This window comes from Lathamus discolor, chromosome 3 (assembly GCF_037157495.1).
Source record: "Lathamus discolor isolate bLatDis1 chromosome 3, bLatDis1.hap1, whole genome shotgun sequence".
Lineage (NCBI taxonomy): Eukaryota > Metazoa > Chordata > Aves > Psittaciformes > Psittacidae > Lathamus > Lathamus discolor.
In genome coordinates, this window is record NC_088886.1 from 20054652 (window position 1) to 20113564 (window position 58913).

A 58913-nucleotide genomic window follows, 5' to 3' on the forward strand; every position below is an offset into this window, starting at 1 on the left:
CGGCGCTTGGGGTCCAGGGGAGGTGGATGCAGAAGGAGAGAAGAGATTTGAGTTGCATGGGAGATGCCCTCGGAGCTGCCCCCTCCCTCCCCACACTGGCAGAAAAGAGACCACCAAAAGGCATTGCTCTCATGGGGCTTTTATTGTCTGGCTGGCCCTCACCTCCCACCCCCTGCCCACAGCCAGCCAAGCCCCTCACCACCACACACACCAGAGGAGGAGACCCATGCCCATCCCCAAGCCCAGCCACCTGCCGCGGGCAGCGCGCCCTTCCCAGCTCTTGTTTGAGGTTTGTTTTCTTTTCTTCTTTTTTTTTTTTTTTTTGGAAACATTTTATTTTAAAAATATAGTAGCTGTGGAAAGCAGCCCTCTTTATAAACGCTCGATGCCAGAGTGAAATGCATCATCGCCAGCCTCACTACGAAGCCCTGCTGGGTGCCCGCCTGCAGCAGTGCCGGTGGGGCCAGGGCAGCGGCGCAGGATGCTGCAGGTGGGGAGGCTTGCAACGGCAGGGAGAGACCTTTCTAAAAATAGAAATATTGTGCTGAGTTGTTTGGAGTGAATGAAATCCATAAAACGCCAGCATTAGATCAGCTTCAGCTTGTCAAATATTGCTCCCAGCAGGGCTGGCATGGTGCACTGCTTGAGGCGCCGACCCCCTTGTCCTGTGGTGAGGGACCTATGCTGGCTCCCAGCCCTGCTCCCTGCCACAGGGCTTGCTACTCTTGGCCATCACCAACCCACAAGGACACTGGTCCCTGGGGCAGCCCAGAAGCCCCCGGGAGCCACTATAAATAGGAAATTGTAAACACAACCATTGGAGATAAGAGACATCTACAATCACAGGGTTTACTGGTTCAAACGCCCCCACCTTCCCCCCCAACCCATACACCTATGCCCCTGTCCCCACTCAATAAAAAGGTTTTCAGTAACAAAATCTTCGTTCCAGGCTTGGAGTAAAGGTGAGGTGCTCAAGGAGTAAAAAGGGACTTTGCAACCTTAGCAGTCTTTGCTCAGGAGTGATGGTGGTGGGAAGGACAGACAAAGGGTTAGCTGGTTCAGGTCCTTTGCAAGTTCATTTGGTTTGTCTGGAGGACTCCTAGGGTTATACCTGAGATGAAGACGTCTAGGGGACACTCCATAGCTCAATTACAACGTGGTTGGTGGTTTGTGCCTAGAAGAGCCCTCGCTGGTGGGATTTGTCCATCTTGCTTGCCCATGCAGCAAGAAAGCAGCATCCCTCCTCTGCTTGGCACAGGGCTATCTGAACCAATGCTCGGCTGGGGGTGATCCCTCATGGGTCAAGGATCTCCCTCATGGGTGATGGCTCGTGAGGGATGCCCTGTGTGCTGTGGATGCTCTGGCTGTGGGAGAGGGAGTTCTGCTGGAGCTTCCAGAGGGAACTCCTTCACCTGCCGCTTGTACTCGAGGAAGGTGCACGCCTTGGTGGCAATTGCGATGATGTTCTTGCCAATAAAAATGGTGGAAACCCTGCTGTCCTGGAACAAGACCATGTTGATAGCCCGGATGAAGATGGTGACGATGTTAATAGTGACCAGGCTGAGGACAGGGTAGAGCATCATTTTTTGTGGGGCAATGTGCTCCCCTTGCATGCTGATCTCACTGAGGGACACACAGGGCAGGATCAGGAGGAGTATGTAGCAGTAGAAGAACATGAGCCCCTCTGCCCAGATGGGCAGGCCGGTCCTGTGCGGCTCCCACAGGTTGGCCTGGATGTCCAAGATATCTAGCAGGTCAAGGGCCACCCAGAAGAGGCGTCCCCGCAAGTCCTCTTTCTTCCGAAAGGTCCGTATGTACTCCATGCTGTCCAAGGCCACCAGCACCAGGTAGAGCCCTGGCACACAAATAGAGAGGAGCAGGGTCAGAGCTTTCCTGGCCACTGTCTCCAGGTTCTTCTTGTCTGCTTTGTAATTCTGGAAGATGAAATACAGCTTGATCTCCAGCACGAAGATGTAGAGGAACCACAGGATCATGGCATAGCCCCGCTTGGCTGTCTTCACCTCTGCCCCCACCCACACCGCCACGTAGCGCAGCACGATGAGGAAGCAGATGTCCCCCACCAGCACGATGATGCAGACACCAATCTTGCGGGGCCCTTGGTTCTGCTCCACCAGGTACGCGTCCATGAAGGCCATGCTGGTCATGATGACGATGGTGGTCAAACAGACATGGCGCTTGTCGGGCGGTGGCAGCACCATGATGAGATGAGCAGCCCTCCCTCCACGCCGGCACTAGGGGAGCGGTCCTGTTGGCGGGGCAAGGGGGGACATCCACAGCGAGCCAGGGACCAAGGGCTGCTCTGTCTGCCAGCCCCAGGAAGAGATCCCTGGAGGAGCAGCAGCTCAGCTCCCACTCTCCTGGGGTTCTGGGCTGCCCCTGCAGACTCTCCCAGCTCTTCACCCTTTGCTGGCTGTGCCCTGCAAGCACCTCGGCTCTGCCACCAGCCCTGGCTTGCTGAGCAACCCAGGCACCCTCCGCCAGCAGCAGCCAGGGCTCACGGGCATGCAGGGCCTCCTGGGCAGATGTCCCTCCTCTGTGGTGGGTCCCCCATTGTTGTCAGGCTCTCCAGCAACCCCACAGCACTAATGCACCTCCAAGTTTCGAGCCCCAAATCCTGGTACAGATCCCTGGAAAAGCGGTAGGTAACCAGGCAGCAGGCAGACCTGGCTGGCAGGGCAGGAAAGGGAGCTCTCCTCTTCCCAGCAAGACCTCACACTCCTCCGTGGTCTGGGTGAGGGTTAGGGCTGTGTCCTCACAGGGCACTACCTTCACATCTATCTCTGCGGGGCTGCGCCATGCTCCTGCTGCTCCCAGCTGTACATGCATCCCTCCATCCCTGGAAAAGATAGCAGAGAATAAGCATTAGGGTCTCTCTGTGTGCTGGACATGGATGGTGAGGACAACAGCTCCCCTTCAGCTCCCACCACACGGCAGCATGAGCTGTGGTCCCACCAGGTAATGTCCCACTGCCAGGACACCCACTACCATGCTCTGTGCATGGCTGAACATAGAGCAGGTTTCTATCGAGGACGAACACAGCCCAGGGTGTCCTGCCTGGAAACATAGTGTGATGCCCTTACACAGGCACTCTCCATCCAAAACTGCTCAGCAAGTTCAAGCCCTGGGTGCTACTGCAGAGAAAGCAGAGGCACAGCCCTGGTGGAGACAGGCAGATCCATGAGTGTGCCATGGTACCGTGAAGTCCCACTGGGGGCCGTGGCACCCTCAGCTCCACGTGTCCCAGCCCAGCTGTGCCATGGCTGCAGTGGGGAGAGGGAGGTCCCATACTGAGCATGGCTCTGCTAAGCTGTGGCCATGGGGTTTCACTGGTAACTGAGGAGGGGAATACTCAGCTTCCAGCAAGGAATAAAGGCGAGCTCTCCGGAGAGGACTCGATTTCCTCACTGCTTGAGCAGCCACCTGGCTGGGTGTGAATGGGTGCTCGAGGTGGCAGGCTGCAGCAGTGGAAGGGGTAAAGCAGCTCGCAGGGTGTGGGGTACTTTCCTCCTTGAGTAGGGATGATGTTAGGGCTGGCATGTGGTGCTTGGGCTGTCCCCAGCGTGGCAGGGGAAGGGGCAGCTAAGCTGTCCCCAGGATGGCACAAGGTCCCAGCGGCTTTCTGGCCAGGCACAGCTGCTCACGGCCACAGCTCCTTCTCACCGTGCTGTGCTTGTGTAACTAATTTGTTAATCTTTCCTGTGCAGGGACCCACTCCCAGGAAGGGAATAGGTCCCAGTGCACTCAGTACTATCAAATTGCTTACGGAATGGAAGAGACAGATAATGATCACAGCCAGATACGCCCATCACAAGCCATGCCCTATGTGCATAGCAGCTCTCTGGGAGGAAAGTGCTTGACACCACAGACCCCTCCTATAGGTCACCCCATCTTGCCCTGTGGATCCCAGCCACCATGATTGCCTCTGCCCATTGGAAGGGAACCATGACCCAGAGATAGCTCCAGAAGCTGTCAGTAGAAATCGATGCCCTTGCCAGAGCCTGCCCGGGACTTGGTGGCACTGCTTCTGCTCCCCACCGGCTGGCTTACCAAGGACACATGCAAACATGGGCTCTCACATCTTTTAGGGAGAGGCAGAGGTGGAGGTTGAAGGGAAGAAGCCAAGCCTAAGGAACTGTAAGCCATTAAAAGCCTGCCCTACTTTGCATGGGGAAGTGTATTACAGCTGCTTATGTTTATGGGGTCTCATTTAAATAAAAGCTGGATTCTCTCCTGCTTCATGGAGAGAAGAATAAAGAAGAAAAAGTGGGAAGCCAGGTGACTCAGAGCCAGCCCTGAGGACGTGTGCCTGAGTAGGCGGACACCAGGGATGAATGTACCTTTGTCCTGGCTCCTGAAGGATGTGGCAGGCGAGGATGTGGTGTTCAGCAAATGTTAGCATGGGACTTAAAGTCCCCAAGCTGGGACCATTCTGTGTCCATTGCTAAACTCATGCACAGCAGGGAAAACTGGCATGTTGAAATAATTTCTCAAACAGGAATTGCCCAAAAAGAAACCAAAAAGATGGGGGGGGGGGGGGATTCATGGCTCCTTCTAAATGGTGTTTCCCAGGCAAGGCATTCACTGTAGCTCCGCTCTCACCAGCATCTCTGCAATGTCTTGTAGCTGCCATTTAGGGCTTTGGTTTGTTCTTTCTTGAGGTTTTGGATAAAAATATACAGTCACTGCTGTAACTGCTTTTAAGCTCATGCCAAGTTTTACAGGGGATTTATAGCCAAGAATAGATAATTCCAGATAAATTAGGTCTTTCAGAAGGGAATAGCACTTTTTTCCTTTCCCCCATAAGTATTTATGCCTTCAAAAGACAGTGGTTATTTAAAGGGCAATGGGTGCATCGCAGCACATTAAGGTTAGGAAGCAGCTTGCTTGTAAATCCTGCCCCTTTGCTCCTGTGTGCTACGTGTGTGGTGTGGGAAGCTGGGGGAAGGACAGGCTTCCAACCCAAGCTATCCTCATGCCTACATGAAAGCACACAGAGAAGCCCTACCCTGCCTCTCAGTAAACACCCAGGGCAGTGGACAACAGTAATTCATGGTGTGTACAACAGCAGCAAACAAGTCTTTCATGGCTGGTGCTGAGCAGACTGTTTGCAGCAAAAAAACAGTGGATTCTTCCCTCCCCTCACATCCTAAGGATTCGTAGCAGCTTGGGATGGGTTTGGTACACATGTTCATTTGTTACCGTGACCTTTCAGAGTGGAGTAAGGGGATCACGGGGCTGAGCTGAATCACAAGGCTCGAGTGCTGCTTTCTCTTGGGTTAAATCTGTATTACCCAGGGCAAGCACCTCTCTTGCCTTTTGCAAGTAGTTTCAAGCTTTTGCTGCAGTGCAAGCTCTTCTTTCCAGCTGTGCAGTAGCGGGTGTTTTTCTCACTTCTTGCAGCCTTGATGCTATATGGAAACATGGAGGTCTCTACAGATCCGTGGAGCAGAGCTTGCCTGTTTGCGTGGTGCGTGACCATTGTACCAGCGAGGGGGCACATAAAACTCCCCTCGGAGGACTATTAAAAAAAGCAGGTAGTTTTTAAGCAACCATTGCTCTGGAAAATCCCAATTCATCATATTTAAATGACTGCATTTGACAGTACATTCAGAAACCGCTTGAGAAATGTGCTGGATAAACAAGAAAATGAGCATGTCAGTCACAAGAGCATATCTGAGGCAAATATTTATTTAGACAAGTATTCATAAAATACTTCCTGCAGGAATTCTTGTAAATAAAAGGCAGCTCACCTGAATGTAATGAGCTCGGAGTGTTACGGATGCCAGTGAGCCAGACTGGCAGCTTCCTAAGGGAAGGAATCTAGCACCCTTTGCATCCCACTCAGCGTTAGGGCTCCCACAAGCAGGTATTTCAGCGATGCTTCACTCTTGGCAAGTATAGGCCTCCTTACCAGGACAAGATTCAATCCATAATTGCATATTCTCCTGTACTGCTATCCTATGCAAACATCTCTGTTGGCTGCCCTGGAGTGAGCAAACACACTCGGTAACACCCACAGCAGCTTGTGATCAGCTGGCGAGATGCAGCCCAAGAGGAGTATCACAGCCACGCCAGTGAAGACTGACAGCACAGCACAGGGATAGGCAGCAGGAGCACATTCCCTCTCCACCTGGGGGCTTTCTTGGGGACACCCCATTTCCCAGTGCAGACTGCCCCTTCCCAGCATCCCTGCAGGGCAGGAGGGGCTGCAGTGGGAATGCAGGGAACCCACTGATTTCCTGGAGAGACCTGGAGGTCCTGGAGGTGGGTCTAAACCTAACTGAAGTGCAGGGTTTGCACTCTTCATCTCTGCCCTGCTTCCTCTGGCACCAAGGGAAAATGAGCAGCAGAGGTGCTGCCAGCCCCTGCTCTTATTACTCTGGTCCCTTTGCTCTGACTGGGAAGTTATTTCTTGGTCTTGTACCTGTTTTTCCAGCTCTCATGGCTGCTATAAAGCACCTGCAGTTACCTGAGGATGTGTGCTCACAACCTTGCTTCACCATCAGCCCTGGCGCTTTGGAAGAATATTAAACTGTGCTCCAGACTGCAGTGCTGGTGGCACATTGTGGTGTGACTAATGACCCCTAGCTATGCTGTTACCAGTGTCTGCAACACGCCGCCACGCATGACCAGTGCCCTCCTGCATCCTCTCCCATCTCTGCTCCCTGCCTGTGCCTGGCATCACCTGGCATGGCACAGGCACTGCACATGAGGGCCATGCAGGTGCAGGGAGCTGCCAGCACAAACCCCATCTCCCAGGTCTGGGGAGCAAGTGGCCGCAGACAAGCCTGAAGGGCTTGGGAGCCACTGTCAAAATACAGCCTCATTAATGCCAGCCAGCGCATCCTGAACCCTGGTACTACCTGGCAAATTAGTTTAAATTATTTAAGTGATTTGAATTCTGTCTATAAATAAAAGAGGGAGGGGGGGGAGACAAAAGTATACACAACACACTTCCCAGGTAGTTAGGATGCCACACTGCTTAAAGCTTCATTTGCACTTTAATTGCTGCGATTTATTCCAGCTTTCTCAAGTGTAAATCCAAAGTTCTCCTTCACTTAGCCCTTCAGCCCTCTGAAGAGCTGCTGCTCCATAAAGCCCTTTCCCTAACTGGCAGTGCCTGCCCCACCATGCCATGTGTCACAGCACCATCCCCAGCATGGGGCAGGTTGAGATGATGGCATGGCCACCTTTCGCAGGGACTAAAAGGCAGAGCTGCATGGGTGATGGCATCATTCACCAGCAGCCAGCCATGCTTCAGGGAGCAACTAAGGAACAGCCAAGTGATGTGCTCTTGGCAGAGTCTGGGCTGAGAAGTGGCTGTTAATTGCTTACGCCTTTTGTGACCCACTGAATTATTACGAGTGCACCACATAAGGATGGCATTTATAGGGAGAGCAGATCCTCCTCTGGCCAATAAACTGTAAATCATGTCATCCCTGTGCCACTGCATTTTCCCACCTCGCCTTGCTGAAAATCAGCGCTGGTGGATGTCTCATTCAGCCTCACTGACCTGCAGGCTGGGATTTGATCTCCACCCCCTGCCTCAGGCAGTCCCTAGGGACTGACAGAGTTGGGGATCCTTGTACCCTAGGGAATAGGGAAGATCACTTCTGGGCAGCAGCTGTGTCCTGCCTTCTCTGAGGCAGTACCGGTATCTCAAGTGCATCCTCTGAAGGAAATGAGATTGAGGAAGATTTTTCCGGACCCTGCCCACTAATTGTGTCTGAAGGAGGAAACAGCTCGCTTGCTAATGATTACAGATAATTTACCCTGTAGGCACATGGAGAAACAGGGAAAGAGCTGCAGACTGTTCCCAGAACCTGTCCAACATAAACAATACATCAGGGCTATGAGACACAACCAGCTCCTGCTTATACCAGTGAATGCGTCCACTATGCTCTTATCCTGCAAACCTCCTCAGCTCCCTCAAGGGGTTCACTTCACCCTCTTTCCCAAAAGAAACCCAAGCAGAAAGTATCAGACCTGTTGCCTGAGTGGGAAAAAAATAAACCCACCCTCTTGAATCATACCGTTTTTGTGATGGAGTGGAGAACTGCTGCTTGCCCAAATCAGAGCCCTGTGCAGCACGGATGGCCTTGTGTATTCACAGCCCTGTCCCCCATGGCTGTCCTGGCCAGGGATCTCCTGTCAATGCAGGTAGCTGGATCTGCTGGGACCAAACCCCCATTCACAAACATTCTGAGTTTGATGGTATTTGACAGACGTGCCAAAAAAAAAACCCCAAAAAAGGCTTTTCAGATATTTCGGGTGTTTAAAGAAGGTAAATTATTAATTTTGACTGGTACATAAAATGTTAAATTATAATACTGTGTTTTGACACTTCCAAAACTATTTACCATTTCCCCAGCAAAACGTGCTGTTTCTGTAGAGGAATTGCTTGATGTTTCCAAGTCGGGCGGATTTGCAGTATTTCATTCGGATCTGTACTAAGCCCCTGATTTAAAAGTGTCAAAATCCCTCACGATTTGTTGGTTTGGGCATGCAAAACAGAGTGTGTTTAGCAAACATCTGGTTGCATGTGTGTTTGCCATGGTGAGAGATGTACTTGGAGCTCAGTGCCCACGGTGTGCAGGGCCCCGTCACGGAGGTGTCCCCATCCTCCTCTCCCTGCACCCTGTGCTCACCTTTCCACAGAGCTTTCCCCACTGGTGCTGGGGGTTTTCCTCACCCTGTTACTCCAGAAGACCTGCTGGGCCTGCCTCACCTATAGGGACCTGCTTCTCCTCTGCCAAAGTTCACCAGCACTTTCCCATGTCCGTGTCCTCCCAAGCTCCCGTTTGATCCCAGTGCTCCTGCAGTCCCTGCTCCCAGCTCTGACTCACGCAGGGGTGATATGACTCGCCCTTGCCAGGAGAATTTGACCCAGCTATACCCTTTTTCTGTTTTCCAGGCAGTTTATCTACTTTTTTGAGACACTGATGGATTTTAAGTGTTTCCTCCAGCATGAACCCAGCCCACCCTAATGTGTCATCAGTAGATATAACCACCACCCTTGCTGGCCCCCTAGCCAGGTCACCTGGGACAGTGTGTGTGAATAGCTGCCAGTTCCTCAGATAACCTCACACTGTCAGTATTAGGGGGAAGGAAAATACAGAGCCAGCTCACAGTCCTCACATGGATGCTTTCCTCCTTCCCCATAGATGGAGAATGGAAAAGCTCCCTTCTCTTGCTCATCCTTGTCCTAACTCTCCTGGGTGCTGGCAGGGAGGCACAAATTTTCCTGGAAGCACTGTTCCCCAGCATCCCAGAGTGCCCTCAGCACTGTTCTGGCAGCCTCAGGTACCCTTTGCCTCATCTAGGCATGACGGAAAGGGACTCAGCTAATTAAAAGGAAATGAAAGCTGGTGTGTGAAGCTATAAATAGGAGAGTGCTGGGAGCTTCCTGGTGCTGGAAGCATACTTGCAGGGGAAGGGGCTGCTGAGAGCTCTGGGGCAGAACTCTAGAAATCTCCTAGGGAAGCTGCATCTGAGTTCTGCAGGTATCTCCTACCTGTGTGAGAGAGCCTTAGGCAGGGATTATTCTGCAGTAAGTCCATGGCTGAATGGATGAGGGGCTAATTTGCAGGTTCTCTTCTAGGCACCTGGGTGGAGAGGAATCTGCTAGTTTCTCTGACCTGGGGCCAGACTGGGTGCCAGACTAAATAAAGGCAGCAGGTGAGAAACTCATTGTCTTGCCTCCTCCCTCACCCACATGATGAAAGGAAAGGCTGTGGGCAGCAAGCAGCTGATGCATATAAACCAGGTCAAGTTCAAAAAGGAAGATGTGGGAAGACAAAAGGGTCTGACTCTAAAGCTGCAATGCTGGAGACCCCTGCTATTTGATGCTGAAGGTATTGAGCACTTTCTGCACCCAGTGGCTTTTGTGAGGTGCTGCGCTGGCTCCCAGAGCAAATTCTGTGCTGGAGTAGAAGAACAGCAAGAGTGTCTGTGTCTTCTGCTGCCATGAGAAAGCTTTCCCTTATCCCTCCTACGTAATTTCCCCAAGTGAGCAGAGGGCCTGGGTGCTTGAGGAGAAGATGCTTCAGCACCGTGTAGGTGGGGAGGCACCTCTGGAGGCCGATCAGCTCACCTGCCAGCCCTGAGAATGCTCCTCCACAAATCATAGGGACATCTCTGTCCTCCTTGGAAGCTGCCTCGGGCTTGTCCCTGCTGGCAGGCTGTGGTGGCACGTTGCAGCAATTGGAGAGAAATAATTGTGCCTCTGTTATCACTTCTCGTCCCTGAGCATGAGTTTAGTGGAGGTGGGATGAGCTGGGCAGTATGTAGAGATTGAGCTGGGCAGGCTGCTGCTACTGCAGCCATCCGTCTGGCCTTTGATTAAGAGCAAGTGTTCTGCTCTTAATTAACACAAGGCAGCTGCTGGCTACTCTGGTAGAATGGAGGAGCAGAGCCCAGTGACCGTGATAAAAGAGAGTGTCTGCTGGCTCCTGCTGAGCCTGGCAAGGCTACCCTCTCCCGAGCCATGCACCCAGGCTGTGTGCAATGCCACCTCCAAACCTCGCCAGGGAACCACAACCCAGAGGGGAACTCTCTCGCTCGGGTAATGCCAGGATTCAGCTGCTGTATGAGCTAGAAGCAGAGATGGGGGGGAGCCAGTTAATCTCTGGGGTAATTTTGCTGCTCTCTGTTCTCCCATTAAGATGGTAATGTTGGCAATGCCCGGCTGCCCCCACAGGGTTTATGCCCCTATCTGTTTCTCAGAGACCGTCCTGAGACAGAGCTTCTCCTGTGACAACAGGTCTCGTCCTCTGGTGACACGTGGCACACTGCTGTCCCCCCAGGTCTAAGGCAGCCCTCTGCCCTGCATGGTGTGACAAGCCTCCTTGTGAACAGGAGTGTAGCTGCTCAGCCTGTTGCTTTTGCATCTGAGCCAGCTCCCCAAGAGATGAGAAGGCATCTCAGCTGTTTTTGCTGCCCAGTGACTTGTGAGGAGGCAGCAGGCATGGGTATACCCAGTAAAAATTTCACCATGGAGTGCTTTTGGATTTTTAGAGTTCAAGTGTCACAGAGCACGCCTCAAACCTTGGTAACACAGGGATAGCAAGCAAGAAACAACTTGTGGATAACTTGCAAGACCAAGGGACCTTTGCATTGCTAGGCACTTGGCGAGTTTCTTTTGACAAGGCAGGTCCAGTGTTGATTATGGATGACAACAGCTCACTGGCTGTCATCATGAAATGTTAGCACTCTCAGTGGTGCATCCTCTGGCAGACAGACATCTATTAACTTGTCTGGTGTTAAGTCATGGTTGAGTCATGGTAGAGCGTTGGTGGTGCCACAGAGCTGGAGACTGGCCTCGGTGGACTCTGCTCTACATTTGCTCTACATCGTTTAAGTCTGTGCCACTGCCAGATCTGAAGAACGGTGTGCAGTGGGTCACAGTGCTTGGTAGGCTCAGAGGACAGCAGGCAGATGTGGTTGGCTCCACATGTAGGCAACAAGCTCAGGGTCACTCTCCCCGTCCTGTGTGTGCCTCAGCCTTCAGAGTGGGGGCAATGCTGGTATCTGCTGCTCTGACATTGCTTGGGAGATAAGCACTGCACCCATCTCAACACACTGCAAGAAAAATAATGCTAGCCCAGAGGTTGCCAGGGAGACATTTCTCTTCCTCTGATTTCCAGCCTTCCTTCTACCAGCCATCTAATAAATCTAATAAAATCTGTCTTGCCAGTGTCTAATTCAATTCCAGCATCCAGAGACTGGACTTCTTACATCACTCACAGACCTAAACAGCTACGTCCCTGGTGCACAAGCCAGGCCAAGGGGCTGCTGCAGGCTACTCCAGAAGAGAGCAATTACCTGGGATCAGAACTCACTCTCCCAATCAATTATGTTCGCAGGTTTTTCTTGGGTCTCACCTAACTGAATTATTTAGATGCTTGAACACCATGGCCAGAGGCAGCTGATGACTTCTAGACTGCAGTCAGGGCACTAAATGAGGTGCACCATGTTTCATCTTGAGGACAACTCTCCACAGCACCTCCTGATTACACCTTCATGCAGCATTTGCAATCTGCAGAGTGTCCAGCCTAATGCCATCTCCAATGAGCAGCTGGGCTTTGATTCCTGCTCTAAAGGTGAAGCACTTCCAAGGTCATGTGAAGAGTTGTGGACAAACCTACTTCCCCAAATTTGCTCCATCACTTGAAAGCACAGGGGCAGAATGGTGGCTCTGCTCCACAGAGCACCTTCTGGCTCCTGGCCCCAACAGGGTCACATTTCAGCAGAGCTTGGAGTCTCACAGAGCCAAGGCTGCAAATGCCCTAATCTGAGCTTCCAGGAGCATGTCTAACAAGGCTTTCTGGTCTCATCATCTTTATAAGGAGGATCCTCATCATCTTTATAAGGAGGATCACTGTGCTGTGTCAAATGCTGCTAATGAACGACTGCACAGCTCTCAGCAGGAGGTATTTGTGTTTCCACAGTGCTGTCCTCCCAGAGGTCCTCCACCTGCCTCCCAGGCAGTGACACAGTAGTGCTCTGAGCCACTTGGGAGCCAGACCGAAAGGTTTTGGGAACTGCTGCAGCCTCTTGCACGGGCATCAGCTGGCACGCACCCAGGAAAGGGTTGGAGTGGCCGAGGCGAGCATGTGCTGGGGGATTTGAAGTAGCAACCCATATATCTTGGTTGGGATCTCTACTACCCTCTCCTTTACATCTGTCCTGCATTGTCAGCCTGTCAGGGGGATGATTGCACACACCTTGTGAAGCTCAGACCACTGGTGGCCCAGCCAAAACATCTGTGTGGTGCCCCTGCAGGGGTCTGAGTTGCTGTTTGGGCAGCATCCCACTATGCGGGAGGTGTATGCTGCTTGTTTCGCCTGGGACCAGTTCGGATTGAGCTGTTCATTTGCATGAGCTACTGCTTTTCCAGGCTTACTTTGCTACAAAATCTTTCCCTTCTCCAAAAAAAAACAAACCCCTTCATAAAAAAAAGAAAAGAAAAAAATCCCAGTCATCAATCGTGCTTGAGGACTGGGCTTGGCAGGACCCCCATGTCGTGCTGGCCTGTGGAATGGCGTGAACCAAGAGGGTGAGCAGGTAAAGTGCAGGAGCCCTGTCCCCAGCACCGAGGAAGATCCTGGGCTCCTCTCTGCCAGATCCCAGGAGACGAGGGTGCCTGGTGCGGAGGCTGCATGGAAACTGGGAGATGCTGTGGCTTTCCCATCCAACAGCATGAGCAGGCATCCTCTACCTCAGGAGGATGTGACAATTTGCTGTGCTGGAGCTCATTGCCAAGGAGATAAAATATTTATGGCTGCTCTCTCTTGCTTCCCGTTTCAAGCCACGGTGACTTATTTGTTACAAATTTACACACATGTTTAAAGACATCTTTGCTTTTCTTCTAACTACAAAAGGTTTATTTCTCCATGTAGCATTTTGCCAGTCAGGATCAGACACCCCATCTACTGTGTGCCTGCATTTGTTCCCGGCTTCAGTGCTCATTTTCCTCTTGGTAATGATTATCATTATACTAAGAAAAATGGGTCATTTAGAGCAGTTTCTCCCCAAATGAAAGGCTGTGGGATACAGGATATCATTAAAATTCTAAACCTGACTTCCAACCTCAAAAGCAGGCTCTTGCTATTCGGGTATCTCTGTGGAGGGAGGAAGGGAGGGAAGGAGAAAAGGTGCAGGATGAATGTGCTTTGGCCACAGAATGACTGGCTGAATCCATGTGGCCTTGTGCCGCCGACATCTGCACTGGCACTAAACACCCTGGGCTGAGGCCGTGGCCTGTGCTGCTGACACACGGACACCCTGCCCGGTGGTAGAGGGCAGAAGCTGCCTCCCATCCTCTCCAAGACTGCCTTCCTGGCCAGCACACCCACAGGGCTTCCGTTGCATCCGCTTTCCAGCCCTGTTCTGCATGGGGCAGTGCAACCAGAGCAGGCAGTGGGATCTAATGCCTACCATAAAAACAGCAATTTAGCTCCTGCCAGGAGCGATGTGGCTGTGTCAGGTCCCCTGCAGAGGTAGAGGCTGGAAGGCTTAAAAGCCTGTGCTTGGACAAGAGCAGAGAACAGGCTGAAGTGCACAGACAGAGCACCCCTGGAGGCAGCGCCTGCCTTGCCCTAGCACATTGCTAAGGGCTGAAGTAACCCACCTCTGAAAGTGCCAGTGCTGTTCCAGGGGCCAGCTGGCTGCGGGCTAGGACTGGCCTAGCCATTGGCCCCTCTAACATCCTGGTCCTCACGACTGCAGGTGCCTGGAGATGGAGGAGATGCTTGCCCAGGATCTCTTCCCACCTTTTCAGCCCTGGATCCGGGCTCCCAGCACCACAGTCCCTGCCAGGCTCCAGACTGACTCCTTGCCTGCTCATTTCTGTTGGTAGGAAAGCATGCCCTGCCCAAGCTCGGTGGTAGCTTTGTCCACCACAGCAGGTCTCCCACCTGCCTGGTGTTCTCTGCTCCCTGATCTCCCGCATGCTGCTACCCCAGAGTCTTGCTTCTATTTCCTGGTATCTCCAGAAGGGGCTTCATAAGAACTGCTTTGCTTGGAAAGGCTGTGCAACTTCTGTGCAAGCCTGAAATTGTTGTGTACTGAGCTGCAAGGCAAAGCTAATCTGTTTTACAGCTTAGCCAGCTGCTGAAAGATGCTATTTAGGAGCAAGGAACTGCTAACTGTTTTCTCCCCACTGTGAAATGGGAGGGACAAGGGATATTCAGAGGACGAGAGATGGAGACTGACCCAAAATGGCTAATTTAGAAACATCTTTTAAGAAGGGAGACTTGCCCCAAATTGTCAACTTTTGAAGTTGTTTTTTTCTAACTGTGCTCAGAATTGACTCGTTTTTCATTCCCTTTTTTCACATTTTAAATAAAAATGTGTATGGAAAGCTCTCTTGCTGCTACTCACAGTCAAGCAAACACACCATGGCTAACATCACGTCTCACATGTGGGATGCAGGAACAACTGCATCAGCCCATTGCAGTGACTACATTCCCCTGCTCCACATCACAATATTGACCTTGCATGGTCACAGCCATGGAGTTATTAGTGTGCATCACTTCCAGGCCCCGGTGTGCAGCTCTCCCCATGCTATGCAGTCCCCAGGCACCCAAAAACTGTGGCAGCTGCAAAGCTGGATGTCCCTCTGGGAGGACAGGACAGGATGGAGGGAGGCAGGGGAGCATGGGTGGGATGCAGGGCGTCCCTGGAGCTGGGAGACTCTGCTCCTTGGGCCCATGTCTCCATTAGGGGTGTTTGAATGACAAGTTGATTTTGGGCTAGTGGACAGGCTGAAAATTTAATATAAACTATTTCTGTCTGACCACCATTTAGTTATTTTCATTTGGGCTTTTGAGTGAAATAAAGAACTGCAAAGAACGGTTAGGAGTCAACCTGAATGCTTTGTTCAGCCTCAGAAGGACATCCTTTCTCTCTGGGATTATTTTACCCTCCTCCTCCTCCCCTCCTCTCTGCCGCTAACTTTAGATTGACTTTAAAGTAGCAAACTGTTCAGACTTTTCAGGAAGAATAAAGAAGATGAACATCACGTTGTGTGGTTTGGTGCAAAACATAGTTCCAGTGGAAAAGGATTCAAACCGCATTCCCAAGTAACTTCAGACAAACGAAAGAGCAATAAAACCTCTCTATCCATTAATGGCCACAAAACCATCAGCTCCTAGTGGGAGGGAAGCTCATCCCTGGCAAGGTGGCAATAAAGTTTGGAACAGATCAGACATTTCCCATTTTTCTCAGTGAAAACGTTAAAGACGGTAAATGTCTTTCTGGCAGGTATTTCTCACTGGATTTTCTACTGTAAGAGGCACAGGAAAATTGGCATTTGCAGAGCAACAGGCATCCCTCCTGTGCAAAAGCAGAAACAATGAAGCCCTGCTAAGAAAGTAGAGGGACGGGGGAGACTGGGGGTTGCTGCAGCCTGGGTTGCTGCTGAGCTGGCAGAAATCCCACAGGGCTGCAGAGGATTCCAGACAGCTTTTATTTTAATTTGCATCATGAAAACTGCTCCTGGAGGCCCTCCTGGCCTCCCTAAGCACTACAGGAACACTTGGCACTGATTTTCTCTCTCCCACCCTTGCTCAGCCTTACCCTTCACCACCTTCCAGTTGGGCACACCACTGCCCTATCATGGGGCCCCCGTGGCTGTAGCTCCTTCTTTCTGCCTGATTTGTCTCATTAGGAAGCCGTTTCTCATTAGGATTCCTGGCAGCCCATCTTCCAGCATGGGGAGACCCAGGGAATCCTCTGCCATTGCAGCTCCAAGGGTGCTTGTCTGCTCTGTGGCCCCGTACATTACAACAACACTTCCCTGCATTTACATATTTGCATGAAACAAGCCATCGCCTGCTCTCTGTAGTTAATTACCTTGTGATCAGATAGCTAACATCCATCAGAGCAGCATCATGAAGCCCATGCCTTGTAGCTGCCACCAGCTCCTGTACGCAGGGATGTCCCTACATCCAATGCAGCCACCGCTGTCTGGGTACAAGCAGCCCACAGCAGCTGGGTGTGAGCATGGAGGCCAAATATTGGACAGAAAATCACAAATTTCTGCTGTCTGAGGGATGCAGCAGGAATGTACAATTGAGAGGGGTGTCCTCACTTTGCCCGCTGCCTGACTGGCCCCTGTCTTCTGGGGGGAGACAGCTTTGAGGAGGGTGCAAGGGAGTAGGGCAGCAGGCACCAGGCAAAGCTTTAGCTCACCACAAAAGCAGCCACCACACATTCCCACCCTGAAAACAAGAGGCACTAAGGACCTGGGTCTGTACAGCTGGGGAAGGGCTTTCAGGCATAGAAGCCAATGAAGCTGAGCCCTTCTAGGGGAAGCAGCAGTAACTGTTCACTGTCTACACGCATGGAGCATCTCTAGCACTCTGGGGGATGATCTCTGTAATTTCTGCTATTTCAGACTTCAGTGAACCAAGTGAGTGCAAAATGCAAATACTGCTGCAAGCAGCCAGGCGTGGGCTGTGTTTGCTCCTACTGTGCACTGGGAGGGTGCACTGGTTGGGGGCTCATGGTTCTCCCTTTTTTGGTGCTGGGAGAGCCACCTTTCCCATCAGGGCCAGGGCTTGGGTGCTCTGCTAAGGGAACCTGTGCTTTGGGATGTTGCTATCCAGCTCTCCAACAAAGCAGCACCCACCGCCAGCATATTGCTGTAGGATATGGGGATGGTGGGACCCTCCTTTCACCCTGTACTGTGTTCTACAGAGCTCTGACCCCCTCCAGACAAGAGCATGGCTCAAACCATTCATCACTTAGCTCAGCTTTCTGCTCACTAAACTGTAGGCTCCTGCCAAAGGAGGGTCTGGCCTCCTGAGCTGTGCTTGGCTGGCACTGCAGCACTCACTCATTCTTCCTTCCCCGGGGATAGCCATTAGTGCCATTAGCTCTGCCCACCCTGCTGCTCCCCCTGATGAATGCTGGCACAGGGAGGGAATGTTGCTCAGAAGACCTCTTGGCAGGGGAGGATGTATCCCTGCTTGTTTGAGATGCTCTTTGGGCTTTTTCCCCCAGCATTTTGCTTCAGCTCAATTTTTGGGTGTTTCCTCCCACTTTGAGAGCCCCACAGCCCTTCCCTGATCTCCTTCTTTCCAAGCCCCTCTTCCCAGTCCCTTTTGTGTGTCACAGACATTACCCTGCTCTTGTGTGATGTGATGTGCTGGGGCTAGTAGATGGCCATCTTGCCTGTACTGATAGGTGTTTCTAATTACGTAGCTAAACCTGATGTGATGCTGCAGGAGCAGAGTGAGCGGGCCCCAGCAGGACATGCTCTCCACCTCCTGTACCTCTCTGCCCCTCAGTAATAAGTGCAGCTCCAGCTTGTGGTGTAATTTGGGGTGCAACCCCCCATAGGTCTCAGACCTGCTTCCTGGCTAGGGTAGTGGGTCCTCTGACCGTCCAAACCTGCCCTGGTCCTAGGACAGAGCTGGATGAGGAGCACACTGGTTTTGAGTGCTCTTATATGAATACTGAGTCATCTGTGGCTTTTTGGGTGCATCTTTGTACTCCTTTCCCATTGAAAGCCTATTTCTTTGTGCTGTGCTCCAAATTAGCTGAAGTGTACTTGCAGGAGAGACTGTGGAGAGCTGTCATTTCTTTCCTCTGAGCTGAAATACAAGTGGCTTTCTGCGTGATGTTTGTGTGAGCTACATCCTACAAGATGCCTTATGAGTCTCTGGCCCTGAGCAATGGGAGGACTGAAAGAGCACAGCTACATTCAGGCTTGCACTAACTTGACCTCAGGTCAGCTTTAAACAGATAGGGTACATGAGTGCAAATCCTGAATTAGTCCAGTTTTGTAATAAAATAACTTGCACAGCTTTCCACCGAGTGAATTACATGTGCATAAATATAACTTCCTGTAAATTTAAACAAGGCCTTGAAACACAACTAGCCACTTGTCACTGTACACATCTGTCATTGTGCACATCTGCCACTTTCGGATTGTCACTAATGCTGGGATCCCCTTCTCTCCTGAGCAAGGAGTCATCCTTCCAGTTCACACGTGCTTTGGTCTACCACAGTCAACTGAGCAACTTCAGTGAGAAAACAATGCAGATAAGGAGGAAGGAAAGAATGAACCTCTTATAATAAACACAGGGCACATCTGTGCCCTTTCTGCTAGCTGATAGACATGCTACACTGAACACTGGCTCCTAGGAAGTCATCGCTTATCCCTTTGTCTTGCTAGACAGCATCTGATGCTGGTGAGATTATAGATGGACTGTTAGAAGTGATAGTAGATGCTAAGGTCCCATTACAGGTGTCACTTTTTCTGTCAACACATGGGGAGTTTGTATCTGCAACTTCTGTTTGGTGATGGTGAGCTCTGAGAGATGAGGCGGCTTCTCAGTGTCAAGTGCTACACATATCATGGGGTGGAGATAATCCATTGTGGCAGTTTTGGGATTCTGCAGCAAGCAACAGCATTACTCATTTTGGACAGTGCTCACAAGGGAAAGTCTCCATAAAAGTCTCTATTTTTTGGTACAAATACTACATATCAGGAAGATATGGAAAAGATTCTTGAAGTCTAAGCTGAGAAAGGCCACTGCACCTTCCCTTTCCTACTGCACTGAAAGTAGCAGAAAATTCATGCAGTTGCCGGCCGGGGGTGGGGGGGGACACAGACAGTAATCATAAACTAAACAATCTACGCTAGGTTCTCGTTCAGAACTCTGAACCTGAGGCTTGTCTTCCATCCCAGATTTAACCAGGCATCAGCTCATTGCCTCAGAGCACCCAGCAGCCAATGGGGTTTTGCTGGCAGGTGCTGCCTTTGGCTCTATATACCCCTGCATACCCATAGGAAGGAAAATGGGATGGGTAATTTTATCCCATCTCACTAGAAGCAAAGCAGCACACAAGCCTGTTCTTCCTCTCCTCCAAGTTTAGCCCAACAGTGTATTAAATAGCTGCTACTGGATTCTCGCCAGCCCCTACTTAGCTAAACTACCTGACTCTGCAAAACAGCAGAAAATTCTCCATCCTGTGTCATTTCTGATCCTTGGGAGAATGACCCACATCCATCAGGAACCTTGACCCCCCGGGCCTGCGGAGCGGCAGTGTAATTTGCAGAAATGGGTGAAGCAATGAAGGCTTTCTTGTGACATTGGGCATGTTTTCCACGGACATACTGCTGCACAGAGCCCGGCTGCTGGAGTCCCAGCTCAGAGCTCCCTCTGTCCCACTGCTGAAAGCCCATGAACAGTAATGAATAAATCTGTTCCTGCTCACTTACAAATAGTTTATAAATGGTTCATAAATGATTTCTAGATGTTTTAATGAATAGTTAATCAATTATTGCAGGGTCCATCAGGTCAGCAGATTGCTTATAGCCATCAATTACAATGTCTGCTGATGAGCTTATAAGCATCAGTAGGACTCCACTGATGTCTGCATTGGGCTTGTAGCATCTATAAAGAGTTAATAAATAATTAATATATGATGCAAGTGCTTTTAACTAGAAGCTGTAGAAGGATATTGAAAAATGCATTCTTGGAAAGCTATGGGCAACACTGCGAGCACACATCTGTACCTGGATTTAAATCCCTGCCTCCAAGGAGCAAATTTGGCAGAGAGGTGCCAGCCCAGCCTGCAGGCAACCTAGCCACCTGAAGAGCAGCAAATTTCCTCCTTTCAAGGCAATCTGGTTGATTCAAGAGAAACTGTGCCTGGCATGGGCTGGGACAAAGCAGACCCTCCTGATGCCCTGTTGGAGCCTGGCGGTGGAACGCAGAGATGCCTGCACCAGGGATCTTGTCCACATCCTCTCCATCTGCTGCAGAAGCACCTTCTGTGCACTGGCTGCCCCAGAGAAGGCACTGAAAGCCAGGAAACATGGATGCTAGTAAAACCCAGAAAAATTCCCAGTTCTGTGGGGCTCTGGCCTGCACCTCTGGGCATGAAAGTGCTTTTCCCTTCTGGCCAAAGGATGATTTGGGGTGAGCTGTTACTCACCTGGCCTCAGCATCCCCCTCTGCAAAGTGGAGAGGATGACAGTGAAATGAAGTTTTGAGGAGCTGTGCACTATAGCCCCACAAGGCAGTAATGTATATGATGTTTGGCCTCCTTAACAGAAGTGCTTTATTATCATTAAACGCTGAGTGTTTCTGGATGATAAAAGCAATTAAGTGTAAAAAAAGGTAATGATCCATTCCATATTGCATCCAAAAGATATGAAAATCCCTCATAAAATTACCACCCAGGCACAGAATTGGACCTAAATATCTTTATAATGTAAGACAGAAAACTTTGCTTACAGTCGAAACATTCATAAGGCATTCAATTAGCCACCGGAGGGTTCCGTAGTATTCCCTAATTCTCCACAAGCATAGAGGCCATTATGGGAGATTCTAACTTTTTAAATTAAAGACAGGAGAATTTGGATAAAACCTGTTCCCAGGTTCACCCCAGAAGGTACATGAGGAGCAAATTTCATGCAGGTAAGGCTTAATTTACCACACAATTTAGTTCAGAGCCAGAGCAAGACTCTTCCTGCACATTTGCTGGGAGATCCTTCTGCGTGAGGAGGGACGGGTATGTGATGTACTGCTCTGTGAGCAGGTCCTGAGGATGCTCCTGGGAGGGCCTGGGGCACGGTGCCATCCCTTGTCCCCTCCTGCTCTCTCTGCAGACTCCACCACCCCTGCAATGTCCCCAAGCCCTTCCATAGGGATCCCATCCCCATAACAGCACCACTCTGGGGATGTCCATCATGGGGATTCCTGTCTCCCTTGCCCCTGGCCTGTGGGTGCTGGCAGCAGCCCTGCATGAGTGGCACTGGGCGTCTATGCCTGCAGCCTGTGCTGCCCCGCTGCTACTCAGTCCCTGCACGCTCCACCATGCATCATCGCTTGCCATGCCTAGGGACTAATTTAGGTTGGAAATAAGGTGTATATTTGTAACGGGTAGTTAATGGTGAGGGTAATTAATCACAGCAGCAGATTAGTGAGGGACATGATGGATTTCCTGATCTTGACATCTTTAAATCACAATCAGTTTCTCCTTCCAGAACTGCTCGGGCAGAGCCAGAAGCAACGGGCTCAGTGATGCATCGCCAGTCAAAACCTTCCCACAAACCAATGCCGCAGCGGGAGCCCTCATCCACATCCACCCTGCCACGGGGTACTGGGCTCTGCCACCTCAGGAGAAGGCAGCAGAGGGGAGGAGAACCTCCCTCCCCATCAGGGGCTTTGCTCACTTCCTCCTGATTTATATTTTGAAAGCCTTTCAATGGATCAAAATGTCAGATCTGTGGTGCTGCCAGGAAACACCATTTTCTTCCAATAAGCAGACAGCAGCAGGGCGTTTCATCTCCTGTACCTGCTCCGCTCCTCCAGCAGAGAGGCAGGACCGCACCTTCCCAGGGTGGCAGCACCTCTCTGTTCCTTTCAGGGTGGCACTGCCAGACCTCTCCCCTTCACCGGGAGAGCAGCACGCCAGCACACCCCCTTCCCTGCAGCTTCTTGGGAGCTGCATAGCCGTACACATCTGCGTGGGCATTTGTTTGCCTCTTCAGAGCTGCTCCACGCTATGATGTGGCTTCACGCAAGCATCGGCAGCCGGTCCCAAGAACCTGAACCTCCCACAACAGATTTCTCATGAGCGGCTTCATGATCACAGCAATACTTTAAAAATGAAGCCAAAGCCATGCCTTTCACTTTGCTTTCTGGCTCCCGAGCCTGCAAGACTGGCTTGGCTCACATGCAGAGCCTTGCTCTCCAGCTAGCAGTGATAGATGCTTCATGCTGGCTTCCAGTGCAAGCCAAAAACCTCCTGCAGCCACACAAGGGCCTGCTTCCTAGGTGGCAAGGATTGCAAGGCTCTTAGTGCAATCACAGGGGCCACCTGCCCCACACCCCAGCCTCCCCAGTGCTCCACAGGGCCTGGAGGACCTAGGCAGGCAGAAGCATCATGGGGAGCAGCTGTTTGAGCCCCAGCATAGTTCTGGTCTGTGGGGTGCCACCAGCACTCCCATCCTCCCTTGAGCTGGCTCGTACAGACCTCTGCATGAATCACCACGTGGGCAGGGAGGAACCAGAAGAGCTTCTCCTGACCCCATCCCGCTGCTGCACACCCAAACCCTTCCCATAAAAACCAATCCTGTGGCTGTGCATAGGAAAAAGTGGAGGGGGAAGGAAACCAATGAAAGGTGAAGTGAAAGTTAATATAGCCGCATAAGTGAACTCAAGACACTCAGCACAGGAGGAAGCAGGAAAGCGTAATGCTGAAAAGTACTTTATTTGCTGGAAAGCAAAGCTCTCTGCTACTTTCTCCTGAGCACTTGAAAACCTGGGCACATCCTGACTCCCTCAAGGCATTCCCTGGAAACCTCTGGCATTCCCTGCTCTCTGTGGGTACCAGACAAAGGGCATGCAAACTGTTTAATCCCACACTACAGCACATTTTGACGCTGCTGTTTTGCCAGAGCTGAGATCACTACAGCAGGGGCCAGCTGCAGCAGGCGAGGGAGGCAGGGCCACAGGCAGCATCCTCTGCCAGCATCCGCAAGCCCATCAGCATTTCATTTTACCCAGGGCAGTGTGTTAATCCCAGCAATGCTGGAAGTCAACATTAAAGCCACACTTTGGCATTTCCCAGCTTGCTGCTGCCCAAAGAAATAATGCTTACTGCATGTTAACATGGCAGGGCTGGGTGCCCATGATCCTTCTGCTGTGCCCAGGCGAGGAAGAGGATTGCTACAGTGCAGAGAGATTCCCTGCTGCAAGAGCAAGGGCTGGCTCTCGGGACACTTACATTCAGCTAAAAAATGGGAGGGGGAAGAGTGTGTTTACAAATATATGTATTCATATATCTATATGCATACATCTGTATGTAGGTCATCATGCTAAGTCATGGTGAGATAAAGTGGATCGGCTACAGTGCTGACATTCTAAAATTAGGTTTTATGTAAAATAAGCATTTGCTTCATGTAGGGTAGTTGGTATCAAAATTCATTTTCATCCTGACTTGTGCTACTGCTTGATATAACTGGGCAAAGCCCAGGGTGTTTGCGTATCATTGCCATCCATAACATATACATGGATTCATGACCCAGCTAGCAAGCTGAATTGCCTTGCAATCTTTTTTCTGCTGCAGAAAGCTTAATAAGCATATAAGTCTTAGCAAAAAGAGAACCTATGTATTTGCTCTGCAAGAAGAGCTCTTGAATGGAGTTATAGGAGCCAAAGCTTTGCATCAACTGCCTAACATTCATTAGCTCATGAAAGGGCTCATTTCTACAGGCAGAACCCATCATGTCCATGGAACCAACAGCAGGGCAGTAAATGTTAGTGGAGCTAACATATAAGCTACAGGACGGCAGTATAACATAGAAGCTACAGGACAGCTCAAGACTTCCCTTCCCACAGAAAAAAATCCCAGTGAGGTTACTTACTTCAGCTCTTTAACCAAATGCCTTTGGCAAAGGCACTTTACTGTTATTAAGAAGGCATAAATTGAATGTTTGCAAACATATACGTGTGATACCTCATGCTCCTGCAGGAACAGAGATATGGCTACCATCAACAGGCAGAAACAGTGATTTTAATAATGACTCCCTGGGGCTTTCCTGACATAGTGAGGAATGTGTCCCCACTGCAGCTCAGGTGCAGGGTTGAGAGCAGTGACCAAAGCCCATAAGTGGCTGTTGTGGGGTTACAGCACTTATTTCATGGAAACAAAAGGTCCATCACCAACAGAAGCCAGGGAACTAAGGCTGCTCACAGGGAGCAAGGAGAGGAGACAGGAACAGGATGGAAAGAGGCACCTGCTTATCCTCACACGAGGGGAAAATGAGCACGGTGGGGTTTCTGCCACAGAGCATCAAGGATGATGGGAAAGGCATTGCATGCACCAGGGACGCTGCTGAGAAACAGCCCTCTTCAAAAGACCTCCACCAGCCCTTAAAGAAAAAGCTCCTGACAAAAGATGGAAGCCAGCTAGCTCAGGAGAAGGAAGGTTTGGGTCTACAGACAGCTTTTCTCACAATGAGAGAGAGGTAACTATGAAGGACTGGCTTAAGAGTCCTGGATTTCTAGGGTCAGGGATGAGCTGTGACACCCTGAGGGAAAGAAACAGTTTGATGTAAACAAGAAGACGGAGATGTATCCACTGAAGGAAGAGCCTGAGCAGGTGTATGGAGGAATTAGGATCATTGGCGCAGCTGAGAAACCAGGTAGTTTTGGAATAAAAGGATCACATTGAGGGTTTGCTATACATCTCCCCGGGAGTCATTTTGGAGCAGTGCTGCTGGGGACAGCAATACTGGGGACTGATACCGTGTTGTAAGAGGCTGCTTTCCAGGCAGAGACTGAGGTCCAAATACTCAAATCAGTTCTGCTTTGATGTGGCTGGAGCAGACTTTCTACCTGCCAATCACAGAACTGACAGGAAGAGATGCTGCTTTTGTTTGCTTTTTAAGTTGAAAGGACATTATAAAAAAGCCAGCTGTAGAAAATAAGCTTGGAGTGAGCAGTCACCACTGGCTTCAATATAGCTAGAAAAACAGGCTGGTGAATGAGGGCTTCATCCTGAAGAGGAGAAACTGGATGAAGTGACCTCCAGCCTCCTCCACGTGGGTGCTTTTGGGACCGTTGGCCTCAGTTTCAACAGGTCTTGTTGGCAGCTCCAGCCAGCCCAGGAATGCACCTGGCTGAGGTTGCAAGGCAGGACCAGCACTGCCAAACGCAGCAGGGCCATAGGCGCCAGAGAGGGAGTAGAGCTGTTTAAGCCAAAGGACAGTGCTGTCACAAGAAGAGATGAAGATAAACTGGCAACGAATACTCAGGCTGGAAGAAGAAAAGATGGAACTTTGGGGCATCCCCAGTGTGGAGGACACAGAGAACAGGAACTGGGTTTTATTCCCAGCTTTTCCAGGGAGATGGCAGGACTCAGCACCTGGCACGCCCTGCAGGACACCGTATCCCTTGCCTCCCAGCTCCAGCAGAATGTGTAATCCCCACTTTATTTCATACACATGGTTTTTTTAAGACATATGTGGCATTTCCTTACAACTGTCAGCATCGACCTTCATAGCTGCCATGGTGATGAGCACCACAAAGCAGCCTATAAATAACATGAATGTGCCACATGCTGGCCTTTTTATGGGTCCCACTCTTTCTGATTTACTTACATGCAAGATATTTTACAGGACTACCCAATTAAGTTTGACAGCTGGCTGACAATGAAACCCAGCCCAGTGATGGCTTGCAGACAATTTATATTAAACCAGGTAACATGATGCAGAAGACCAGTAGAAGCTACTAGTGGTATTTTGCATTTCTACTTGCCGATACCATTGCAGGGTCCACCATGATCTTTACAGTAACATTCACTAAAGTCCTCGCATGCCACAGGAGACAAGCACAGCTCACCTCATTCAGTGCTGAGTACCAGCACAACACTAGGCTACAAGTTTTAGGAGAGACCCTTAACTCCCCCAGCCGCATGCATTGCGCAAACAGTCAGTCACAGGGTCCCACCGAGCTTCTGGGATGTTACAAGAACATGGAATGCCTGGTTGCATACATTTCGGCTATGACTCGATCTCAGCAGGTCACTCTGCTGTGAACGCAATGCAAAAGTGCTGTCAGCCACCCTGTACTATGAATTTTGTAGGAGGCCACTGTGGAACCAAAAGCCATCGGGGTGCCTTGGTGGCATTAGCACCCACAGCTGATCTGAACTCAGTCACTGCGTTTAGCAGTGCTGGCCCTGCTGGTCCCATCTTCTATCACCCAGGTTTCCACCACCTCTTCCAAGACAGACACTCCTCACACAGCATCTACCGTAAGTAATGTCTCATTCAGAGGTTTTCACCTGATACCTCTGTCATTCCAGCAATAATTCCTGTATTCCAGAGGAGGGAGGCAGAAACAAAACAGCAGACCCAGGGCTTCCATTGCTTGTGTCTCACGGCCCCTGGAAAGTCCCATTCCAGGAAAGCCTCTCTCACTCTCTGGACCTGCTTCCACTTTTTCTCCCAACCAAATAAACAGCCATGATGGACAACCCTCATCCCAGAGCTGCTTGAGCAGGCTGTCCTTCCCAGCTGGACGACATTTTTCTTACTCTCTCCCTGCACACTCCTCTACCAATGAGCCAGGCGAGAGCATCCCCAGCAGAGACAGCTGAAAAATGAGGTTATTTACTGTGGAAATAATTAAAAGTTGTTTTCTATGTTGCCCTCCAGGCAAGGCAGTGCCTGAATCCTGCTCCACCTCTTTTGGGAGGTAGGGGGAAGAAAGCCCCCGTAGCTTCTGGGGGAAAATACAGACTCCACACTTCCAAGTAAATGCAGGAGCATTTTTTCAGCCCTTTTCAGCTGGAGCCCAGTGCTGGATTTCAGGCCCACACATCCATGTTCATATTTTTGATCCCGAATGATTTAACAGCATTGAGGAAGTCAAGTGCCTCATAAAATCACATTCAGTCACTTGAAAACCCAATTTTCCAGCAATTTTTCAGACAAGGAAAGTTCTGATTGGCTGAGGATTGATGTTGAGCTGACACATGAACCTGGGTGCCTGGAAGGTTAATGAAGAGCAATGAGTCCCAGTAATGTGACCTAAACTACCCAAGCCCTGCGATTTTTTGACTTTAGGTTTATAAATTCCCCACAAATTCACATTAAGGGTGCCAGTTCTCTCCTCTCCTTCAGCATTTTCTCCTTTGATGTCTGCTGCATTTTCCAGTACTCTTTCTTCCCTCTTCCCTGCATGATTTTATCTTGCCTTTGCCAAGGAAATCATGTGCAGGGCAACTCTGCAAAGTTCTGTCACAACTATAAATTTCCCCGTACTCCCCCTGCTAGACTTGGGTGTGAAGAGGAAGTTCAAAGCAATGATCCTCTGTTCCCGTGAATTTAGGCAAGATCCATGTAGGACTGCGAGGCTTCACTGCCAGCTACACAGGAGGACAGAATTAATTAAGAAGTGATTAAGCTCCACCATGACCTCCATCCTGAGCCACGGAGGCACAAGCACTGCCCAAAGTCTGCGGGCACACGAAACTATGAGGCAAAAAAAAAGTGTGCTGGCTATTAGATTGTATGAGTTGTGTAGGTGCAGAAAACACGGGGAGAAGAGAAAAGCTAAAAATCAAAGGAGAAACCAAAGAAAACATGAGATCGATTTCTATCAATGAAGTTAGAACTGATCAAACCAGTGATTGTATGACTGTAACTGCAGAAGTGATGGAAGGGGTGGAAAGTACAAATTTTCCTTCCAGGGGAGCCCTAGCTGGCTCACTGCTGTGCCACACACCGAAAATCAGCAGCCACGCTCACTGAAATTTACGGTACATCAAGGGAATTCAAACAAGAGCAAACCAGAAGCTGGATATTTTGCAAAGGGATTAAAAGAAAGCTCTAAAATAGGAGCAAATTGCTGCACAGGTAAATTAATTATGTGGAAGCTGCCCAGGTAAGGGATGTGTAGCATCAATCAAAGCTTCATTAGCACCACTGATGTGCGGTACCAGCAGATTGGGAAGCCGAAGTGCAGGCACACAGCCTGTGCGAGGCAAAGGGAGGTGCTGACACACAGAACCACTATGCAGCAGGTTCTGGAAATGCGGAAAGCCAGGGAAGCTGTTGCCAGCCTGGATCTTGCTTGCAGAGGTAAACTGCAGCAGGAGCTTAAAATCCAGCTCTGGAAGAGAAACACAAGGTTACATTCAGCAGCAGGGAGCAGTTGCTTGGATGCAGAACTTGCCCAGCCTTAGCACAAGGAAATCTCTTGCATGCTGCCAGGAATCTCCTACACTTTTTAAATGCAGGCAAGTCCACAGGGGTTAACCCAGGCTGTCCTAACTTTAATAACACAAGAACTCAGGATCTTTAATAATAAAGCTTCTATCAGACTACACTTTAACCTTGCAATGTAAATGATGTGCAAGGGCAGGGGGTGGCTATAGACAAGCTAACCTAAGTTGCCCATCTCTGCTGCTGCTGCAGAAATGAACCCACAGGGAACAGAAAAGCCATCCCAGGGCAGGGGCAGCCAGCAGCCTGAGCTATCTGCTAATTGCTAAGGACAGCCAGGGACCTGGGATTTGCTATCTTGCTCCGTCTGGGGTATGGGAAGGGCGAGGGCATGCTCACACACTGCACGGTTTGCAAACACCACAGGGGGAAAAGTTCAGTTGAAATGCTTGAAGTGGGAAAAAGCAGCCACATTCAAGGATTAATAACAGCGGCTTTCTTCTGAACTGGAGTTACCAGCAAGACCCCAGAGATGTGCTCGCCTAAGCAGGTAATGCTGTGAACCGTTTCATGTGGTAAGCCCAAAAGCAACTTCCCAGAGGCTGTAACATGCTGGGTAGTGCAGCAGCTTTCTGCTGCCCACCTGAGCAAGGCCAAAGTGCCTTCAGGTGCACACAGCCCTGATGCCCAGCTATTTCAATAAAGGTTTAAATGCCAGGAGTGAAGCATGGCCTGCAAATGCACATGTTCCCATCTACTTGTGCAACAGCCGTTGCATAGGTAGGGAATGGAGAGACTTGTCTCATTCTGGGGCCACAGTGTTGCTCTGACCCTCCTCCTGGCCCTGAGACCATGCGAGGTTTGAAGAGAGCATTGTTTCGAAGATGCTTGTCGGTTTGCTCCCTCCAGCCTCACAACCTGAGGGAGGACCTCTTGGCCCCAGGGGAACGAAGGACTTATCCACTCCATGGGTGCAGGGACCTGTATCTGCTTCCAGACACTTCCTCTGAGAGAAGGAAAAGATACAAAGGTCTTATGGGAAGGGATGGAGATTTTCTTATGTATCCCAAGCATCAAACTCACATTCAAAGGAGGCTCTCTGAAGATGCTTTGCACAGCTGGGCTCTCACACGGGTTTATCTGCAGAGCTGTCACAGTCCAAGCCTCTGCTTTGCAGCCAGATTTTCATATTCTGTGCTGATTTCCCAAGGGTCTTCATTTGGGCTCATCATCCCCACAGGGATCAATAGGACTACAGCTGCCATCCTAGCATCTGCAGCCAGCTTTGATGAGCAGCAGTGTGGTCTGCTGGATAAAGCAAGGGATGGGAGCCAGGAGCACTAAAAGCCAGCCCAGCTCCTGCCAGGAGCCTCCACCAAGGGCTCAGTTGAGCTGATCAGTGTCTTCAGAGACATCCAAGGCATGTCCCAGCCAGGCATTAACATCAGTGACCTCGTGTCCGCCTGATGCTCAGAGGAAGCATCGAGAAGTCCTGTGGCTCCAGCAGGCAGAGGAAGCCAGGCAGTGGTCCACTCCCTTTACACCACACGGTAGCCCTTCCCTTGGCAGATGGCTCTGACTTGTGAAGCTGAACGCTGAGAAGTTACACTACCCATGGCCAGGATCAAGTGAGAGGAGCAAAATTAAAATAGCTGGCACAGTCCTACATCGTGGCAGCGAGGAGATGGCTGGAGACATCTCTTCTGCCTCAGCTCTACACTTCAGACTTGATGATCTTAAAGGTTTTTTCCAAACGAGTTGATTCTATAATTCTATGATTTGTGTAACACTGGGGAGAAGCCTTTCTGTGGATTAAGTGTGGTGTGTGTGGCTGGCTGCAGAGCCAAGCACTGCTCACTACCAGAGCCTTTCCAATCTCAGTGAGTGCTTCTGTTCCTTGCGAACCTGTTCTTTCTAAAACCCTGTGGAATTACAGGTCCAACAACTGGCTGTAACAGTTGTTACAGAGACCAGAAGCCACCTAAGACAGTACAGAGAATACACCCATAACTGTGGGTCACAACCTTGTATAGCATAGGCTGCGTTCCCTTTTGTGGGGATCCTGTGATCTACAACTGATGCACACTTTGTGTTTTGACACCACCACCCAAATATCTGTAGTAATGCCAGGTATAATCTACCTTCCTTTACTCTTAGCTCTGTGGTTGTTGTACTTGGATGTGCAATGCAGGCACTGCTCAGCACAGGGATTCAAGCCTGATTAGCACAGCAAGAGCTCTACTAACATAACCACACAGCAACACCATCCCAGCCCCTCTGATCTGGAGAAACTAAACCTGCAGGGAAACACATTTGTTCCCCCGGTCACTGCACAGAGCCATCTTCTCAGCAGGATCACCTTCGCCTTTGGCATCAACAGGATGCCGGCTTAGGCCCGCCAGCGCGTTTCCCTGCTACGTGCTCCTTCAGCTGTAAAAAAGCTCCAGGGGAAAAATTAAGGCTGCAGTTTGTCAGGTGTCTTTGTATGCAGTGATGAATTCTGCATCTAGTTATTAACCTCTTGCAAAAGCTCAGTGTTATCTTGTATGGAAGTAATATTAGGTTAAACAGCTGTTGATAACTTATCTCCCATTATCAGAGACTTCATTTGAGGCCAGTATTTACCTACATCCAAGAAGCACCACTGTATTCCCAATGGCATTCTTTATAGAGTCAAATGAGAGCAGCTTTTAATAGATCTTAGGTACTTAGGAGGCCCACATTACCCAAGTGCCTCCTAATCTTCAATGCATGGCACAAGAAAACTCACAGGAGGGACAAAGCCTGGCCACGGTGCACAATCTGGGGAGGAAACCTAACCTGGAGGAGAAAATCTAACTTTGGGGAGGAAACCTAACTTGGGGAGCATCTCCTGCAGACACAGAGGTGCTGACCCCAAATTTCCCATCTGCTGCCTTCTGCACCAACCAATCATGCTGCTGCTCCTTCCCGTCCTTGCTCCCTCTGAAGACAGGTCAACTATGGGCTAGCAGGTCCCATTAGGTCCCAACCTTTAGTATGACCCTTTCCCTCCCCTTTTTTATCCTCTAATGACAGTACTTCAATTCAGGGCTCAGAAGAGACATCCCCTGACCATCATTCAGACCTAGAACAGGTAGGTTCCTCTTAGCTGAGAGTGTTTGTGCTCTTGCTGTGGACACTGTTAAGAGCATCAGTGGCTTGCTTCATAGTATTTTTCCAGTGAGCCCATCCTCTTGTTTTTTTACCTTTGCTGGTGCTGTAACAGCATTGCAAAGCCTTAGGCAGAGACTGAGACCCCACTGTGCTGGATGTGGTAGAAGCAGAGATCAGAGAAAAGAATTTGCATCAAAAAAAGAAAGAGGTCCCTGCAGTCCAACTTCTCCCACCAGTGTTTATGGGGCGTGATCTTGTGCATGGGGCCTGGGATGGGGACTGGGGGTTCTGGGTTCAGATCCCAGGCATTTCTCATCGGCACAGGCACCTGAAGCCCCACACCACACTACCACGCAGACACACCCGGCACCCCAGTGTGTGCCACAGTGGTGTCCGCACACACAGCAGAGCTCCTGCTTTCCCTGGCCAAAGTTAGGACGTGTGAAGGCAGAGTTTCCCAGTGAGCTACACAGTCCAGGCTCTGCTCACAGCCTCTCCTCTCCTCCGCGTCACCACCGGTTCACACTGCAATGAGAAATTACACCTCAGCAATCGCGGGGCTGTTTTATTACACCATTGCAATTGGTGGAATCAGCTGAACTGAACCCATGATCTGCAAGCAAATGGCAGCCCTAGGAATGGCCGTGGGGTGGTGAGGGACTGTAGTTAAATGCTTAGTCTAAGCTGCAAGTGGCAGGTACATTGTAAGTGTGTCCCCTGACTCAGTACCCAACCGTGGTGAGTTTATAGCCTTCAATATTGTTACATTAATCATAAGGAATCTCCCAGTTCCTTGGAAATACAGCGACAAGCTCTCCGGGGCTGGTTTCAATAGTTTTATTCCTAGGTAATAGCTCTCTCCCTCATTTATAGCTATGTCTAGACACAAAGTGAAGAAGGTGCTATAAACACTTGATGTAAAAACCCTGTCTACCACCTAATTCCTACATTTCACATCCCAACCATGCACTGAGGACACGGGTATGAAGTCTGTGCTACACACCTTCCCAAGCCACCAGCCCTACATGACTGCAGCTTGCTGTCCTCAGCACCAGTGCTTGGCACGTCCCCAGGGGCAGCTCAGAGGATACCCAGGGGCAGGAGGCTGTATGCTCAAGTCCTACAATCTGCCTGAAGAAAATGGCCAGGTGGGAAAGCCATTGCATCTCACAAGATGCAATAGGAACAACTCTGCTCCTGATGGGACTTCTCAGCACTACCCTTCCAGGCACCCTCTAGCCACACAGGACAGCTTGAGGAGGAAGAAATCAAACTCACCTGTAAACAAGAGGAAAGGCAGGAGCTGTTTAATCCTTTTCTGGAAGATGTTAATTCATTATTGATCAAACCAAACAAAATAAACATAATTGTAATCCTAAACGTTCAAGGCCTCTCTGCATATCAAAAAAAGCGTTTACTACATTTAAATATTGTGTTTAATGCACCCATAGCTCCAATGACACTGCCCAAGTTATACCTCATACAGAGGGAGCTTTTCTACCTATTCAAGTCTCCCCAGGGCACCTGAAATAACTAAGGCCTCTGAGGCAGACAGAGGGGTGTGAGAGAGGTCAGGGAGGATATATGCCTGGGGATGACCCAGCATCACCAAGACTGCGCAAGTCACAGAGGAGAAGAATTAAACCATGACCCTGTGCAAGATGATGGCAATGCTGTCCAGGACCAAGCAGACAAGGGGGAGAGCTGGGGAAAGGGCTGATTATCACTATCACACCTCAGCTATGCCAGGCTAGCTCAGGACCAGACATCCTCACAGAAGTGTCACACACGTGCAGCATCTGAAACTTTGGCCTGTGGTCTTGCAGAACAGCTTGGCTGAGCCAGCTCATAACACCGGTGACAAATCCAAGAGCAAGCAGTCAGGGGCCAACGGCAAGTGAGCTGGTGACCTGCCTGAGGTGACTCCACCGCCAGCAAAGCTGGGGACTTCATCTGATGACAGTAGTTGTTGTCAATTGTTTTCCAGTTCTTGTGTGCATTCATGCACTGCACAGCACTTTGGAGCCTTCAAGATGAAAGGTACTTTCACCAGCATTTCAGTGGCTTGTTTCTTATTATAGGTTTGGTTTTGACACTCCCCCACCCTCTTGTCTAACTTTCTCTACAAAGCATTTCGCACTTTTTCATCTTTCTTCTGTGGTCCCTAGCCAGGGGAAGAAAAAAAAACCAAAACAAAACCAAAACAACACAGCAAACCCCCCTGTTTATATCCTCATTGGAAAGCTTAAGATTAATCAGACACAGAGGTCTGGGGATAGGAGACTTGCACAAAGGTGATTCTTTAACAAAGATATCTGCATACTTCTCTGTGAACTGCTGTCTTCAAAATGGCTTGGTGCTTAAGGAAAAAAAAGCCTTCGGGTTTTTGTTTTTAAGGAGTCTAGTGGATGTTTTAATTAAGTTGAATAGGAATTCTCAGAGTTACTTGAAGTGAAAATGTGAGCCTATAAGAGCTGCCTTTGAAGCTTGAGTTATGTTTTAAACACTTGATGAGTCCTGCAGAGCTGTTAATCCTTTTAGCATAGCTAATAGCTATTGCTAGATTGCTCATGAAATCCTGATTTGTTTGTGCCTCTGCCGAGCTGGAGGCTCCCTCCAAAATGGCAGCAGTCCACCCTGGCGCTGTTTGCACACGCCAGCCCCAGCAGCCCCCCACACCACTGGAGCTGGAGGGAAGAGAACACTCGGGGACCCCAGGGCAGGTGGCTGTCCCATGGGAGCCACGAGGGTCTCCCGTGATGCTGGACCTACTCTGAGGTGGCATCCCAGAGTTGTGCTCAGGTCAGAGGCATGTGTGAGCCACTTGGATCCTCTCCCTCAGGAATGGTCCCCAGCCCTGCAATCAATAGTGAGGCACACCGCAGTCCGTAGCCAATCCTCTGCCATGTCCAGAGTTGCTACCTTAAAATAAGAGCTTTGCTTCTCAAATATTTTGAGTTCATCTCTTTCCAGATCTGGAGAACCACACGTTGCGTTGTAAAACTGCTCCACAGCAATGGATTTGCTTAAGGGACAGGTAGGGAGGAACTGACTTTGGGGAAATGCAAATGCCTTCCACAAAGGATGCTGCAGGGAGAGATGAAAGCCAACTCCATTTGCATTAGTTCTGTAACTCTGGATGTTTTCCCTCTTCCGTTTAGACTGGAGTTCACACACACACACATGCACACACACGTTTTCTGCCACAGAGCTATTCCGCTGCCAGCTGCTCCTCCCAGGAGTCTTGAATAAATCCCCGTTTACACATGGAGCTACTTGTCAGAGCACCAGAAGGAACCTGCGAAGGCAGAGGGAGCATTCAGGTAGCTGTGATTCAGCAGAGCACTGCTGCAGCTCTTTGGGCCAGCACAGCCTTGCTCTGTACCCCTGTGCACGGGGCGGGGGGGGGAGGAGGGACCCTGAGCCTGCAGCAACCTATCAGTTTGTTAAAGCAGAAAAACAGGCACGGGAAAACACTCTCTCTCTGGATGTAGGTGCTAAATAACTGAATAAGCAGGGCTGTCTCCCAGGTTGGTACGTGTACACAGCACTCCTAGGGGCTATCCCTGCCTTTCACAGCAAGGCAGCAGAGGAGCTAGGGCGCAGATCCTCCACTGCTTGAAGAGCTCCTCAGAGCACCTGCAGCACACAACAGTGTGCCCAGAGCCAGACAGGGACATGGGAACGCAGCATGAGGGGCTCGCCTCCAGATGAGAGCTCCAACCGCAACACTGTGCCAAGCCACGCTCGCTTCCTCGGCTCACGGCTCTGAAACCCTCCTCCAGCACTTCCACAGTGCTCTCTGTTTATTCCCCTTGCTATTTGTTAAAGGGAGCAAGGGGATACTTCTCTGGCAGAAACCCTGCCAGGTGCAGGAGAGTTTAAGAACAGTTACACTCAGGCAGCCCCTGAAGCCACAGAGGTAAATGGGACAGGGCTGGAGATCCTCATGTTGCTAGTGTCTCGACCGGAGATGTTTTTCTATAACTGGCTTAAGCAGGCAGACAAACCCCTGCTTTCATTCTGATGGAAAAAGCTTTGTGTTGGGAAATAATAAAAAAGAAAAAAATATTCAGACGGGTCTACTGTTGGTTGCAGCAAAACCTGTAGAGAGCCCTAAAATTGCAGGATCTGTGCTTATTTCATCTTATGTTGGTGACGCTCAGGGGAAGGGGATTTCTGGCAGACTATTTTGCATGCAGTCACCAGTCTCCCACTCACATCCATTTCTGCAGATGAACCCAGGTCATCCTTTGCACCCAACAGGCACCCAGGAGAGAAGACAAGTTCCACCTGAGATGTGCAGCCAGCAGTGGACATCCTGCAGCCTGAATGCAGCCCAGCACAGCGTCAGCACTGGCACATTAAGGAGCTACCCTGGACATGTTGGGCCAACAAGCTCAGGAAACGGAGAGGGGATGGTACCAGAACTGGGCATTACAGTAGGCCCAGGAGAAGGCAGCTCACAACTAAAGAGGCATCCAGATTCCTGACATAACCACCATGGTGCACCTAAAGCCTTATGTCAGCTGTCTCACTGCCCAACAATGAGTATGACAGTGGCATGTCTGGAGTGAGGACTCAGGATCTGACCCTGCTCCAGCTAGGGATCATGAGATCAGGCTCCCCAGGTGATGTGCCGGGCTGAGCACGATTCCCACGTACACACTGATCAATACCCTACACCCATGGGAAGTCACAGTTCAGCTGCACAGCCTGGCTGCCCAACGGTGGTGACACTGCCACCATGCAAGAAAACAGTGGAAAAGGCTGCAAAACGGGGATGTTCCAGGTGCAGGAAAGCCCTCCTACCCCAAGTAAAAGCCACCTGAGAGCTCCAGCGAGGCAGGACCCCCAGCAGTACTCCTGTGCACACCTGGTCTGTGGGTGAGCAGCACCTTTGCTAGGGCGTAGGAGAGGAAAAGGTCCCACTCAGAACATGGTCAGCATCCCCAGGGCAGAGCCGAGCCCCGGGGAGTGCAGTGACCCCCGGGCTGTGCCTCCTCTCCGGCGCTCGCTATCTGAGGTCGGCTGGAAAGAGGCAGGGTTTCCGACTCGGAGACCGAGAACATCCCCTGCCCGCAAAGCGAGCATCCCGGCATTCAGCCCTGCTGCGAGGAGGGCTGGAGAGAGTTCGCATTCCCAGAGGAAAGAGATCAAGCACTGTTCTCGCATCCTCCGGCTGAGGCCTAGCTGGAGAGCATCCCTGCGACCGGGACGACACCGGCATCCCGAGGGTCGGGAGGCTCGGGTATGCCCTTCGGGGACACCCCGTCCCACAGGTCCCGGCCAGGGGCTCCCGGGCCAAGAGCAGTTTTCCCGTAGCCAAGTTTGGTCTAAAAGCAAGAGAGGTTTCTCCCGCATCATCCCAAGCAGCCGGCTCTGCTTCCCCCCGTCACCCGGCCGCCGACCCTCCTTCTGGGCAGCGCGCTGGCCGCAGCCCCCCGGCACCCCGCGCGGCGCTGCCCGAGCGGGACCACGGCCCCTGTCGTTGCCCCCCCGGGGTGGGTCGGGGAGAACAGGGCACAGCGGGGAGCGGAGGGGAGGGAGAGCTGCCGGCGGCTGGGAGCAGCCCGGGGCAGCCCCATCCCTGCAGCATCCGATGGCGGAGCGGCTGTGGGGGGAAGGGAGGAGGGAAACGGCGCCCGGTGGGACCGCAACGGGGAAAACTTGCGCCGCGTCCGGAGCCCGGTGAGGAGCTAAGGCAACGGGGGGGTGTTCGGAGCCACGCCGGGGGGTGGGTAACGGCGGGGGCCCCCGGCGCTGCCGGCCGTGCCTTACCTGCGGGAGCCGCTCCGGAGGCTGCAGCCCGCGCCGTAAATCCGTGTGCCGGGTGCGGAGCCGGGCGGGCGGGCGGGTGCCCCCCCCTCGGGGGGGCCGCGGAGCCCCGCCCGCCCGCCGCTCAGCCCCGCAGCGCCCACCGCCCCCGCCGCGCTGCCCGCCGCCCCCTCCCCGCCGCCCGCCGCCGCTCGCCGCTCCGCAGCCGGCCCCGCGGCCCCGCGCAGCGCTCCGCCGTCCGCGGGAGGCGCGCTGGGGGCGGGCGGCGGGGCGGCGCGGTGCGGGGCGGAGGGGAAGGGGGGCCGTGCCCACCGCCCTCCGCCCCGCGCCGCTGAGCGGGGCTGGGACCCACCCCGAGCCCCCCACTGTGTCCGCAGGACCCGTGCGGAGCCGTGTCCCCCGGGACCCCCGCTCCCGAGAGCAGGGGTTTCCCCCCCCCCGCCATCCTGAGGCCGGGGACCCCCATCCCCGTTCCTAGCACCCGAGAGCAACCCATCCTCCGGGACCCCGTCCCTTTGCAGCTGGGGGCTGGGACTGGCCCCAGACCTCGGGACTCCTGTCCGCATCCCTGCGACCTAAAAGCGACATCAGAGTCCAGAATACCTGCCTCCATCCCACCGTCTCCTTCCCCATCAAGGGAGGCTACGGTGAGTCCTAGAGCCCCGGAGTGCTCAGCCCCAACCCCTGGAGCTGATCTTAATGCCATAGGCCAGGATTCCCTGTCACCATCCTGGGGAGCTGTGATCAGAGCCCAGCACACTGTCCTTCAGCCCTTCTCCTGGCTGTCCCCCGGGGGTAGCCAAGCTGCTCTGCTGCAAAATGGGAAGGGGCTGCCCAGTCTTTTCCCACACCCCGTAGCCTGTCACCCCATAGCAGAGGTCCTGCACCATCCTATGGGGAGCCCAGCCCAGGCACATGCCCTGCCTCAGCATCAATTTTTCAGTCCCCCTCCTGCCCGTGCCTTCCTACCTCCCCCAGCCCTGCCCAGCCACGGGTACAGTGCTTCAGCAGCAGCATTGCTGTGGCAGCTCTGACCCCGACAGCACTGAAGGCATCCTGCCATAGGTAGACTTTCTGTGGGGGTGACAGGAATGGGAACTGATGCCACTAGAAATCTCTTAACTCCACAGAACTTGGCTTTTGACAGCAGCAGCTGAAATGTGGTGTGTCGTGTCCTAGACATCCAGCCTAAATTTGAGTGTTTTCTAGGGTGCAGAACCAGTGATCCAAGAGAAGTGGCTCCTTGGTTAGCTGTCTTCATCACCAAGGGCATGCAGCACTGAAAAGCGAAGGGCAGAAGGACCTCAGCCTGCAGCCCTGCTCGCACCCCTCCTGCCTGCTGGCTCAAAACCCTTTGCAAAGAGGGAACTGCTGCACGCTCACTCTTTCCAAAGGAAAGCACTGGCCCTTCGTGGCATGAATGAGGGACCCTTGTGAGATGCAGAAAGCAATGGCCCACTGCTTCTCAAGCAGTAGACCCCTGACACAGCTGACTGGCTCAGCTCTGGTGTGGCTACTCTTCCTCTGCACTGGGAGGCTAACTAAGGGAAAATTATCGAACCCAGCCCAGCAGTTTCTTGAGGCAAAGGCTGGAGGCTGCTCTGCACCAGGTCACCATGATGGGCTGGGCACACACCCCAGGAGAGCAGAGGTGCCCTCACAACCAGCCGCCTGTAGCCAAAGCTGCTCCAAAAGAACAAACCCTCTCCGGTTATGGATGGGACTATGCGAGAAAGGGGCCCTCTCAGTCAGCTGTATGAAAGCAGATTAAGGCAGCAAGTGTGTTTATATGAATATGAGCTTAATCCACTAACCAGGTCAATCAAAGCTGCAAGTGATGCTTTTCCCCTGGAGTGCCTTGCTATTCCTTGCTATTTCCTACATTGCTGCAGGAAAAGAAGCTTTGTCTGGCATATACAGCAGCTGCCCTCCTACACCTGGACTTGCTTTATCTACGCAGGCCAGCCACAACCCTAATTTCCAACCATATTAACGAGCAATACTATAGATTGCTATGAGGGACCTGTGGCCATGCCAGGTATGGCAGGAAGGCCTAATTTCTGAGCTGGAGCACCAATACGATTGGGATGTGAAGTCATGCAAAGCAGGGCAATTTAGAGATCTCGCTGCACAGTCCTGGTCACTTATCACACTTATGCTGAATTATGCTTCACTTACACAACCTCTAAGGTTGCTACTCCAGTGAGGCAAAGCCAGTTCTTACGCTAATTTGACTATTTGTTAGTATAATAACTCTTACTTGCATTTACTGTGCAGCTTAATATTGTCAACACTCTTTAATTTTGGTGTGAGAGTGCTTTTACAGTGAATTATAACAGTAGAGGTTAATTTGCAGCAATGCAACATTCCAACAGGCTCATATCCTTGGAGTTTATAGCTGGAGAGATTTGTACATCATTGTACCTGACCTCATGCACAACACAGGCTGCTTACCCAGTTACTTCTGCACCACATTTTGTATTTAACTCAGCCATATCTGCCAGTTCTTCATCATGGAGCATGTCTGTGTTTCCCACTTGGGAGCCCTGCTGAACCTTCTGAGACCGTGTCTGCCCATGCCCCATGCCCACAGACCCACACTGGGTATCATACTCAGGTATGCTGGGTGACAGGAGACATTACAGAACAGGCAGCATACAGAACATGAGCTCAGAGAGTTTAACTGTGAATCAAAGCTTTGGGCCATTTGAGCCAGCTCAGAACAAGGTTTAAGGTTTTTAAGGGTTCCTGTTTGGAAATATACGTCCATGGGCTGTGTGTCATAAATATTCCCATTTATCCTGATGGAGCTGGATGAATAATTGAATAGAAGTTTGTGGTTAATTGATTTGCTGATCAGTGGAAAGAAATCATGAATAATTTATTTGATGAATCTTATTCAACCATCCATAAAGCTGGTCAGTTACTGAAAATAATTAGTTGCAAACACTCAATTTTTCAGCTGATGGCTTTGTCCATTTGCAAATACACCTCTCACTTGTTCCCTTCCAGTGTGGATCCCCACAGATTTCTCAGCTTGAAGAGCAGAGGCTGCTCTTCAAAACATCCTGAACACTTCACCATGGCTCTTCTGCTCCATCCACTACTTCATGTGCCACTGGCATCAGCTGTTTTCTTCATCATCCTCACATTGCAAAGCTTCCTCTTCCTCCCTGTGTCCTTGCAAGTACAGGCCCTCTGAGTTGAACTGAACTTTCGAAATAGGATTCAGTTAACATCCTCCATTCAGGATCAAGACACCTAGCAGCTTTGTCAAAGGGGAAAAATCAGGTGCATATGTGTGCTCGACACAATCTGTTCCTGGTACTTTCCAAGCTTTGTTATATTGGTTTAGCCCCATAGAAGGTACCTGTGCAGCCAACCTTCAGGGCACAGATGCTGCCTCTCGTCTGTGCTGATGGGCGGATAAGGGGATGGGGCAGAGGGCTGGGGCAAGCATGCTGGAGGAGGAATATCCCACACCAGCTTCTGGCTGCACTAGGGAAGAATCAGGCTCTAACTCCATTTTTAAGCTTAAACCTTAAAGCAGGCCTCATAACCATGTCAATTTCCCTGCATCTACATGAGTCCTGGTCTTTCCTTTTCCCACACCACTCGCATCACCTGGTACACTAAGCAGGCAAGACCTGCACCACTTTGGGTTCCAAAAATAAAGACAGGAGAAAAAGATGCTTTGAGGTTTCTCTAAAATTGCTGTTTATTTGCCAGGCCTTGCATGTTAAGATTTCGGAGAAAACAGTCTCCAGAGGCTGCTTGATGTTATTTGCCTTCTAGCAGAAATCCTATCAGATTCTCCCATGGTTCCCAGATCTGCCAGGGGCAGCTCCCCTCCCTCTTCCTTTTCCACCCCCAAGCAACACACAGACACCCTCGCTATTGAATTAACTTCATCTTTTCCCTGCAACATCCTCTCTGAGTGACTTCCTGTGCTCACAAGCCGTTGCAAATTTGTTCTTTCCATGGCTGGGTATACTGAGAAGCAGAATTCAGGAGCTGCCTGTAACGTGTGTGCTCCTGCGCCAGGCCGATCTCATTTGGAAATGAGAACCTCCTCTTCCAGTTCAACCTGGGACAATTCAGAAACCTCTGCAGAAGTCCTACTGTGTTCAAAGGAAACAGGATGCTTGTCTGAACACATGAGCTTGCTGCTCTTGTTCAGGTGCAGAGAGCTCCCTCTCTGAGGGAACCCTGTGAGTTTGTGCCAGAACCTGCAAGACTTGTGCAGTTTGAGGGAGTGATTTTGTGGAGAGCTCAAAGGATGCCCAGCCTTGAGCAGGGCCTGTGAATGCCCCTGAACATGAGCTGGCACTGCTGCTGTAGCCTCGGAGGGCTGCTGCTGCTGCTGCAGTCTGCGCCTGCCCGCTCTGCAGGAAGTTCACAGCCTGGGACCAGGGGGCTAATTTCATTATGCAATGTCTGTAGCCAGAGTCAACAGTTTAATTATGTCTTTCCTTTTCTTGTTGGCTTTCAGCAAAGACACGTCTGCTCTGCTCTGTGCGACGCTCAGCCATGCCTGCGAGAAAGTGGGCTTGTTACATAGCAGGGAGGTGGGAGATGGAGGCTGCTGTTCTAAGGGCTTGCAGTTGAAGTCCCTGCTCTGGGCGCTTTCCTCAGGCTGACGGCCCCTGATGCCAGACTGACAGCTTGCAGATAGTCCTTATGGCCTAGAGAGAGGGGATGTCTTCTGGGTCTGGGACCCCAGCTACTCTGATGCCTCAGAGCATCCCCCCCCCCCACTGGGCAGCTCTTTCACTGTGTGCAGCCCATGAGGGTCAGGATGCACCCTCAGATGGCAGCCCTTCCAGCCCCCTTATATCTGGTGCTGGGAGACCAGCCAATATCCCTTCTACTTCCTTCTCTCTCTCTCTGAGATGTCCTCCTCTGTGACTCTGAACGCTACCAGGGATGGCTAACCCTGGCTGCTGTGGAGCTGGGGCTGCCAGGGCTCCTCTGCCACCTGAATTTACAGCGCTTTAATGTATTCCTCCCTTCCCCTTGCAGCAGATGCTCCGTGTAAATCAGCGCCACAGATGAGCTGCGCTGCTCCACACCAGCTGGGACTTTTGGCCTTGGAAGACTTGTGGCTCCCAATAAATACATCAAGGCATTAACCCGGGCTGAGCAGGGGGGGCAGTAGCTGCCTGCCAGCCCATGCCACGCACCCTGAGAGGCTCCTGCAGCCTGTGCCAGGGTGGGGTGAGCCAGGATGGTCCTGAAAGCAACGCAGAGGAAGTGTCCTGTGTGTACGCATCCCTTCAGAGCTGGGGAAGTGCTGTGAGAGCGATGTGCTGGATACCCACTCTGCCTTGATGCCTTTGTCTTTGCAACCCACTTTGGAGAGAGCATGTGTGGAAGCAATGACAGTGATGGGGGGGGAATTCACTTTCAGATTTGCTGTTGAGCTTGTTTAGGTGGAGGATGGGTTTAATGGTCCAGGCTTAACAGAAAGAAAGAGGAAAGTTTGCTCAAGACAACCTAATTGATCTTAATGAGGCAGTAAGGGCTTTGTGCTGCAAACACCAGTGTTTGTTTTGTGGGTTTAATGCGATTTCTGGCTGGGTTTGATTACTCTGGGGAAGTCCTCTGGCCTAATAAACAGAGCCATAGGGAATTAACATTGGTAATTTCAGATGCTGCTCTAGGCCTGAAGCAGGATGGAAACAGAACCAGGGAAAAAGTAATTGCAAAAGGATTAAATTGGCTCCCAGTTACCAGTTTGGGCTGCTCTGGTGGGTGGGCAGTGGCCAGGGCTGGGTGCCCAGGGAGAGGGCACACCGGGTGGTGTCCTTGAGTGGGGTGACACGGAGCACACTTGGTGTCAGTGTGTGAAAGTGACTGCGGCATCCAAAGAGACAGGGAATTGTCTGTGGAAAGCCTTGTGGATTTCCCCGCTTCCCACCTCCTCAGTTGTGATAATGATGAAAGCGGTTCCTTCCAGGGGGAAAAATCTTTTTCAAGCCCTGGGCATTTGGATTGTGACTTTCCATAACACAGTGTAGTTCCCACTTTCCTCTAAACTGAAAAATGGGAGCACAATGCGGGTTCGTGCTTGTTTTTTATTGGTGGGATAATGGAAGGGGGAAAAATTACTTTGAATCTCATAGCTGCTGCTGAAAAAATGGTTCTCCGGAGAGCAATGTTTCCAGTGAGAGGTTTCTTCATGCCTGTTAACTGCTGCTTGTTTCCATGGGCTCCCTGGGATGTACCTGTGTCCAAACCTGCCCCAGGCAAGGGCCGGGGTGAGGAGGTGGATCAGCACATTCCAGTGATGCACCTTGCTCCTGCAGCCATGGACTCAGCCATGGCCAAGAAATCCCCCTGGCATGCTTTGAGAAAACAAGGGGAGGGACAGTGCCTAACTCCTGCTGGGCACCCTTGCTGAGCATCTCCCTGCTCATCCCCATGAGGACACCCGGTGTGGTGCCTCCTGCTGCTGTTGGTGCCAGGGGGACACCAACCGTTTGAGTCAGTTGATGCCTTCTATGGCAAGGAGAGGAGTTGGAGAAAACACAGCAGTTTCTTAGCACTTTCCTTCTAGGCATGCAAAATGCAGAGACAAATTGCCACCAGCACTCCTTGGTTCCATCAGTAGGAGGGGAAAGAAAACGATCACACATTTTTATTTTTTCCTTTTCTTTCTTCTTTTTTTCACCTTTGCAAACAAAACTCATTAAAAAGAGTCTCCCTCCCTGAAATTCCTTCCTCTTCCTCCAAATCTGTCTCTGGCTCCTGTGTTTGGCCAGTATACAGCTCTGTACAGCTTTACACTGTGGGGCAAAGCCCCACTTGCTGCTCAGCCAGCTACCAGAGACATGTCTGCACTCCAGGAACAGGCAGTCATGGTGTCAGGGGCTGAGCAGCATTGAGGGGCTGAATCACAGGGAAAGCATGCCTCTGCATCCCAGGTGAACGCTATGGGAATTGCGGAGAGGGAGATAAAGATTATTTATAGCTGCAAAAGCAATTACAAGGAGCTGGTGTACAGGAGCCATCAGGCTGCCAGCTGTGGAGGAACAGACACCCCTGGGAGGCATTGCGATGGGGGTCTGAGAGCTCATGGTGGGCCAAGGCTGCTCCTGCTGGGACCAGGGCATGCCTGTGTGTCTGACTGGATGTGTTCCATTGGAAAACCAAGAATAGTTACTATCCACCTCTGCCTTTTCCACATCAGTATAACTCTGGGTCCCATTGCTCAGCTTCCTTCAGAGCTTGAAAAATCCCCTCTCCTGGTTTCTTTCCCCCTTGGACCAGGGATTTGTTCTGCCTTCACTTTTGCTTCCCAGAACCATTCATTGTGTTTCACATTGCTTGCTGTCTATTTTCCAGTTCTGGCTGATGGTGGATTTTGCTTTTTATTGTTAATTCCTCTTCTTCTTCCTCTGCTGGGGGAAACACTTCCCAGTTTGTTTTTAACTGATGCTAGAGGGTGTTAAACAATATTTACTAGAGATAAATATTTTTTTAATAGGGGATCTGATGACTGATCTGTCCTGCAGTTCTTGCCAGAGACTGGTGATACGCTGAAACACTGTCTTGTACCCAAACCTGTCAGAGCTGAGATAAGGCCATGGTCTCCCCGTGTAATTTATGTCTGGAAACCAAAGGATGGTGTAGGGAACGCACAACTGGAGACTGTGCAGGTGGGACAACAGATAGCCACAGAAGCCCAGGCATCTGCAATGTTGGGTTATATTTAATTCCAGATTGGCCGGAAGGTTCTTGTCCAATTTCTGCGAGGATTTCAGACTGGGACCTAATACGGATGTCGTTGAGGTACATCTAAGGTTCTTTGCAAACAGTGTATGGGCACTTGCTAGGCTCTTCAGGAGAAGCTGGAGTGGTGTGGTGATATCTCTGCCCAGTGAGGAGGAAAGGTCCCAGGCAGGATGAGGGCCATGGGAAGGCGGGTGGCATAGCCCATAAAGACTGCAGCACCATGCGCATCACAGGCAGGGAATGGGCAGGCAGGCTCCAGGCAGCAGCACCACCCCAGCAGGACAAACCGCCTAGAAATGCCTTTGGAGGCAACTGATGGCTTTTGAATGCTTTTTAGAAAGAGACAAATGATTCAGGCCCGGAGCTGCAGAGGAGGAATTTGGATAACAAGAACTTCTGTCTGATGAGATAGATCTGTCAGCTGAGCTTTATTAATCCAAAACCCCAGCTGAAGCAATCCCAGTCACGGCTACAGACTGGGTAAAGAAGAGATTCAGAGCGACCCTGCAGAGAAGGACTTGGGGGTGCTGGTCGATGAGAAAATGGACATGAGCCGGCTGCAGTGTGCGCTCGCAGCCCAGAAAGCCAACCGTATCCTGGGCTGCATCAAAAGGAGCGTGACCAGCAGGTCGAAGGAGGTGATCCTGCCCCTCTACTCTGCTCTTGTGAGACCTCACCTGGAGTATTGTGTGCAGTTCTGGTGTCCTCAACATAAAAAGGACATGGAACTGCTGGAACAAGTCCAGAGGAGGGCCATGAGGATGATCAGGGGACTGGAGCACCTCCCGTATGAAGACAGGCTGAGGAAGTTGGGGCTGTTCAGCCTGGAGAAGAGAAGGCTGCGTGGAGACCTAATAGCAGCCTTCCAGTACCTGAAGGGGGCCTATAGGGATGCTGGGGAGGGACTCTTTGTCAGGGACTGTAGTGACAGGACAAGGGGTAATGGGTTAAAACTTAAACAGGGGAAGTTTAGATTGGATATAAGGAGGAAATTCTTTCCTGTTAGGGTGGTGAGACACTGGAATGGGTTGCCCAGGGAGGTTGTGAGTGCTCCATCCCTGGCAGTGTTCAAGGCCAGGTTGGACGAAGCCTTGTGTTGGATGGTTTAGTGAGAGGTGTCCCTGTCCATGGCAGGGGGGTTGGAATTAGATGATCTTGAGGTCCTTTCCAACCCTAACCATTCTATGATTCTATGATTAAGTCAGTCAAGGACTGGAGCTGCTGGCATTGCTCCTCACCCTGCGAGTCAGCCAGCTTGGCGAGGTCAGGGCACGGGAAAGCTCTGCACATCATCTCTCCTTTCCATCGGGGTGTTTTATTTTGGCCATTGGAATTTATTTATTTTTTTAAGAAGAGAAGAGGTTGGGAAATCTCATCAAAGTCTCTGTTAAAGGACTTCTTGGAAGCTCGAGCTTCGGAAACTAGGCAAGGCTAGTTTTACGGTACTTGGTTTGAACTTTGTTCTGCCCCCATTTATTTTACGATGCAGTGTTTAGTTAAATGATCACTTACTCCTTTCTCCTGGGGCTTTTCTCTCATTCCACTGTATGTGGTGCAAAATTGAAGCTTTTCAGGAACCACAAATCTGGCCTTTTCCCCCACCTGAGTACTTAACTTGCTGCCTGAGCAATGTTTTTCTAACAGAGCTTTTTGTCTGTAGCATCTAAAATCATTAGGCATCAGTTCCATTCCCATGGAATTCATCGGATAATTAGCCCCTTGTTATAACAGAGCAGCATACAGCATCGTTACCTGGCATCCCCTAATGCAAGGCTTTGCATGTCACTGTGATACAGTTTTTCTATTAAAGCAGACTGGTTGGTAAAGGCCCCAAGAGGCTCTTTTGATTCACATGCTGCAGACCAGGCTTCTATATTAAAAAACCATTTAAAGTTTCCCAGAAAATCTGTGTATTAGAAAAGTTAAGTTGTATTAATTCTTCCGAATGTCCCAAGAATAAGCGAGGCCAAGATGCTGCTCTCAGTTCCCATACACTGCTCCGTGTTAATGCACACTAATTTTCCTGGGGAGGTAGAGTTACCGCTTTTGAGCGGTGCTCTTACAAATAGGTTACTGGAGCTTTGTGCAGGGAAAATGGGTTTATTTTCTGCAGAGAGGATGATGAATTTGCATCTCAATGAATACCTTTTCCTTGAAGGAATTTTCCATTGTAGGAGTAATAAATTCTTCTTGTGGGTAAACTGCTCCAAACACTTTGCCTGTGAGATGTGCATTCCCAACACTTGCAGCCTCATTGGAAAGGTGCTGGCAGGGAAGCCCTTGCCTGACCAAAGGGTGCTATTAATACACCAGGAGTGAAGACAAGCCATCCACACACTGCAGGCATTGCACAGGTGTCCAGGCTGGAGATGAGTGGTACGATGGGCAAAGCTGGCTAATGTCTACCTGAGGCTGAAAATGCCACAGCAGCTGGAGCTGAGATGGGGCCACAGGGTGGAGGGATGTGAATTGTAGCTGCATGGCAAGACATAGCTCTGGAAAGGAGCAGATAATCACGGTGGTGATGAACTGCATGAATCATTTAGAAGGATGTAATCTTGCGCCATATGTTATGTGTCAGTACATAGAGAACGTGTCACATCCATTAGGATAATAATTGCACAGTTCATCTTCTTTTTTTTGGGAAAAAAATACCCAAAACACATTTTCTAGTCTCATCAGTACTTGCAGGCCATAGATAGGCTGCCTGTAGCACTGCATTCCTGCGGCAGAGAGACCGGGTACCAAGGGCAGGTGCTTGGGGAAGCACCAGGCTGTGTCAAAGAAGAGAGAAACAGCTGGGTGGGCATGGAGGGGGATTTAGAAATACTGCTTCAGTAGTCCAAGGGGGCTAAATAAAACATGAGCTTTTCCATGGGCATCTGTGAAGAGGTCAGGATGGATGCCAGGCCTTGGACATAGGAAAGCCATAGGCTTTTGTACGCTCACATCTGCCACATTTCCTGCCACAAATGCTCTGGACTCCGAATTTTGTTATGCCTTTTCTGTGCTTACAAACCCTCCTGCTGCTAGAGATGCCCTCCTTGCTAGGGCTCTGCAGCCACGATCTGTGCCCTGCCCTTCTGCAGCTCCCTGGCAGGCTGTGCTGGAGAGCCTTGTGGAACTGGATGGGTGGCAGGGGCACGGGGGGAGCGGCTGCCATCCCTGAAGGACCCCATTCACCACAGATAGTGTGGGGGCCAGCAGCCACGCAGGCAGCACATGCAGAAGGGGTGCCTGTGTGTACAGCTGAACCGTTCTCCCAAGGTGCGCGGGGTGCCGCGGCTCAAGACAGGAATTAGTTTTCATTAGCAGTTTTCCAGGCTTTTAGGCAGTCAAGCAGCCATGCCTGAAAGGCTCTGGGGTGAGCTGTTATTATTGCACAAAGGTAGCTAAGCTCCCAAATCCTATTAGTGGAGAGGGAAGAGATGCTGTGAACGGCCTGAGGCAAGACAGCATCCAGCTGTCAGCCAGGGAAGGGCAGTGTCACCTTCCCTCACACCTCACCTTGTCCCACACTGGCAAGGCTGATGGCTTTTCTCCCCCAAGCCAGCTGATCCGGTGCAGACACAACCTTCCAAAGCTATCTGACCCCTCTGGAAACCACCACCTCACGGGGAAGGCCCTGAGTGCCCATGTCCTGCCGCTGTGCCCTCAGGCTCCCCTTCCTGCTTCTCCCTCTGTGACTGCCTTTATACACTGAGGAGCTAAAGTCCAGCCTCTGGGCTGCCCCATCAAGCAAAGCTGTAGTTCTCCTGCCAACCTACATTGGCTTGGCAGGTGAAGGTTACTGTGCAAGTTAAATATATTTAGCCTTCCAGGTTCTTGTAAGACACTTGATTCTAGCACTAGCTGACATTTTGCTTTTAAAAAACAGCCCTACCTAGCACCAGTAAATCCTAAGTCATGAGGCAGACAAATTGGCCAGGCCAGACATCACCATCAGCAGGGAGGCATCACCCATGGTTGCCACTGCGGATGGGGGGAGGCCTCTGGGCTGTCCCATGCTGTGGACAGGGATCAATGCCTTGTGACAGGACCAATCCTGCAGGGTCCTCGCACACATGCACAGGCACATGCTCAGAGGGACAGGGCCACATTTTGCTTCAAGAGGACGGAAGGACAGATTCTCATGCACAGCCTGTCTTGTCTTGTTCTGCCCATCTCACGCTGCCCGTTCTGCTGCGGGAGCCTCCTGCCTGTCTTTATGCAAGTCCTGCCAACAGCACTCGCTGAGCACTTCCAATTTCATGGCTCTAATTTATCCCCACTGCTCCTCCTCCTCTCCAGCGGCATAAGCCCATAAGGCTTTTTGAAGTGCAGCGGCGCCAGGAGACCTTCAAAGAGATACATTCCCTGCAGTGAGTGGGCACTGGCACCGCTTCACAAACATCGAGGCAGTGAGGGATGCTGAATCCCTTCTGAAACGAGAAGCCCTGTGGGGCAGGGCTGTGCACAGATGATGCCAGCCAACACTGGCGAGAAGGGTGGGGAGTAGGCACCTGCAGCCCCGGAGGTGCCCCACTGCTTCCCCAGTGCTGGGGACAGAGAGCATCACCCCAAGCTGGGGGTGCCTCTGCTCAACTCACACGCCGTTGTCTTCCATTGATTTTTAGGTCCAAAGGGCTGAAATAACAACACAAGGGAACAGTGAGCTGGCTTTTCATTCTAAGTAATTTTTACCCTTCTCTGATGTCCTAGAGTGTTTCTTGGATGTTCTAGTGATAAGCTGTCCCCAAAAAAACCTCAAAAAAAGCCAGTGGTGCTTGCCATTTCTGTATCCTTCATACCAGCAGAACATTGAAAAGGTCTTAACAAGTCACCCCACAGGGCACGGGGGAACAGTGACTGTCCTACACCTCCAGCTCCCAAACCGAGGGAACTGGGAAACTTTTCATTCACCAGAAATCCCAGTAGAATTTTTAGGCAGAAAATGCCATTACCCAGAAGGGGCCGTGGCCATGGCCAGAGGTATAGAACAAGACCCAGCTGGGAGTTTCCCAAGGAGATGCATGCTCACTGGAGATGTGTAAGGCTCCCTTTTGGGTCCAGCACCCAGACGAGGGTTTTAGGCAGCAGACACCAAACCCACACCACCCAGAACCCTTTTACTTTGCATTTCCCACCCTCACGGTGCAGTGAAGACTGGGAGCAGAGGAGGACAAAAGCACAGCAGCTCCAGAGAGCTTCCTGAGGCTTTCTGTGTGTTATATTCTGTCAAGTGATTTTCACCCCCCAGCAAGTTCGAGGGAGCGCGGTGCGCAGCGAAGAATTACAATAAAATTGAATTATTCTGGTGTGAGAAATTTTTCTTCTTGCCATTTGTCAAGCTTTCTGCATCTTGTTCCAAAGCAAAGAAAAATCACCCAGCGAACCGTCAGAGAGGGGAAAAACCATGAAACCTCTGCAGCGTGTGTTGGATGGCACAGCATCCAAGCAGCCCCTGGGGAGCCCCTGGACTCCTCCACAGCCCATCTCCTTGGTGTTGTGCCCCTCTGTTCCTAGTGCCAGGTGTTATCTGACAAAATAATCTGCTGCAGAAGTGCTGGTGTGTAATGTCAGGCAGGACAGTCCTCGGTGAGGCTGTTCCCAGGGGCAAGTTCCCTTTGCTCTTGTGGATGCTGGAAGTGGAGTGGTGGTGCAGAGGTTGTGCTCTCCTGAGCCCCAGCCCGCAGGGAAGACTCACCTGCAAAGATGAATTTCATATTGATTTCTATAGCTAGATGCCTGCTCTACTGCAATTCTCTGTTAGTGAGCTGAGCAGCACACGGCGATGGGAAACTTGCAAGGAGGGCTTGGACTGCAGAAGGGTTTTCTGAAAATCCAGGAGAAACTCATTCGGCACAGATCTGATAAAAATAGCTTGGATACTGTTAGCAGTATAGGGAAATGAAGCAAATCCCTGTTCTTGCCCCCTCCATCCAAAATAATCATTTTGAATCGGTCAAACTTTGTGAAACTGGAATGAGAGGGAATTTAACTTGCATTTGTTATATCTTTTTTTCCTCAAAAAATGTCTTGGGGAAAAAAAATCCCACCCAAACAAACAACAAAAAAACCCCACCAAGTCAAAGGTGTGACAAAGGGCACTGAAATTCGTTTCGTTCGGAAAGCAGAAATCTAAATTTTGACTCTAATTAGGCATTTGACTACTCGATGCCATTCCCAGACTTATTCCATCAAGCTGAAGTAGACGGTGTTCAAAAGAAAGACAATTCTGAATTCCATCCATTTCTCCTGCCTTTTATGTCTGTGTTGCTGGACCATGTCCTACCTACATTCAGACCCTGAAAACCCAATTTTAGCCGTAGAGAAGTCCAGATTCCACTGTGCTTCTTCCCTCACTGCCGTAACACCCCAAAATGAAGGAGATGAGGCTGGGATGCACCAGTGCCTTGCTCCTGCTTGGGAAATCTGGGGAGTGTGAAGAGCCTCTGTTTGCTTTAGGGTACGGCACGGGATGCTCTGGGTCCCAGACCTTTGCCTCTGCTTAAGACATCTCTGGGTTCTTCTGCCCTGCTTCATTGTGCTCCTTTGCAGGTCCTCCTCAGAGCAGCACCCTGCTAGCACAAATGGGGAGATCAGGAGATTTTTAGCTTCTTCTTTCTTCTGCAGTAGCCAAATTCATATCGTCTTCCAGAAGATTATGATGAAATAGCATTTTCTGGATGAAACGACTGTTCAGCCATCTCTATTCTGCTTTGCCACATCTGTTTTATCTGTGAACAGTGCTTCTCAACAGACCAAGGGCTTTCTATTCTTTTTTTTTTTTTTCCTTTTTTTTTTTTTTGGCCTAGAAAAGGTCAAACTCATAGATTTCATTTGAACTTCATAGAAGAAGCTGTATTTGACTTGGCATATGTCATGAGGGGTGGAGGAAGCAGCAAGACGTGGCTCAGAGGCTGAATGGGTGAAGGACTGACGGACGGGATGATCCAGCCCACAAGGCAGCTCAGAACAGAGCACCAAGTGGGGACCCAGGTGACTCCTGTGGCACTTGGGTCCCCTCACCATCTCCTCCTGTCACACAGCGTGGTCACAATGCCTGGCCACCTCTACTCGTTAGATGCACTCATTAGTGCTGTTAGAACTGCAGCACTGATTGCGGCCATTGGCCCCAGAGGGATGGTTGTAGGTGTGGATAAGGGTCCACTTGCTCACTCAATCCCATCAATCGCAGTTCTCAGTGGCTTCTACAGACACTGGGGGCGGGCCACATGAGTGGTGTTTGCCCAGAGGCTGCGGGAGGTGAGGTGCTGCTCCCCGGCCAAGGAGAAGCCGAGCCCTGCAGACTCCTGTGTCCACAGCTTGCTGCCTTCGGCGGGCTCCTGTTGCAGATATATCACCCAAACTGTTAGCTAAGGACAGGAAGGGCGGAATATCAGTGACACCAGAAACCTTAATCCTTGCCTTGCAAAGGGTTGACTTTGCATCCTAAGGGTTTCTTTCCTGCCCTTCAAGCTCCCTTTGCCACCCGCAGTATGGTTCATCTCTCTTTGATCCGAGGATGCCTGCACAGTGCCAGCTGGCAGGAGTTCCCTTTGACAGCCTGAATCTGTCAGCACCAAATGCTTTCAACTCTGGAAGGTACCGCTGTGGATATTAAAGTAAAATAAAGTGGCTGTCCTTTCAAAGATTTTTTTTTCTTAAAAAGAAAAGAAAGCCACAAGCTTTTTTACTGTGTAAAAAGTAATTAAAAAGAGACTTTAAAAGTCTGAACTTTTTCCTTTCTTCTGCATAATGCTGTTCTTAAAAACTGTTTCTCAGAAAGGTGCTTTGTCCCCACCAGCAATGGTACCCAAGGCCAGGCTCTGCCCTGGTTTATCTGGGGGCAGAGCTGGACAAGTCAACAAATCTCTGCTGTTTTGCTCCTCTGACAGTTTTGAAGAGTAGGAATAGCCTGTCATGGTTATTTTGGGTCAGTGTCAGCACAACAGGGCACTTCCACAGACTTTCTGGTGGCTTGGAAACACCAAATAAATTAATAATGTCATTTACTATTATGCAAGAAACCATTTCCTTGGATCTCAAATGAGAGTCGCTTTCAGATGTGACTGGTTTGTCATGGTCTTTACATTTTTCTATGAAGGAACCAATAACTCTGTTACTTCAATTAAAAATGTATAAATTGCATAAGGGGTTTGTTTCGCCACTGGACACTTCACTATTTCCTTCTCTTTTTTTAGGGGCAAGGAGGCAAACCCAACTTTCCAAATTCTCTTCCAAGATGTTTAGTGAAAGGTTTCCCCTTAGGTAACAATGCATGAGAACCCCTGGCTTGGAATGTGATGCTGGGACTTTCGCTACTGCCTTCCCTGACTGCTCCTCCATCCCTTCCATCCCCTCAATCTCCTCCATTCCCTGTATGGTGTCTCCCAGTCAGACCTGGGAAAACACTGGAGCTTCTCAGAGGTCACCAGCACGCACACCATAGGAACCTCTTTGTCCACAAAACCGGCTCTCAGATAAGCAAGAAACACACATTAATCTAATTACCAGTGCCCTGTAAGAGCAAATAACTAGCGGAATCAAGGCAAGGGAAAAAAAGAGTTTCTTTAAAATAGAGCTGAGCAGGCTTTATACAGCTGACATGCTTCTCAAAAGCAATGTCATTCGCTAAGCTCATGGAGATGTCATGTCCCCACCATGGCACTTCTGCCTGGACACACACCTCAGCCAGCTGGAGACTGAGCACAAGGGACCTCAGCACAACTTTGAGCCCCAAATCCAGTGATTACCTATTTTCATAAGGAGAAAGCAATTCTCATCACCTCTCTCTGCAGACACCACTGTCGCTGAGGAACCCTGAGGAGCACACAAACCTCTTACCCTGCATAAAGCAGCCTCAGGTCCTGCTTGCATGGGTGCTCAGCTCCCAGACGTGCCAAGTGCTCTTGCTCTGGTCCCTCCGGCCATGGTTTAGATGACTCTTCATCAGCGCTCTCCTGGTTCCTACCAATGTCCCTTGTCACCCTTCATCCCCCAAGGTTCCTTTCTCCCTCTCCATGGATACACGCAGCTCCAGCATAGGACCCTGACTGATGTTAGTGGTCAGAAATGGTTGGGAAATGTTTATTGGGAAGTGTGTGAGGTTTGTACTCAGAAACCCCCAGTTGCCCAATGAAAGCCTGCACTTTTTATCAGCGCTCAGCCTTTGCTTTACTGTTTGTGCTCCCAGAGCAGGGCCAAGCAGACCCACAGGCCAGAGGTGATGTCTGGGAGGCACGAGCCTTTCTAAGGCTGCCAGAGCCAGACTGCACCAGCTTCAAGCAGCCACGGGCAGGAGCGGAAGAGCAGCTGAGTTCTGCTGCTCAGCTCCCATGCAGCACCCATCACCACCAGCATCTCCCCTGGTGTTGCTATTGGGCTTTGTTGGCTTGACTCATTAAGCTTGATAATTTCTCTGTGCATTTCAGGTCTCTCTGGAGCCCCAAATCACACCTCTCTGAGGCTTAAAAGAGCCATCGCTCTGACGTGTTCCCTGCAGGACTAGCTCCCCTTACTCCTTACAGGCCACAGGCAATAAATGCAAGGAATAAGGAAAGTGAGAGCAGATCCTTTCCTACAGAACTGGCCTTAACTACACACCAAATTTGGGTTAATTATGAATTCATTCTCCAAGATAAAAGTTGAAGGAAGAGCTGAGCATCAAATACACAATGAATCTAATTAATGTGAACACAGCTAATTAGATTTGAATCTGCTCACAATATTGCATGTCTGCTTGAAACTACTGGCTTTATGGGAGTAATTAAAAAAAGTTAAGTAGGGTTGGATTCACAAATTAAGCAGCCCAAATGATTTCCTTTTAAGCATTTGGTCTTTCCATATATTGTTGGTGTATTTGGTTTCTTGAAGAAACTGTTAATTGCAGACCATTTATCCCTCCAGAAGCTGATAGATTTGGGTTCCCAGAACTGCCACCATTCACGCACAGGGAGACAGGGATTTGCAGAAGGTGCCATTTGGCACAACTGTTTAGGGAATAAAATGCCTTCTGCAAGGGAAATCACTTGCAGAGCAGCCAGGGCAGGAGCGCAGTGGCTGCATAGCCAGGTTGTGGAGGTCAGACCCAAACTTCTCCCACAGCCCCCCAGGGGCTTCCCATGGTTGGGAATGATGGAGCTCCAGGCAGGTCCTGACTGTCCAGGCTGTCCTCCCTGCTGTGAGCTTGTCCTGCTCCCGGGGCTGGACCATGGCTGCTGAGCACACCTAGGTGCCACTAGGAGACAGTGGGTGGGCAGGAGGCTTCCCAGGGCCAGCCCAGGTGGTGGGGATCAGCCTGGCGCAGGGCTGCTGGGGGATAATCAGCAGCTCTGGGCATACAGAAAGGTTTCTGAGATGTGAGTAGGGTTGAGCATATGGCACAGGCTCTCAAGAACTGGAAGCAATTGTGTGGTTCTTGCTCCAGTTCTGATGCTCTGTAGGGGGAGAAAATGGTGAATTTATGGCTGAGGAATGGTGTTCTGCTTCTTCCTACCACATCTAGAAATGGTAAGTGCCTCTGGGTTAAGCATCCTGCTGGGGCAGCCCCTCTCCCTGAGAGGGAGCAACCAAGGGAAGAAGCTTCCTGGAGCTATGTTGGGGTGAACCTAGAGGTGGGGAGTTTTCTGGAGGAGGGCTGTGTGGGACAGCCAGTAAATGCTCTAGTTGCACCCTCTCCCAAACACAATGCAGGTCCTGGTAACCCTTGCAGGCTGTTGTCTGGTGACGGAAGGGGCCTCCATATGCAGTGGAAGTACATATGTTAAATAAGATATACCACATATGTTAGGAGGGCTTAGACCCTAATGAAATTGGACTAGCCTGAGTCCTTAAAGCTGTCATGTTAGCAGTTTATTTTATTTTTCTTTATCAGTTGTAAAGGAGGATGAAATTGTGCTCTTGGTCTGAGTTTCATGCTTCTAACTCCTGCTGCTTCTCACTGTCACATATAGACATGGTCTGGTTTAGGTTCCTGACAACCTCTTTATAGCCGGATAATCCACCATGTGTGAAGCTGTTGGTAAAAAATTGCCCTTGTGTTCTTATTCCCTAGTCAGTGGGATGGGGAATCCGGCCCGGACCAAAGCCCTGCATGCACTGCAGCATGCACAGCTCCTGATGTGTACTTCATGCCCCATTCCTGCTGCCTTGAGAGCCTCCTGCCTGGGTTTGAGGCCCTGTTTTGTTGTTTTGTACCTGAGAGAAAAATGGCTTTTTGTTCAATCTGTTCACAAAGCAGAGGAAATGAAGTGCGGGGTGGGGGAGATGCAATGGAAGCTTGCCTGGGAATTTTGGATACTAGTGCATCCAGCAGAGGCAGTTGGCTTTACTTAATTAAAATGATCGTTGTGCTGAAATACCTAATTAGATTCAGGCACCTGTGGCCAGACAACCACAGTATTATATATTAGCTACTGTGGCAGAGATGTTGCTGCTGCACTCAATGGCTCTTGCCTGGCACTGTGTCAGGTGCCTGCCCTGGTTCATTGGGTTTCCTCAAGCTGTGTCACCTTTTCGGAGACAGGCTCCTGTCCTTGCTATGGATCCGTTCTGGAGAGATAGGAGAAAGTATAACATCCTGTGGTCATGGTGCTGCTGTGTGCTCCTACAGCTGAGATGTGTGTCACCTCTGCCTGCTCCATCATGCTGTGCTCTGCCCCAGCAGCCTCTGCCCTTAGGCAAACCACTTCACAGGCTGAAATTTGTCACCCAGGGCTCACGTTGTGTCAGTTCCCAGGGCATGTGCCTGCCACAGCTCTTGGTGCACCGGGTTCAGGTGGCGTGCCCTGCAGGGCCGTTTCCAAGCATTGAAAAATGAACTTGACTTCTGCATGCACCTTTCTCTCAGCCAAAGTGTCTGAAGGTTCAGCTGATCAGGAAACATCTTCTGTCACTGTCCTGGTAGCAAACACTTAGTGGGCACTGGGACAGGTCAGAGCAGCAGCCACAGATTTCAGGACAGCTGGGGTTTTAAAACCTGCAGCTCCAAGATCAGAGGCTGGGGAAGCTGGATCTGTGGGATACATGTCCTGTAGGAAATAGCTCATACAAACACCTCCAGGGCTGCAAGGAGCCGGAGCAGGCAGTGGTGTAAGTAATGGGCCACAGTCACGTGTGCTGCATGTGTGGTCCTGGGGATGGAGGGTGGTCTCAGGCCCTGCGGAAACAGCCGTGGCATGTGGTTACCTGCAGACCCTGGGGTTTGTGTCGCTGCCTGCCAGTATGGTGCAGTTTCCTTCCAGCTCTGGCAGTGGATCTCCCCAGGATCTGCCATTTGCAAATGCAGTGATGGCTGCTTGCGCAACACTGGCATGGCACACAGACCATTACAGCACCCTGTGTCAGATCCCATACACCCTCCAGGCCTTCCCTAAGCTGGGATAAGGGTCTCCAGGACATGGCTTGAGCAGCTGAGCCCAGCCAGCTCTGTCAGGCCACTTGTGCAGGAGCTTGCTAGGGAGAGGGCAAGAATGTGTCAAGTGCTGATGTGCAGCTTTATTGTATGATTGAACCAGTGACGGAGAAAGACAGGAGTTAATGAAACCAAATATGGAGTTAGAGAGGTGAGGATTGCTTCTGTTCCCTTAACGGGGATGAATCACCAGTGACGCTTTCCCATTCCTTGCTGCCGGGGTGAGATGGATAGGCCCCCCCCAGCCATGCTCAGGAGGTGCTGTAGAGGCACAGTGCAGCTGGGTTCCTGGCCCAGAAGCTGCAAGAGGGACAGTCGCACCTTCTAAGGAGAAGGGGCACTGCTCAGGAAGGACCAGCAGCTTGGGCCACAATTTTGGGTGCTGGGAGGGAGAGTGAAACCCCTGAGCTGCCAGAGCAATCATGAGTCACTGAGTCCTGAATTTCACTCCAGCCCACCCATCTGTCATGACTTGGCTGCAAGATAGAGCCATGAACGAGTAATCTTCCCACACAGAGCAGAGCAGGAACAGACGGGAATACGCCCTGTATTTTCAAAGTGGAGGTTTTGATTACCACGGAGCACAATAACTGACAAGCGCCTTGTGGTGTAATTATTGTTGTGAAAGTAAAACTACCACCACTTGCCATTGAATGTGCTGCGGAGTACTGATTTGGCGGCACCAAAAAGGCATGTTCACTTGCAGCGTGGCAACGAATGCGTCTGGGGAGGAGGAATATGGGGTCTAACGGGGAGAGGGAAAGGCCACACTGCATTGAAGCCTTTTCCTCTGCAGGGTGTGCAAGCTCCTCTGGGAACCCAGCCAGGATGTGGCAAGGCTCCAGCAGAAGATCCTGTAGATCACTGTAATGTGACTATGTCTTACAACCGCACAGGGTGTGCAAGAAAGGGATGTTGAGATCAGCTGAGCTTTGTCCTTTTAGAAATTGTGAGCTGATCTATTTCCCTGTTCGAAGACCTCTGACAGCTCAGTGATGCTCACAAGCTCCTGTGCCAGCTGCAGCGAATGTGGAGGCTGGAGGAGACGGGTGTGTGGTTTGCTCCTCATGCTGAGCCTGCTCCCTCCAGTCAGATGCAAAAATTGGAGTTATTGCCACAGCATTCCCCGGTCTTCTTGGGACCAAAAGCACATCAGTACTTATTTTGTTTAATTTACACTCAGCTTCCTGCAAGGAGCTTCTTACAGTTCTATCCCAAAAAATACATTCAGAGGAAAAGGTCAGCTCTTCAGGGCCCAGCACTTTATAAAGCCCATAGTGAGGGGATATCATATTGTAGCTAGAGCAGAATTGGCTTCTCTGCTACTGAAACCCCTTCAGGTTGCTGCCCTCTTTGCCAGGCTTGAAGTAATTAATTTCTCCCCATTTCAGCTGTTTCCAAGAGCGCTTCCCACCATCCAGCTTGGAGCTGTGCGGTGCAGAAAGCCTTGCTGTTAGGAAGACTCCTAAGCCTAACAGTGGGATATAACTGGGTTTGGAAACTATATTTGACCCTTCTTGTTCACAAAGTCCTTTGTTAGTGGCTAAGTGATATTGGGGGTGGGGGGGGAAGGTGTTGTGGGGGAGGGGAACCCTCATCATTGCTTGGTGAACAGCTCAGTTGTTCAGCTTTTACTGCTTGGGT

The 58913-nt window shown here is 50.7% G+C and overlaps 1 protein-coding gene across 1 annotated transcript; it reads right to left on the reverse strand.

The window, feature by feature from the left end:
- Window positions 1-910: 910 nt before the first annotated feature.
- Window positions 911-37203, reverse strand: LOC136010864 (transmembrane protein 121-like). Its single transcript, XM_065672598.1, is given in 3 exon segments — window positions 911-1397; window positions 1399-2857; window positions 37139-37203. Coding segments are annotated over 2 exon segments (924 nt in total). The 5' UTR covers window positions 2220-2857; window positions 37139-37203; the 3' UTR covers window positions 911-1294.
- Window positions 37204-58913: the final 21710 nt, after the last annotated feature.